This window comes from Euprymna scolopes, chromosome 45 (assembly GCF_053919585.1).
Source record: "Euprymna scolopes isolate OS-2025 chromosome 45, ASM5391958v1, whole genome shotgun sequence".
Taxonomy (NCBI): domain Eukaryota; kingdom Metazoa; phylum Mollusca; class Cephalopoda; order Sepiida; family Sepiolidae; genus Euprymna; species Euprymna scolopes.
Window position 1 is genome coordinate 29,603,003 of NC_136526.1, and position 72,089 is coordinate 29,675,091.

Here is a 72,089-nt window from a genome sequence, read left to right on the forward strand (position 1 = left end):
TTCATCATGGTCAAACCTTCACCAGAGGAAGTTGAAACTTTAACATAGTTATATCAAAATTCAACAATACAAACATAGTAAATGAACGAGCCAGGTTCAACCAAAGACGTCCAGAAGGTGAATTTAGTGATTCCTCTCGGCGCACTGACTAAAAACTGCAATTTTAGGGATCTGCATAAGAAACTAATTCGCAACATCATTGTAGTCCGGTGCACGTATCCTAAGCTATCATTGAGTTTTAAAGTGATTCCAAACCTGACCTTAGACTTGGCAATGTGAGAAAATAAAACCTGAACTACATCTCCTGCGATCATTAGAACACACCAGCAGTGAAGAATCAGCTGATGGTAATTTTGCTGTCTAAGCCGTTCGTCACAACAGAACTTGCAAAGACAAAACCAAACGCAGATGAAAATCTCACTACAGAGATCAACAGAAGAAGGGTTTCCACAGTAGAATTGTTCGGAAGCTGGATGCATTGCTGTGGCAACAAGACCCATCATCAGATATGCGTATGCCTCACCATTTCAATATCTTGCCACAATTGTGTTATAATCGGCCACTATGTCCAGTGTTGCAATGCGAAAAGGCTACATGAAGTTAAGCATGATTCAGATAACAGTGAAAGCGATCAGAAAGCATACCTTATTAGGAAATCGCTTGAGCGAACCTTGGCGAACCAACATCACCATCAATGGAATACCACTACAAAGCAAGTTGGACTATGGGACGGATGAACTCTGAACACATGTAAAAACTAAGAAGGGACCCACTGATCCTATCAGATATCCCCAAAACCTTACATGGTACCATATACACTCGGTGAACACTTCCAACACGTTCGGCAAAACCCATGCAGTACAATATTCTAAACTCTAGTTTTACATACACCCTCGTCTCTGTACGGAAGAGACATTTATCGGACTACGTGGATTTAAACAAGCTCGGAATTTTGACAAAGCCTATTCATGGCGTATGCAATTCCACCACCAGCAAAATAGAAACGGATGGCAATTAGCGAAAAAACTGGCCGCTGTTCAAACTAGCATGGGAGAACTATGCAGCTACGATGGAAATTGGGGGTGAAAAAAGCAGCAAATGTACAGGTAGACACACTTCTTTCACTAATCAGCAAGGAATGTCTGCAAATATACAAAAACCTGCCGATGTTGGTAGATTAACGAGCAAATTTTTTTTGGAAAGACTGACAGAGTACTTTGAACCCAAACAAAACATTATATACCAATGGTATGTGTTTAATTTCTGTGCACAGGAAACAGGGCGGAAAATTTGACGCATATTTGATCAAACTAAGACACTTAATCAAAACGTGTGACTACGGCGTCCTTGAGGATGAGTTACTGCATGACCGAATAGTAACAGGCACCAGTAATAATAATGTTCGGGCCTCAGTGAATCTGGACTCACCCTAGACAGGGCAATAGATATTTGCAGGAGCACCGAACAGACTGAACAACAGCTCGGCAAACTGAACAACTCAACAGAAACTATCCACGACACCAAGGGAAATAAGAAAAAGCCATGAGAATTCATAAAATACTGCAAATTCTGTGGACAGAGCCATGACAAAGAAAAGTGTCAGGTTTATGGACTCACATGTGCTTTCTGCTTAAAGCGCAACCATATTACCAGAGTATGCCAACGACAGGCGCAACCCACCCCATCACAACGGCAAAATAAATCCTCAACACAGCGAATTGCAAAGGTGGAAACAGAAGCAGTCAGCAGTGACGAAAGCATTTATGCCCTGAGAAGTCTCACAGATCGCAAACACTATCAGGCACACGTTTGCATATTCACCCCGGGAGACAGCACAAAAACCTTATGCAAATTCCAAATTGACACTGGGGCCAGCTGCAGTACCTTGGTCTTTGCTGACTACAAACGCATTACTACAACCGTCTCTCACAAAGTTGAAGCTGTATGACAACTCTATACTTCAACCTTTAGGCTCAATAACATTCCACTGTGAAGTGAAGGGAATAAAAAAAAAGGTCACCTTCCAAGTTGTGGATAGCAACTCACCATCATTACTTTCTGGACGGCTAGCTCTGCACTGAAGCTCATAGCTTTTCATACAGAATGTGTGCGACAGCTGAGTGAAGTAAAGAAAGGCACGGACATGTGAAAAGCCATACTAGAATGGCACAATGCTACAACACCTGGTATGCACAGCTCACCAGCACAAAGATTCTTTTCCAGGCGCACTCGCTCCATGCTACCCTGCAAAACCACAAATTACATACCGCAAGTGCAAGCAGAGGTACAAAATAGCATCATAAAAAAACGACAAACGGCAAAAACATATTATGACCATCATACCAAGCCACTACCCAGTCTCACCATAGAACAGCCTGTAAGGGTGAAATGCCACCCACAAATCCCTAACATCAACTGGGAATTGGGCACAATCATTAGTAAAGTTGCTCCTCGCAGTTATGGGGTCAAAGTAAACGGAAGATGTTATAGAAGAAACAGAATCCACATCCGCCAACCAACCACTCTCCCAACGAGTGTAGACTCCATACAACAACATGCCTCCACACCACAGCATCTGAAACAAAGATTATCAGGCAAACCCAGGACTCCCCAACACATGAGAAACAACTGCGTAGGTCTAAGCAGGTGATTAACCCCCCTAAACGATTGAGAGACTACACACCCTAACACACACACACACACACACACAAACACACAAACACTGACTATAATACACCACACATCTCGTTCAGTCAAACCAAGAACCAATGAAGAAAAAGAGGGATGTTATGAAGTACGTAGCTGCGGCTACAACAAAATACATAGCTACGACTACAACCTCCTGTGAAATTGTATGTGTGAAAACACGACTAGCTTCGCAGAGTCAGTGAATAAAGCCTTGGCATATTCTTAACCCAATATCGGCTTTGTGTTCTCCTTGCTTCTTGCTATGTAACAGAATTCGTTGTTTTTATTTTGTGGATATATTCTCAGAATGTTTACATTTAATTTCTAAATAAATTCCTTCCAACCCCAAAAGAGGCTTTCTACGATGATCATGATTTAAAAAGTTTGTAATTGAAAAAGCTTGTGATAATGGAAAGGACAGGTCGGGAGGTTGTTAATTTGCACGAGGAATCTATCAAATTTTAAGGTCAAGATTGCAGGTGCTGGAATCTCTAGAAGTCGAAAGTAGAAAATTTGTATGTCCGTTAAACGTAAATTTAACCAGATCTCCGATTTACAGAAGGCTTCCACTAAACCACATCATCAGACGCATAATTATAAAAACATGAATAACTCTGGAAAATGACAAAGAACTCGAGATTACTGTATTAGGTGTATCAGAATTGTGGAGGAATTTTTGACACCCCTAACACGAAACTGCGAATAAAATATTTAAAAAAACTCGTAATTTCTCTTTTAAAAGTGGGTTTTTATTTTCTTTATGGAATATGCTTCCAAAATAAACTATTAAAGTTGTATAAAAAATAATAGAAATATTATTGTTTTATTAAAAAACAAACAAACAGTGTTTACAAAGTGCCGGCGCACCTTCATGCAGACATTTTTTTATGTAATGAAATCAATTAAATTTTACGAGTTAATTGTTTTTCAATTTTTAAACTTTAAAAATCTATCAAAATTTTTCTATTGGTTAAATTTTTACGATATTTTCAGGGTCAATGTGAAATTTTATGCTCTTTCCAATGAACCGAATATAATATTTTAGACAAACATTATTTTTTAATTCACCCACCCCCATTTTAAAATGTCTATTAAAATTTTAATAATTAATTTACTCACCAAATTTTTACGTATCACAAATTGAAGATAAATGATCAATAAATAATATATTGTAAATTAAAACAACAAAAAAAGAAGTGTTTTTTGGAAATTTATCTGTAAAATCAAAAGTGTAAAACCTTTTTTTCTTTTTTTTTTTTAAACCACATTGATTTTTTATATATATAATTTGGAGCCTATGTTCTGCTTGTCTGTCCAGTAAGTATTGGGTGCTATTTCATTCGATGTTTTCTTTTTTTAGATATTAAAAAAAATTCACTCGATAAAGTAGAATTAAAATATATTAAATCAAACATTTATGTATTTCTTTAAGAACAGAAAAAAATTCCTCGACTGTCATTTTTTTTAAGGCAAAAATTTATAAGTAAAATTTGACTATCTTTAAACTATGGGAACATATTTCTTCACGGACAAGGCTAGACAACTAACACTAACGTGTGCTTTTTATTTCCTTCTGTTCAAAACAATAAAAAAAACTACTTCGGTTTTTCGATAAGAACATAAAATGCTTACATAATATCGAATAGGCGTTTAAAAAATTATTTTATTTAAAAAATAAATGGAATTTAAAATATAAATATGGATAAATTCATAACAATGAAGATTGGAACTACACATTGATTAGTAATTTTTATAACTAAGTGATTTTTTGGAATTTATATCGATTTTTTATAATGGACTTTAGTAAAATTTCGTTGATTTTCTTCAAATCTTTTTTAAAGAAAACCGATTAAAAAAAAACAAATATTGCATAATTTGCTATTAAACCTGTTATTTTTTTTTTTTTTTTTTTGGTCTTTGCTCCTTTAATTGAAAAAATTAGGGGTTGAATTACATTTTTCAAGTAGTTATAAGCTTTGAAAGATAGGAGGTCGAATTATTCAATTTTTTTCACGCATTCTTAACGTCGGTTTCTGACACACCTATTGCTGTATCGATATGAAATAACATTTATTTATGTGTTCCAGAAATATTAATTCAAATCATTCAAGCCGAAGTGTTTTCTTGCAACGAACGTTTACCATGCGAACTTAGCTAAATTAGGATCTCGTAAAAATGGTATGAAGTTTAAGATTATTGATTTTTGTGGACACGTGGTGTGAATGTGGTTATCTTCTAAGAGGAAAACAGTCATTAAACCATGTAAGTGAAAGGTATGTGTGTGTGTGTGTGTGTGTGCGTGTGTATGTGTGTGTTCACCGCATGAGAAAACAGTAACACAAAATAAAATTTAAGAAGAATTAATTTTAATGATGAAAAGTGAGATACATATTCTCAGCAAAACTGTTTTATGATGAATGATGTTTCTTCTTAGTGTTGGTAGTTCTTTAGACTTTTTATCTACTTCATGCCTTTTCATTGTTTTATTATGCATGATGTTAGGAAGGTTTGTCCTAGGCGTTCTTTTCATTAGTTGTTGGGCTGGCGACGACGATTTATCTTTTAATAGGGATGTGTGTAGTGCTAACATTGCTAGATATGGGTCTTCGTTGCTTTCAAATGTCTTTATTAATGTCCTTTTCATAGTTTGTATATTTCTTTCTACTAATCCATTGGATAGTGAATAGTTCGAACTTGTCGTGATGTGCTTGAAATCCAATCTTTAGCAAAAAATTGTTTAAATTCTGATGATGCGAACTCAGGTCCATTGTTGCTGATCATTATTTGTGGAAAACAAAATTTTGCGAAAGTGTTTTTTATTTTATTGATCACTGTGCGTGATTTACATCAAGTTTGTAGATATCAAATTATCTCGTTGTGTAGTCTATTGTTACTACATATGCTTTATTGTATAAATAAAAAAATGTCTGTCGCTACTTTCGTCCATGGTGTTACTGGTATTTCATGGTGCATTAGAGGTTCTTCTCATTTTTGTCATTTTCTCAAGTGCTTTTTTTAAATTTTGGTTTCATGCCAGCTGGGATATTTCTTGGGGGATTTATACCGTTTTTTCTTTATTTGGATTTATAGTTATGTGGTGAGTGATCGGTAATTTTCAAATGTTATCAAAACAATCTTTGTTTCTTCCTATTGGGGCTTTTATCGCATATATTCTTTTTATCAATCCCAGATTTTCCGCTGTGTTTGCACTAATTACTGCATTTGCATTATTATCTGCTACGATAAATTGGATATTTATTTTTATGTCTTTGTTTTGTATATGTATCATGCAGCTTCCTATTATCGGAACTTTTGTACTCTTGTATGCAGTTAGTGTTATTGTTGTTTTCGTTAATTTAGGTTTTATTGTGTTGTAAATCTTTACTGGTATTACATTCATTTCAGCTCCTGCATCAATTTTGAAATTAATAAATGTTTCATTACCTTGTAGTTTTATTTTCCACTTGTCAGTTTGGAGTACGTGTATATTTTTTTTCAATATCGCGTCCAAGTTAAACTGGTCTGATTCCATGTGGTCTGAGTTGTATGATTGTCCGACATTGTATAATTTTTTTCTTTTTTGTTCAACACATTCGTGCATAATGCCATTTTTCTTTTCCACAGTTTGTACAGGTTTTGTTGTATGCGGGACAGTTGTTTTTCTGGTGCGAACCAGAGCAATAGGTACGTTTTTCGATCCAGTGCTGTGTTTTGGCGGGCTTTTTGTCTTCTGGTTTAAAGGCTGCGTGGGCAGACATCTTGTTTTATGTTATGTTTTTCTTCATGCCCCGAATTTGCGATATATTTTCTGTGTCTGATGTAGCCATCATTTTAGAGTGTCTCTTCATTTCTCCGGCACTGAGTCCTGCTTGAATTGCTTTTTCTAAATCCAACGACGGTTCTCTCAGCATTTTTTCACGAAGAATGTTATCGTTAATGCCACAGAGAAGAATATCTTCTAATAGTCTCTCCGTAAGTTCTCCAAATTCGCATTTGCTTGCTTTTTGTCGTAATTCAGTGACATATTCATCAAATCTCTGCGTTTCCTTTTGTTTGCAAGTCAAGAATTGGTATGTGAGAAAAGTTAGGTTTTTTTCTTAGTTGGCAGTACAAGTCGAATTTTTCTGTCACATTTTCCAAGTTGTATTTTTGTTCTTCGTTCTCGAACATGAAGGTTTAGTATATTTTTCTTCCTTCATTTCCTATACAGGTCAATAGTATCGATGTTTTAACCTTCTCCGGCTTTTTATCTAACTCTGTTGCTTGTAAAAATAACTGGAATTGGTTTTTCCATGTATCCCATTCTTGTCCGAGATTGTATGATGAAAAGTTGAGTTCTTTCAGAAATCCCATAGTTTTTTGTTTTATATATAAGAGCAAATAGTTAATAAAACATGTTAAAAACACTTTGAAAAAGAGTTAAAAACATATTTAATCTGAAAAGAAAACACTTAATAAGTGGATAGTACTTAATCTGCAGAGTTTCGAAGAAATACTTTCCTTCTCATCAGAGGGTAGGAATTAGCAAAATGCGGGATCGGATTTTGCATGCAAAAGCATTTGATGAAACTGCAAGTAAGTCAAAGATCTTACTTGATAACAAAAAGTGAATCAGAGGGAATATGGTGAAAAAGGTGATTTCATGTGAATGGATAGTCAGGTGAAAGGTAAAGTATCCAATGATGGTAAAATCCAAAAATGTAAATCCAAGAGAGTTAATTAAATTTCCATTCACGCAAGTAAAATCCAAGGAAATCGCGTAATTAGAAGATGGTCCAAAATAATCCAAAAGACAAAAATCCGTGGAATAATTAACAAATATGTACAAGGAAAATGGGGAAAATTCCAATAATATTAATAAAAGAAAAATAAGATATGCGTTTAACATGGCTGCCGAGACAAAGTGTAATTAAGAAAAATCAATGAAGAAGAAGAGAAAACAACAAACAAAAAATCTTCAAATTTTCTAGATGTTACACTTAATCTTAACACCGAAACGCATAGCCCCTATCATAAACTCAACCTTACGCTTTTATACGCTTTTTTTAACAACCATAATTCTAATAATAACCAAGGAACTTCTCTTACCACTTTAATTAAAAAAAACTTAACTCTAATAATGCCCCCTTCTCAATCAAATGGACTATCATAAAAAAGTTAAGTCTTGTACTCCAGGCTCTAAATCATGTCGCCTCTGCACTACCGAAGCTATAACTATAATTACTTCCCCCCAAAGTAACAATATAATAAATTCTAAAAACGAACTGATCTCTTTCTGTAAACATAAGTCCAAATTTAATTATGGTAATTTTGAAATTACATAGCTATTAGTTTAACTTTTCAGATATATATAATTTTTCTTTAACATTATCGTTTTTTTTACATACTTTCTTAATACTTTATAACTTAACTAGCGGGGGTACCCGGCGTTGCCCGAGTGCTTGTTTCTGGGACGGGGGGGGGGAGTTTTAAAAATGTTATGGTAGGTAAGTATGAAGGATCAAACCCGGAGTCATGAGTAAAAGTAGGAAAAATTAAGTGTGAAAAAAAACAAACAAAAAAAAACATCTGCAACGTTAACAGTTCGGCCACCAAGAAAAGTCCATTCCAGTTGTTTAGGAAAAAAAAAAAAACGAATACGGTAGGTCGGCGCGAACCTGAAAATATAATGTGAATTGTCCAGCACGCTAACCACTACGCCACAGAGCACTGCAGCTTAGTTTAGTGATTTTAAATAACTTCACATGAAAGCACTACGAAGCCAAACCGGTGTTCTCTTCTCAACTGTTCCTTGTGAACGATCCCCAAACGGTGTTAAGTGGTGGCAGGGGGAGGAGGAATTTATTAGAGAGAAAATATTTTACCACTTCCATTGATCTTAACCGATTTTGGCCGTGACTTCTCAGCAGAAAAAGTATAGAAATCTAAGATTATCGAGGAATTTGAGAAATAATAAGCCTATAACACACCTCAGATATTGTTCTGCCGTTTGTGCATATTATATTTGCATGAAATATCTTGATTTTTAATCCTATTAATGTCAAAATCAGACGGGAAAAAATGAGTTCATTTTATTTATATAGAGAAGATAATCCTTTATTTCTCCTTTGCTTGGTCGTTTTTTATCTGCAATTTTCGTTTTTGTCTGTAAATATTCCTATCTATCAAATATATCAATCTACCTACACATTCGTATCCTGTATGCATATTTATTTATATTTTACTATATGCATTTACTTACATACTTACTTGCTTTATCCGGAATTTGCAGATACCGCCCATCCTTTCCCTTAAAAAAAAATTATTTTATATTTTTTATTTTATATTTTATTTTTTATTTATTTATTTTTTCCATTTAGTGTCTTGTAATGACTCTTGCTGATATTTTCTTAAGTATTAACCTGTACATTTCAGTTGACCTCTTTTTTGCCCTATATTTTTTGCGCTTTTTAACGTCATCTTCTCTGGGTCATTTTGACATTTGCTTTTCTATTTTATATTTAATTCCATCACCATTTAATCTTTTTGCTCTACTTCTTCATTGATTTTCCTTAATTACACTTTGTCTCGGCAGCCATGTTAAACGCATATCTTATTTTTCTTTTATTAATATTATTGGAATTTTTTCCCCTTTTCCTTGTACATATTTGTTAATTATTCCACGGATTTTTGTCTTTTGGATTATTTTGGACCATCTTCTAATTACGCGATTTCCTTGGATTTTACTTGCGTGAATGGAAATTTAATTAACTCTCTTGGATTTACATTTTTGGATTTTACCATCATTGGATACTTTACCTTTCACCTGACTATCCATTCACATGAAATCACCTTTTTCACCATATTCCCTCTGATTCACTTTTTGTTATCAAGTAAGATCTTTGACTTAGTTTCATCAAATGCTTTTGCATGCCAAATCCGATCCCGCATTTTGCTAATTCCTACCCTCTGATGAGAAGGAAAGTATTTCTTCGAAACTCTGCAGATTAAGTACTATCCACTTATTAAGTGTTTTCTTTTCAGATTAAATATGTTTTTAACTCTTTTTCAAAGTGTTTTTAACATGTTTTATTAACTATTTGCTCTTAATATAAGCTCTATCTCCTATTTGGTTTTATCGAGCTTTTACATCTGGTTGAGATTACTTTATAAATATTAATTCTTTAATATTTATAATATACTTTAGTTTTACCATCTTGGATCATTTTGGTAAATTTAATTGCAATTTTTATTTTATATATATATATATATATATATATATATATATATATATATATATATATTGACGTTTTTGAGTGTTGAGGTTCGTAATTATTTTCTGACACCATGTTGTATTATGTGGCCTGTATTAGTAAAGGGTTAGCGATAACAGAGAGACACACGCGTGAATGTAACAAAAGCTTTTTAACACTAAGGAGTAGTAGTTTTTGCTACTACGATATACCACGTGATTGTGTGGTGGGAGGTTGCAGGCAATGATGATGGTGGGAGTAATCCCATTCAAGGGGAGACAACTCGTGTTACTTGATGTAAGAACCTCGCTTCCTCCATATAAATTAAACTATAATTATCTATCACATCGTTGAATGAACTAATTTTGTTTCGGTTTATGAAGGCGTCAGTAAATTGAGAACTGTGGTTGCCTGCTATAAAAATCAACGTTAAAAGCTCTTTAATTAATCATGTAATGTTATCGTTAATTAATCATGTAAAATTTACAACTCTGTTAAAAAGCTTCTGTTACTAGAAGTAAATAGAAGTTAATAGAAAGTATTATCAGAATTTATATTGAATGTAAGCGGCTGATAATATGCACAAAACATCTCAAATATTGAATTTGACAATGGTGACATATTGACAATATTGAATTTTTATATCAGATTCTGGGGAAGAATCTTTCTGTTGGAAACGAGGAGGGAATCTACACAGAATTTTGAACAGAACTCTTTATTTGATCTGCCTTAAGTAATTCATAATTGTATTTTGAGAGACGACTGCACAGTCAGAGCTGACGAATTATATCAGGTGAAACGTTGGAAATTTGGTGCAGATTCTCAAGTTCGGTGCAGCTGGGAAGGTAAGATGTTGCACTATCCAGAACGTTGAAAACGATGGCACCCGGGATGAGAATGCCAGTTCTAAAAAAATCAAATTATACATATTTCATATGTATAATTTGATCTACTTATTACATGAAATTGCATCTGATGGTGAAGGACCCTGACTTGAGGCTTTACTTAATTTTGATTGTTTAATTTTTACAAAATATTTTTTTTTAATTACCTGATTTAAGAGATAAAGCAAAAGCAGTCAGCAGTGAGAGGTTAAACTTGCCACGTTGTTATAGTCCTGTTAAAGGGGTACAAAGAAAAACAGACCACCAAAATAAAGTAATAACATGTATTGCAAAGCATACAATAGGTGGGTTGTTTATCATAGCCGACAAACGACCTAGGTTTGTCCACTGGATGTCGACTGACACCTTTCGACTAAGTCTTCTGGTATTTATTGAGATTGGACTCGTCTATTGGTAGGTAACATGGGTTAGTTTTGCCACAACACAGGATAACCCTAGTTAGTCATCACAACACAGTATTATCAACAATTACTAAATTCCTATCTGAAGAATCCTAATCTTGCCTTGACTGCACAGTCATTAGCTTTTGGCAGGCAACACAAAAAATATTCACACACACACACACTTTCACACAACAAAAAATATTCACACACACATACACTTTCCCACAACAAAAAATATTCACACACACACACTTTCACACAACAAAAAATATTCACACACACATACACTTTCACACAACAAAAAATATTCATACACACATACACACTTTCACACAACAAAAAATATTCACACACACACACCCTCACACAACAAAAAATATTCATACTCTCACACAACATAAAAAAATTTTCCCACACACACAACACAAAAATATTCAGATACACTCACTCTCACACTACACAAAAAAATATTCATACACACATACACACTTTCACACAACAAAAAATATTCACAGATACACTCACTCTCACACAACACAAAAATATTCATACACACACAACACAAAAAAAATATTCATACTCTCACACAACACAAAAATATTCACACACACTCTCACACAACACAAAAAATATTCACAAACACACTCTCACACAACACAAAAAATATTCACACACACACACTCACTCTCACACTACACAAAAAATATTCACACTCACACTACACAAAAAATATTCATACTCTCACACAACACAAAAAATATTCACAAACACACTCTCACACAACACAAAAAATATTCACAAACACACTCTCACACAACACAAAAAATATTCACAAACACACTCTCACACAACACAAAAAATATTCACACACACACACTCACAACACACAAAAAATAATCACGCACACACTCTTACACAACACAAAAAATATTCACACACACACAACACAAAAAATATTCACACACACAACACAAAAAATATTCACACACGCACTACACAAAAAATATTCACACTCATACTACGCAAAAAAATATTCACATTCACACTACACAAAAAATGTTCACACACACACTCACACAACACAAAAAATATTCACACAACACAAAAATATTTACACACACACTCAAACAATTCAAATTTTAATGCTGCTTATTTAGTCAGTCTAAAGATTTTTTGCAGTATAGGAGCCCCAACTTTTTTGTAGTGTTTAAAACAACTCTATTATCTGTTATATATTATTGAGATCTCGCAGCATGAAAAGGAACCTCGCATACAGCTCTGGTGCGAATTCCCAAAGCTACAATCCTTTGCATGTTTGATATCATGGATAGTGTAATTGAAAGCTATTCCTAAAAAATAAAGTAAACATTTTTATAAAGAAGTAGATGCTAGCTATAAAATAGCAGAAATTATAGCTCAACTTCATAAAGATAGCGACTATATTTTTTTATAATTTCCAATTTCATCGTTTAACAAGTTCGATGGAACTTGCTATGACTTGTTTTTATTATTTTGGTACATATACATAGAAGATACTATGCAGATGAAGAAATAATGAATATTTGGAAACCCATTCTTGACATTAGGAGAGGGGGGCATTTTGTAACTAGTCTGCACTTTCGCCTAACACTTTACTAAACAAAAGATACTGTGAAACTAAAATGTTACTTGAAAATAAAAAGTTGAGAAGGAAGTTCTTGCAGGATTTTAATTTTGATTTAAATGGTGTAATTTTAAATACGTTTTCATTATAATACTTTTACCATCTACACCATTTTAAAGAGCGTTGTTTTGCTCTATATAATAATTTTAATTACAATTATATCTTCTTTTCAGAACGTTGAATATAAAATGGAAAAAACAAATTCACGCAATTTAATTTCAATTCAAGTTAGGCTGAAAAGCTGCTGAAACAGCTCACGATATCAATAAAGCACTACTGAACGTGCAGCACAACGCTAGTTTAATACATTTTGTGATGGCGACAAGTCTTGAAGAAGATGAGCAAAGTGATTGGCCATCAGATGTTAACAACAATCCATTAAGAGCCTGAGTCACAGCCAATTCACGCACAACTGATTGAGAACTTGCTTCTGAAGTAGATGTAATGCATAAGACAATTTCCAACTACTTGTGAGAGATTTGAAAGACAAAAGAAATCTTGGTAAATGAGTATGTCACAAATTGAATAACAACTGAAAAAAATGTCATCTTTCCTTCTTTTATCCAATAAGAACAACCTGTTTCCCAACTGGGTTGTGACATGCGATGGAGTGTGTTCTTTATAACTGGCAACACTTAGCTCAGTGATTAGACACCAACGAAGGTCTTGAAGATAGAGTTGCACCAAAGGAAGGTCATTCTGATTTCTGGTGGTCTGTGACTGTTTTTTTGAATGCAGGCCAAACTATTATAGTACAGAAGTAGATTCTCCTCTATAACAATGCCCCCCACCCCACCCATTGCTAAACCAACCCTGTTGAACGAATTGGGCTACTCTGTCTCATCCGTCATATTCTCCAGACCTCTTACCTACCGACAACTCAATTTTCAAGCATTTTGACAAATTTATGCATGATAAATACTTCAAAAACCTAAGCGATATCCGTCTTCAGCGACTTTATCGCAAGAACACAAGATATTTTTACATTACCGGCATAAATATCCTTGTTTAGCCTTGACAAGTGTATTAATTTCAATAAATACATTTTTGTTTAAACCAAGATATCTTTATCTGAATTTTACAACTAAAAACCGCAAGAACTTTCTTGTCAACCTGATATTATAAATTTGTGTGAATTATTTTTTTGAAAAACTACTCATTTCAATAAATAATTTACATGATTAAAAATAATAATTTCATTTATTTATTTGACAGTTTAAAGGATACAAAACTAGTTTCGAATCTGATGTAAAGAGTATTTTATTTGAAATAAAATTAATATCTATTTGTTAATAAATAAAGGTAAACATGCTGTATTACTTTGGTTAATGCAAAAATCGTGAAATGATTTTTATTAGGAATGTTGGGCTTTTATATTCCCACAGTACAGATTCTTTTTGATTTTGATGGAGAAATAGTGAGTTATCTATAATCGGCCATTCCTGAGTCATTGAGGTGAAACATCTCTCTATAGGTTGAGAACAGTAGACTTCTTCCTATTTTTATTTTAGTTCAGTAAGTTTTAAGAGATCAAGGGTGTTAACACGTGATTCCGTTATGATTTAAATTTATATTCAAAGGCTCTTTCAAGAATAGACGCTGTTCCCTTTATGGCTGCTATTTGTATTTCATTACAGCTAGGTCTTCCTGGGATCGCTTCTAAGTATTTCTAAAGATTCTTTTTTTATTAAGCCAGTTGTGCCTATCCCAACTGGTATAATGTTTATTTCAAACACATTTAAATTTAGTTATAGCTGATTTGTCAGAAAATGGAGATTAACATATTTTCGGAGTAAAATTATTTCTCCCTTTTTTGTTTTATTTTACTTCAGTCAAAGTTCTCAGAAAACAAGGGGCCTACGACCTGGGACTAACACTTGAAGTCTATATGAGACACATAGATATTCGAATGTTGCATTAAAGTTCTTTATCTCTCAAACACTGAGTTAGTAAAGAATTGAGAACATAATTTTCCTCTCCCCAATTAACCGTTTTTATATGTTGTAGTATAGCTTTCATGTTGGTCTCATGGTCTTACTGGATTCCAAGACAAGAATTTATCTAGTCAGGTGGAGTATCCAGCTTCCTGCCATTACTTGAGGTAACATCACTTGGAGAAGGTACACCATTCCTCGGAAAAGCTGTAGGGTAGCCGTAGTGAGGAGATCTTTTTTGGGCTGCGAATACTATGTGATTTTGAATATTTGGTCAAATGGAAAAAGTATCCTCATGCCAGATTGTTCTGACAAACCCCTATACAGAGAGACCTTAGACACTCGAGGACAGTGTCTAGTAGGCATTCAATTTCCCTCCCCCAGTGTGTACACGCATGTGTCGAGTTAAATATGATTTTGCTGCGAACGAAGATTCACAAATTTCACATGCAAATGGTTTTTCTCTAGTATGTGTTCGATTGTGCCGAATTAAAGTCGATTTCATAGAAAACGATTTATCACACGTTTCACATGAAAATGGTTTATGTCCAGTGTGTGTTCGATGATGACGCATCAAAATTGATTTTTGAGAAAATGATTTTCCACATGTCTCACAGGAAAATGGTTTTTCACCTGTGTGTGTCCGAAAATGTGTGATTAAAGTTGATTTCTCAGCAAAAGCAGATTCACATATCTGACATATAAATGATTTTTCCCCCGTGTGTACAAGCAAATGTCGGTTTAAGTGTGATTTTGCAGAAAATGAAGATTCACAAATTTCACATGAAAATGGCTTCTCGCCAGTGTGTGTGCGAAGGTGTCGAGTTAAATGTGCTTTTGTAGCAAATGCAGCTTCACATATTTGACATGAAAATGATTTTTCCCCCGTGTGCACGAGCAGATGTCGAGTTAAATGTGATCTTGTGGAAAATGAAGATTCGCAAATTCCACAAGAAAATGGTTTCTCGCCAGTGTGTGACCGTACATGAGTTGTCAAATTTGATCTGTCAGAAAATGAAGAATCGCACATTTCACATGAATATGGTTTTTCTCCAGTGTGTGTTCTCATATGAATAGTTAAGGATGTTTTTAATGAAAATGATGATCCACAAATATCACAAGAAAATGCTTTCACTTGATTTTGTATCGGCATGTATTCATTTAGTTGAAGCATTTTGAAATATGAGCATCAACAAAGTTTGCAGGAAAGTTTGTCAGCCAAAATATCTGTAAATAAATAGATTAACACAATTTCAAGGAATTTTATTATGTGTTTCACTAAAAGGTAACTCAAATATATAGGATATATTTGTTTTGTGGAAAACTAAATGTTTACTTGGTTATCAAAAATTATAAAATAATGCTTTATTCACGTAAATATTATAATTTGAACATTATTTTTTGTTAAAAATAAATTTTTGTTTCTGTATTTATTAAGAAACATTTACCTTATTTATCTTTGATGAGGTTATGTTAAATGTGAGTCATTAATGAATTGTTTCTTTTAACACAAATAAGATGACAAATATTCAATATTAATGTAAGAGATAATGATGATTGTAAATTGTGTCTTGTATATATTCATTGATCTTTCTAAATTTTCTCAAAAATGAAAATCCACAAAGTTTAGTTTTTCTAATAATCTTCAATTTGTGTATCTAGAAAATTTACCCTTTTAACGGAAATTATCTTTAGTTTTTGTAAAATATTCTTTTTTCTACCTCTTTCAACAAAAAACAGTAAATATATTTTATCCAAGTTATCAACTTAAACAACACACAATAAAATATATCAAAACTTGTGGCACAGAAGAAAATAAAAAATACAGGCTAAGTTTTCGATGTTGGCTACATATATAAAACAACCATGAAAAAGATACAAATCAAAAAGATGTAATTGATTTTGATACCAACATTTCATCATTTAAAAATAATTAATCAATATTAAATATGAATTAAAAAATATTGGCTGCAAAATTTAATGAAAAATTGTGTCAAACTCCTAAGAATAGAAGAGACTATTAACTACTGCAACTAACGTCATATCAACTCTATCTCATAACAGCGACTGGAGCAGCGTCGCAGAATTTTAGTGGAGGTTCTAACCTCGTAGAACTACACATAATGTGCTTTGTCGTCAACTGTGGATTGAAACGTTATATTGATGCCTGCAATAGGGACTCGACACACAGTGAAACAGTAATAACAGACGAACTTCAAAAAAAAGACTTTCTTTTCACTGTGTAGCCACTGCGGTTCTCTTCATGTTTCATCTTAACTTAGGGAGGTCAAGTTGTCACACGGGACATTCAATTATCCTGGTCACTGCACTAATATATGATCTCTGCTCCCCCAATTATAATGATCAAATTTCTATGATTTATTGTACAACTATCTGTGATTTGTTTTATAAAACGAATACAATTTCACCGATTTTATAGCAAATTGTTACAGACCATAGGAAATCGATCATTTAAGTCATCTCCCTCTTAGTACAGACCAATAAGTCTTCTGTGTGTTATGAGTAAGCTGCTGGAATCCATATTAAATAGAGAAGTAGTCAACCACCTCAGCAGAAATAACCTTCTTAGTGACATGCAATATGGTTTCCGTTCTGCCAGATCTACAGCAGATGTGCTGTTATATTTCATAGGATTAGCGAATCTCTTGACAAAGGCTTCCTCTCTAGAGCAATTGCTCTTGACATATCAAAGGCCTTCGATAAGGTATTGCATAAGGGCCTACTTCACAAGATTTCCAGCTATGGTATTACTAGAAATGTTTTCTCAATCATTAAATCATTTCTCTCTGATAGGCTCATAAGAGTAGTGGTTGATGGGCAGAAACCAGAGGTCCTCAATATTAATGCTGGAATCCCTCATCCTGGGCCCAACTCTCTTCCTGATATACATTAATGATCTCCCAAAACACATACTTAAATCATTCGTTGACATCTGTGCTGATGACACGACCATCTATGGCAACACATCAAAGGCTGTGAATGACAAAGTTCTCTCTGTTTCTCTCTCCTCTGATCTTGAGTGCGTGGTACAGTGGGGGAGGAGATGAATGGTTACTTTTAATGCATATAAAACCAAGCTCTTATCTTTACATCATCAACGTTCTGATCCCCATCTGGCATAAATTGAAATGTGTGGCTCTCGTCTAGGGGAAGCTCCATGTTTTGATAAGCTTCTGGGCTTGACCTTTACTCCTGACCTTAAATGGAACACATACATCAAGTCAGTTGCCAAGGTAAATGGTTGCCTAGAAAAATGGTAGGATCCTTCTACCCCTCCAGAAGATATCTCACCCCTGATGCAATTCTCTATCTATATAAAAGCCAAGTACGCCCAAGGATGGAGTACTGCTGCCAGTACATCTGAGCAGGAGCTGCTAAAAACAGCCTATCCTGCCTTGACAAAGTACAAAATAGGCTTCGTGGCCTAGTGGGTGATGCCCTGTTCTCTTCCCTGCAACCTCTCTCCCACAGGAGAGACATTGCGAGCCTGTCTTTGTTTTATCGTTACTACCATGGCAGGTGCTCGTCTGAGCTCCAATCTCTGGTCCCCTCCTACCCAATCTTTCACGATAAACACCCGTCTAGCTGAACTTCATGAATAAAAACTGTTGTGTCTATAGATAATACTTGCACAGTTTGACGTCAATATGGGAACTGTACAAACAATCATTTGTGAGGAACTGAAGATACAGAACATTTGCACAAAGTTTATCTCAAGAGTGTTCAGAGAAAATCAGAAAGAAAGACATTGCGTTGATAGTGAGGAGATGATTGAGTTCATTAATTCAGATTCTGCAGTTCTTAATGATAGTTCTTGATAGCAGTAGATAACGACCTACAATGAAAGCTGACTCTACTACTATGACCCAGAGACAAAGAGACAGCGGCCCCAGTGAAAACATGCTGACTTTCTCAGACCCCAGAAGACGAGAAGAGCAAATCCACCCAGAAACTTATAATGATCCCCTTTTTTTTTGACAACAGTGGCATGATCTGCACGCACTGGGTTCCCACTTGACGAACAGTCAACAAAAAATACTAGGAGTTCAGGAAGAGATTCCATCAGAAGAGGCCAGCACTGTTGAAATAAGGTCAGTGTTGTTTCCACCAGGACAATGCACCACTTTACAACTCCAACCTTGTCACAGACTATTTAACGAAGATGGGCATCAAGACACTTTCTTACCTTACCTATTGTCCAAACCTTGCTTCCTGTGACTTTCCATGGAGCTTTCCAGAATGGTACCAGCGCATTGCAGCCGGAGGAGATTATTCCAAAGAGGACTACAGTTTTATGTGTGTATTATCAATAAAAGTACCTGTACGAAAAAAGTCTGGAAACTTATCGTAAGTTATGGATGTGATATTGAAATACTATCTAGAAAAATAGAGGAAAGTATACTGAAATGAGTGTTCCCGTTCCTTGTCAAGTTTACCACAGGTCGTTCTTAAGTTTACCAATAACTAGTTTTGTGTCAGTAAAATTCTTTTAGTCATGCGATGTTACAGTTGCTGCTGATAAAACTATAGATCTCAATAAAATCTTGTATCATGCAAAAGTGTTTCATAATCTTGAATGTTCAGAATATACTGAAAAAATTTTATATTCTTAAAAATTTTTAGAAAGCAAAGAAAATCGTATCTTGGAATTCTCAACATGCAAAGTGTAAGCACACTCAAACACAGTTTGATGAAAACTTAATCTTCATGATATCTAGGTGTTTCTGTGTCATGTGCACACACAACCAATTTTCTATATGGTTCAAATCGACCTGACAGAATGTCATGTCATAAAAACATAAAGGATTTCTCATGCAAATGTAATCTCATTGGTTGTGTGTGTAGCACATTATCTGAGATGTGCTATAGGCCTATTACCTCTACAGTTCATCGACAATGGTACATTCCTATATTTTTTCCGGTGAGAGTCCACTGCAAAAATCGGTCAGATTCAATGGAAGTTGCAACATCTTTTCTCTCTATTAGATTCCTCCTTTCCCCGCTCCCCCCACAGCACATGCGGATGCGTTCACAAGGAACAGTATGAGGAAACACCGGTTTGGAATCGTACAAGGTTATTTATACTGTTTTTTTTCTTTTTTTTTTCTTTTTTTCCTGATTATGCTTTCTGTTTTTCCCATAATAAAATAAGAAAAAAAAAAAAAAAAAAAAAACGTGATTATTAATATTATTTCCGTTTTGCTTTTTTTTAGTTAGTGTAAGATGCAATCTGCGGGACTAACCGCTTCTTACTTCCGGTTTTACCGACTCTAACCATGAAATCTAACAATGACCTTTATTTATTAGTGCTTTCAACTCAATATTTACGTATACACAAAAAATTCATTCTTTAACATTCACTATTACAACGCAACGACATCGTGATTGCACTTGCATTACACTTGAATTAAAATTAAAACAAATTCATTCATTTAGATTTTGAGTGTGAGGCGTGACTACTGAAACTTAACCAAAACAAACTCCACTGTGGAATTAATATTTGACCTAATTCACTTTTGGGTTAATTCAACACGTTTTTTTTTTGTTTTTTTTTTGCGTTTCCGCCTCAATGATTAGAGTTCGATAATTTAAATTGAATCAAAAAAATACCTTGGATTCATTTTATGTAACGTACATTTTGTTGAAATTTAAAAATATTATCTTTCATTTAGCAATTAATGATATAGATATAAAATTTTCAATGATTTTTTTTAAAAAGTGGAACAGAATGTATATTACATAAAATAAATCCAAGGTAATTTTTTGATTCAATTTTAATTAAATTTTTATACCTTACTTTGTAAAATTTATAAAAGTGCACTTTGAAGATAAATAAATTTCAAATTGAATCTTGTACCTTTATTTTAAAGCCTATAGTAAGAACATTTTGTTTAACAATTTTCATGCCTTGGATGAAATGCTTTTCTAACTTGTAACACAAAAAGTGTTAAAACTAAAGTATTTTTTAAAATAAATATATGGTTTCGTTTTTCGTGTCTTGACTCCATGATCAAGTTTACATTACAAGAGTAAAAAATAATATTTTAAAAATATTATAGAATGTGTATTCTCTTTTAAAGACAATACCTTCTTCAAGAACGATCATAAAATGTGTTCTGCCCCAATATTTATTCAATAAGGGATGAGTTTTCCCACCTAGAAAGAAGGGACGAGATTTCCAGGTACAAGTTTTCTGCGCACCAAATTTTCATTTAATTATATAAATTATATATTATAAATTTTTATTTAATTACATAAATTATATATAATAAATTTTTATTTAATTAAATAAATTCTGTATTATGAATTATCATTTAATTATATAAATTATATATTATAAATTTTTATTTAATACAAAAAATTATATATTATAAATTTTCATAAAATTAAATAAATTATATATTATAAATTTTCATTAAATTAAATAAATTATATATTATAAATTTTCATTTAATTATTTAAATTATATATTATAAATTTTTATTTAATTATATCAATTATATGTAATAAATTTTTATTTAAATAAATTATATATTATATAATTTTATTTAATTATATAAATTATATATTATAAATTTTCATTTAATTATATAAATTATATATTATAAATTTTCATTTAATTATATAAATTATATATTATAAATTTTTATTTAATTATATAAATTATATATTATAAATTTTTATTTAATTAAATAAATTATATATTAAAAATTTTCATTAAATTAAATAAATTATATATTATAAATTTTCATTTAATTATATAAATTATATATTATGAATTTTTATTTAATTATATAAATAATATATTATAAATTTTAATTTAATTAAATAAATTATATATCATAAAATTTTATTTAATTATGTAAATTATATATTATAAATTTTCATTTAATTATATAAATTATATATTATAAATTATCATTTAATTATATAAATCATATATTATAAATTTTAATTTAATTATTTCAATTATATATTATAAATTTGTATTAATTAAATAAATACTATATTATAAATTATCATGTAATTATATAAATTATATATTATGAATTTTTAATTTATTATATAAATTATATATTATAAATTCTTATTTAATTAAATAAATTATATATTCTTAATTTTTATTTAATTATATAAATTATATGTTATAAATTTTCATTTAATTATATAAATTATATATTATAAATTTTTATTTAATTAAATAAATTATATATTATAAATTTTAATTCAATTAAATAAATTCTATATTATAAATTTTCATTTAATTATATAAATCATATATTATAAATTTTTATTTTATTATACAAATTATATATTATAAATTTTTATTTAATTAAATAAATTATATATTATAATTTATTATTTTATTATATAAATTATATATTATAAATTTTTATTTAATTAAAAAAATTATATATTATAAATTTTCATAAAATTAAATAAATTATATATTATAAATTTTCATTAAATTAAACAAATTATATATTATAAATTTTCATTTAATTATTTAAATTATATATTATAAATTTTTATTTAATTATATCAATTATATGTAATAAATTTTTATTTAAATAAATTATATATTATATAATTTTATTTAATTATATAAATTATATATTATAAATTTTCATTTAATTATATAAATTATATATTATAAATTTTCATTTAATTATATAAATTATATATTATAAATTTTTATTTAATTATATAAATTATATATTATAAATTTTTATTTAATTAAATAAATTATATATTAAAAATTTTTATTTAATTAAATAAATTATATATTATAAATTTTCATTTAATTATATAAATTATATATTATGAATTTTTATTTAATTATATAAATAATATATTATAAATTTTAATTTAATTAAATAAATTATATATCATAAAATTTTATTTAATTATGTAAATTATATATTATAAATTTTCATTTAATTATATAAATTATATATTATAAATTATCATTTAATTATATAAATCATATATTATAAATTTTAATTTAATTATTTCAATTATATATTATAAATTTGTATTAATTAAATAAATACTATATTATAAATTATCATGTAATTATATAAATTATATATTATGAATTTTTAATTTATTATATAAATTATATATTATAAATTCTTATTTAATTAAATAAATTATATATTCTTAATTTTTATTTAATTATATAAATTATATGTTATAAATTTTCATTTAATTATATAAATTATATATTATAAATTTTTATTTAATTAAATAAATTATATATTATAAATTTTAATTCAATTAAATAAATTCTATATTATAAATTTTCATTTAATTATATAAATCATATATTATAAATTTTTATTTTATTATACAAATTATATATTATAAATTTTTATTTAATTAAATAAATTATATATTATAATTTATTATTTTATTATATAAATTATATATTATAAATTTGTATTTCATTTAATAAATTATATATTCTAAATTTTTATTTAATTATATAAATTATATATTATAAATTTTCATTTAATTATATAATAGATTATAAAATTTTATTAATTAAATAAATTATATATTATAAAATTTTATTTAATTAAATAAATTATATATTATAAAATTTTATTTAATTATATAAATTATATATTATATATTTTTATTTAATTATATAAATTATATATTATAAATTTTTATTTAATTAAATAAATTATATATAAATTTTTATTTAATTAAATAAATTATATATAAATTTTTATTTAATTAAATAAATTATATATTATAAATTTTTATTTAATTATATTAATTATATAAATTTTCATTTAATTATATAATTTATTTTTTTCTAATAAAATGTGTTTTATTATTTGACTAGCGGGGGTACCCGGCGTTGCCCGAGTGTTTGTTTCCGGGATGGGGGGGGGGAGTTTTAAAAAATGTTATGGTAGGTAAGAAGGAAGGATCAAACCCGGAGTCATGAGTAAAAGTAGGAAAATAAAGTGTGAAAAAAAACAAAACATCTGCAACGTTAACAGTTCGGCCACCAACAAAAGTCCATTCCAGTTGTTTAGGAAAAAACAAAACAAAAAAAACGACTACGATAGGTCGGCGCGAACGTGAAAATATAATGTGAATTGTCCAGCACGCTAACCACTACGCCACAGAGCACTGCAGCTTAGTTTAGTGATTTTAAATAACTTCACATGAAAGAACTACGAAGCCAAACCGGTGTTCTCTTCTCAACTGTTCCTTGTGAACGATCCCCAAACGGTGTTAAGTGGTGGTAGGGGGAGGAGGAATTTATTAGCGAGAAAATATTTTACCACTTCCATTGATCTTAACCGATTTTGGCCGTGACTTCTCAGCAGAAAAAGTATAGAAATCTAAGATTATCAAGGAATTTGAGAAATAATAAGCCTATAACACACCTCAGATATTGTTCTGCCGTTTGTGCATATTATATTTGCATGAAATATCTTGATTTTTAATCCTATTAATGTCAAAATCAGACGGGAAAAAATGAGTTCATTTTATTTATATAGAGATAATTAGTGCTCTCTTGTTTTTGTTGTTTAAACGTATTTCTTTCTTTTTTTTTCATGATAACACAGGAGTGTTAAAACTAAAGTAGTTCCTTAAAAATGGTTTCGTTTTTATGTTGTGACTCCATTCCGTATCCACTTCCGGTAACTTAATTTTCTCAAGCACTAAAACACATTTTGTGAGAATTTTAAATTGTTTGACTTACTGAGGGTAGGTCGGTGGGGAAGAAAGGAGTGCTTGTAGCTGTGTCCAACATGGCCGGTGGTCCGTTAAGCAAAGAAACTGAGTGCCTATTCCTTACAAGTTAAATAGACATTCCAGTCACGTGTGAATTTTGTTTACTGAGAGTTTGAGTAGATAAAAGGAGTAGCTGCTCTACAGTTGTTGTTGTCTTTTAGACAAAGTACAGTTGGGCCATCGTTACTCATTTGTTACTTTTACAAAGAAAGACTGCTTGTAAGCAACGTCGACATTTTGTTGCAAGACTTCAAACGCCTTATCTCCACCCACCCCTCTACTCAGCGGTAAGCTAATTCCAACACATTGCAATGAAATCAATTTTTCCTCTTTAGAGTTGAATTATTCTAGCGTTCAACTGAATTTATAACATGGATGATTCAGTCTCAATGGAGGACCTGAAGCTGAAACAAGAACTTCTTCAAAGAAAGATACTAACTACCCTGGAAGGGTTAGAAAAGGGAGAGAAGAGTTCTGAAGAAGTGCTTTCTCTATCTAAGCGAGAAATAGAGGACTGGTTGGAAGAGCTTGAGAGTGGTTCTTTTGGCATGGAGGAACACTTGGCTGCAAGAGGAGAAGCAGAAGCATTGGCAAGCTTAAGTCTAACTTCGTTCTACTTTAAATATGGAGTGAGACAGCATTTAAATTCTCTATGGAAAGCTGACCAGAGTGAGCACCCAGCAGTTAACTCGATGGCAACCCGGTTATTCCAGAAAATGAGAGATCACCACCTTTCAAACCAACAGCCCATTCTTCATTTTCTGTGGAGCCATTTAAGATAAAGTTGAAGGAACCAAGCTTTAATGGGAAGGACATTGACACTAACAAGAGGAGCTTCAAGGACTTCTTGACGAAGTTTGAGAATTGTGCCAGGTCCATAACATCAAACACAGAAAAACTATATTTTTTTAGATGTTCCTTGGAAAGTAGGGCCCTCCAACTTATAAATCATCTCTCCCCCTCTGAAGATAGTTACGCTATGGCCCTTAAGCTATTAAAAGATGGATATTTGGACGAGGAGGAGATAAGAGGTGAAATAATTAAGGAAATATTAGATTTCCAGTTAGATAATTCCAAAAACCTGGAAGGATTAAAATATTTTATGATAAAGACCCAGGCGGATATGTGGGAGCCAAGGGCCTCGTATAGTTGTGACTTATATGATGATAAGTCAGCTGGAGCAATAATAATAGCACAAGGGTTATTTGCGAAATTCCCGCCCGAAGTAAAGGGAGAACTCTTACGAATCTCTTGGACTACCTACCCGACATTGTCCACACTATTGAAGGAAACACTAAGAATAGTGAAACAAATGCTAGTTGCCAGACAGCAGACCAAGGTACTGATGGCCAAACCTAGGCTGCAACCTAAGGTTAAGCTAGAGGTGACAATCGAAACCTCATCTCTTAAAACTTTTAATACCGAATTGAGATCTGAGGTAAGATGCGACTTCTGCAAAAGCAATAAACATTTGTGTGAGGACTGTTGCAACTATACGACCCATGAAGCCAGGATAACCCGGTGTAGAGAGCTGCACCTTTGTTTTCAGTGCCTAAAGAGATCTCACGTTGGGAATATATGTCCATTAAGGACATCGAGAAAAATTTGTTGTCATAGTTGCAACTCTAAAGGACACATAACTCCTATGTGCTCAACTGTTATGAGTAGTATGCAGGTTGATACCTGCCTACATACAAAAGACGATAATGCTTTCCTTTCTCCTATAATTGAAATAATACTGAAAAGAAGGGATAAAAAAAGTGAAGGTAAACTGCCTGTTAGACACTGGCAGTCAAAGAACTTATTTGGACTCTTTAATTTTAAAAAAGCTAAATTGCATCTACTTCGCAAAAGATAAAATAATGGATGTAAAGACCTATTTAGGAACGAGTCCTAAAACCTTTAAGGAAATCTCGTTGGGATTGAATTTGATGCCCGGCAAAACACATACTCTTCAGATTCTTGCGACCAAGTTGAACTTGTCTCACAGCCTTGAAGGACTTACTCAGATTCTTGGAAATTAAAAGAATCGCAGACTGGCTGCTAAGGAGCATTTGGTTACTATAGATGGGTTACTAGGACTCAACACAATCCAGTACCTGGAACCTTTAAAGATAGTCCCTTGCATGTATGGAGCAGCATTTGAGACACAAAATGTACTAATCCCCTTTGGAAACAGGTGTTCTTTTCTATATAAACACCAGATTAAAAACCAAAAGAGAACACAGATTAATTATGCAGGGGTGTTGGTTAAACTCCACCACTTCCATCTTCCAGAATTAACTACATGGTTCACTCAGAGGAATCCTACCCAAACCCTCTAAAAAATTGGTTTGAAGAGAGTAGTGTCCAACGAGGGTTGGAGAACATGTTCAACCTTGAATCTATTGGATTACCCACTGACGAGAAATTCTCCACCTTGAATGAAGAGAAAGTTTAGAGAATCCATCACATTCAAGGATGGTCTCTATCATGTACAACTTCAGTGGTATAAAGATAAATTAAAATCGCTACCTTCTAATTACAATGCTGCTATTTGGGTGCTAGAAAAGGTTAACGAGGATCTGAAGAAGAAAAACTTGTATAATCAGTATCTGCAAGTTTTTCAACAAGAAGACGAGGGTATTATTGAAGAAATAATTGTGCCTCCCGAACAATTTAAAGACTATATATGGATTCCCCATAGGCCAGTGCTAAAACTAACAGACCAGACTACTACCAAAGTGAGACATGTGTTTAATTGTTCTTATAAGCATAGGGGGCTCAGTATCATTAAACGAAGCAGCATATCCTGTAGTGAACCTGATGACTGACATGTTAAAATTGATGATCCGATTCCGAACAGACCGATATGTCTTGTTGGCTGATATCAGAAAAGCATTTCTGATGATTTGTCTGGCATCGGAAAAGGATCGTAATCGGTTTTGCTTTTTTCTGAGGAAAACTGAAAATTTACATAGCTACACGTACAAACCCCTTATTTTTGGCTTCAATGCAAGCCCTTTTATTTTAAATTACGTGTTGAAATTTCATGCAGAGACATTCCCTTCCGATGAATGTTCAGAGGCACTGAAATCCAATTTTTATGTGGACGACCTAATGAAAACTGCGAATAATGCAGAAAATCTATCTGATTTGTATATCTCTGCGAGAGAGCGTCTGCAGAAGGGAAATTTTAATTTAGTCTTGCAATTCCAACTGTATAACACTCTCATACAAATTGGAGGCATCAATTAAGAGGAACATATTATCGGAGACCTCGAAGGTATTTGATCCTTTGTCTCTGTATCTAGCTGATACGGTGCGAGGTCGTTTATTGATGAGAGAAATATGAATTGGGATATATGGTTCCTCAAGGTATGAGTTCAGTTTGGAGAACGCTGGCAAAAAATTTATCAACATTAGACTCTGTATCTTTCCCAAGGGGGGTTATAGATGAAGGAAAAGATACAAAGTTATTCTTTTTCTGTGATGCATCTAAAGTGGCATATAGGTTTGCAATATATGCTGTACAGGGTGGAAATTCCTCCTTGGTATTTGCCAAGCGAAAATGGCTCCATTGCAGGGAAAATCCCTCCCAACGTTGGAACTTCTAGCAGTATTCTTAGCAATGAAATGCTTCCCTTTTATAAAAGAGTCCCTAAAAGGACATTCCTAAAAGACGTCTACGTAATTACAAATGCTCAGGTAGTTCTGTCCTGGATTCTGGCTGACTTCGTCCAAATTAAAAATGTATTTGTACAAAATAGATTGCAGGACATAGCTCAAATATCTGAGAAGGTTAAAACTGATTTTAACATAAAGATAAACTTTCAGTACACTTCAACAGATGACAATCCGGCCGATTACATCACCAGAGGTTTGACTATCAAGAAATTAAAGGAAAAGTTTTCTCTTTGGTATGAGGGACCGACATGGATAAGGCAAGAAGAATCATCCTGTTGCCATCGTGAGTTGGGTTGCCTTTCTAAAGTTCAGATCGAGCGGATTGGGGCTTCAGTAAATTATGCCGCAGAGAATGAAGTGGCTACATCAGAAGTCAAATTGGAAAACTTCTCCAGTTTGAATAAATTGATCAGTGTTCAAGTTCATCAGAGGGAGATGGATCCTGAGTTACAAGCAAATACCTTCCTGATCAAGACAATGCAAAAACAATCCTTTTCAAGGGAGTTGGACTTTTTGTTAAACCCTGGGGGAAATAGCATGCCTAAACTGGTGAAGAATTTGAATCTCTTTTTGGATCACAAAGGCATTATATGATCGAAGGGAAGAATAGGAAAATCAGTATCACTCATATGAGGTCCAAAATCCTATTTTTATTGGGAAAAGAGCATTATCTAATAAGATTGATCATTCAAGAATATCACCAAAGAAGCCAACACTTAGGCTTGGCCACAACATTGAATGAAATACAATTGATAAGTTATTGGATACCACAAGCCAGACAGGCTGTTAAAAATGTGGTTAGTACTTGTGTGTGTCAGAAAAAGTTACAGTACTCACCTTCCTGCAGCTTCTGATGGAGATGCATGAGACTAAGAAGTGAATGTCTTGCTAAGGATTATTTTTATTTGTAATCAGTGTCACGTGGTGCTTGTCTGCCATAAAAGGGGCTCGGTGCACATGTTTTTTTGCTGTTTTTTCTTCTTCTTCCCTTTTACAGCTCAAGCATTATTTTTGCATTTCCCTATCAAGATCCTTTCGGATCTACTATTACTATTATTCCCCGAAACTACTGGACCTTGGTACAGGGTTTTTTTACATGAGGTCGCAACATCGACAATGTGTTACAAAAATTAAGGTAAGGTATTTTTCTTCTTATTTTCTCTTCTCCGTCGGTTGCCGTTGTTAGATGAAATCACTTTTTGTTTTTCCTTGCTAAGGTCACCTCCTTCCTCTTGTGCCGATGCTTCCCATTGGAATTCGGCACATGTGCAATGTAAATCATATAATGTCGTTTCCTTTTCAATACCAAATTCGAACAACTTATCAGTCTCTCGGGTGAATTTTGTCAGGCCCTATCTACATACCGGTGTTGATTTTACCAGCCATATCTATGTTAAAGGACAAGAAAAGGATTATAAAATGTACATTCTTCTATTTACATGTATGAGTATTAGGACTGTACATTTGGAACTGGTTCCGGATATGACTGTGAAACTATTTATTCAAGCATTCATTAGGTTCACGAATGTGAATGGAATCCCTACACACCTTTATTCGGATAATGCTTGCACATTTAATGCGGCTGCCAGAATCATTAACCGGGGCATGATAGCGGACGAATTCAAGGAAATGTTTAGCCCATATGACTTAAAACATTGCACAATTCCACTGTTTTCACCTTGGTACGTTGGTAAAGGTCTATCAAGACCATAAAATCTTGCTTATATAAGTAGACTATTTTGGCCTACTATTTTGTCTGATGGGCAAAGGGCAGTAAATAGCCGCCCCCTGACATCTAGGAGGTTTGAGGATGCTGATCTGAATGTCTTAACCCCTAACTTTCTCATGAATGTGAATGTTAGTCAAGGAATAATAATGTGGTTCGAAAACCAGGACCTGGAAACGATCGATCCTCTTAGTCGAAGTGACTTGATTTAAACCCTGCGTTCCTGGGAAGGAAGCCTGACTAAATTTAGGAAAGTTTTGAACAAGGACTATTTGTTGAGTCTCAGAGAAAGGGCAATGAGCTTGGCTGATTGTTCCTTTGAAGATAAAGTAAAACCAGGGGGTATAGTGCTCATAAAAAGCCCTCTGAAGACAAGGCCTTTCTAGTCCTTAGGTGAAGTTCTGCAGCTAATCCAAGGAAGTGATGAATTGGTGCGCATGGTGAAGGTGAGGAAAGGGAATGAAGCTATAGACACATACTCTATCAAGCATATCTTTCCTCTGGAATTCTCTCAACAGCCTGGAGAACCCGACCCTATAGGCATGAAACCATCGACTTCACAGGATATAAGCCAGAACTCACAATGGAGAGAGAGTACTATAATTTGGATCTGTCCTAGCTGTAACAGACCTGAGGATACCAGACCTATGATAGCCTGCGATAGATGCAATGACTGGTTTCACTTCAGTTGTGTGGGTCTAACTGAAGCACCACCAGAAGATGAACAATGTTTCTGTACGACTTGCAACCCTCAAGGAGTTGTAACTGGTAGACCCAGTTGATCAGGAGTCTAAACAAACTATTTTTTTCTTTTGTGAGGAATGTGTGAGAATTTTAAATTGCTTGACTTACTGAGTGTAGGTCGGTGGGGAAGAAAGGCGTACTTGCAACTGTGACCAACACGGCCGGTGGTCTGTTAAGCAAAGGAACTGAGTGCCTATTCCTTACAAGTTCAATAGACATTCCAGAGTTGACTGAGAGTTTGAGTAGATAAAAGGAGTGGCCGCTCTACCGTTGTTGTTGTTTTTTGGACAAAGTACACTTGGACCATCGTTACTCATTTGTTACTTTAACAAGGAAAGACTGCTTGTAAGCAACGTCGACATTTCGTTGCAAGACTTCAAACGTCTTCCCCCCCCCCACTCGTCGGTAAGCTAATTCCGCTGAAATAAAACTAGAAAAATTATTATTGTTATTGTTATTGTTGTTGTTGTAGCAGTTTTTATTTGATTAAATGTACGACATTCGCCGCCATATTTTTTAAAATATGGCCTTTAAAAGATAAATTTGGCCTTTGTTTTGAAGCAGTTTCAATGAACCATGATTTTGGTTCCATGAAACTACTTACAAAAAAGCCAAATTTGTCCTTTAAAAGGTCAATCTGTCAAATCTTAAAAGGCCAATTTAAAAAATATATAACGGTTACACTCTGTGGCATCGAATGTCGTACATTTAATTTAATAAAAAAAATGATTTAAAAAATAAAAAATAAAAACGAAACTTTTTTCTGGTTTTATTTCAGCCTTTGGGTCTGACAATGTGTTTTAAAAATAAATAGTTTTTATATAAAAATAAATAGTTTTTATATAAAAATAGGTTCTATGTCTGCAAAATCATTTACGCCGCTAAACTACAAAATTCGCCAAAAATTTAATATAATATATTCACAAAACAAAGAGAGAAAAATATTAATAAAACAAAGAAAAAATATATATAAATAAAACAAAATTAAAACATGATTTTTCACATTATACTTACATTTCTATGGTGCAATTTTTTGGTTGATTTCATAGGAAAAAGGAAAAATATTACATCATATAAACCAAAAGATTCTACAATTAAATTATTTTTGATTTTTTATTATTATTATTATTATTTAGTTTTACTATCTGTGGTATTTCGAGCAGATCTTACGATAGTGACGGAGGATTGACCCGAGAATTCATTCATAACAGGAAATGTTGGTGTCATGGCGGACAACGGATATAATCGTTATTTCCCACTATTCACTTTTCACTTCCGCCCATTTATTCATGCGAACAAGTGTATTTACCTATTTCAATATTTATAACATTTTTTTTTTAATTATTTAATGTAACAGCAGATATTTTAAGGTGAAAATTGAGATTCAATAGTCTCATCGACAATAACTTGATTTTGAATAGTTGTTTCGCATTCATATTTACGCGTTGGTTTTTATTTATTTGGTACTTTAGGGACGGCCAAAATTCACCACAGAATTACTCCACCCTATATGTAACACGATGTAACTTTATTATAAATTAATATTATCAGTATAACTTTTGTACCATTTAAAAGAAGAAGGACAAAATAAATCAGTAATAATTAAAAAAAAAAATTTCATCGAACGAAAATAATGAAATTGCGAGACGAAAATCGTGTTTGCATAATTGTCGCTTTAAAATAACGTTCCTATGTAGTAGACATTCCGAACGTGAAAACATACTCGTGTTTAATAAATCTAGTAAAAATCAACTAATCGTCAGATTTTCGTGAAATTTTCGATACTTATCAATTTTAGAATGAAATTACATATAAAATGCAGTTTTCGTAAAATATACGAGGGGAAATATTTTTTTAGTACTCTATTTTTTTTCGAAATTCGAACAAAATATATTTAAATCTATCGAAATTTCTATTTATTATGAAACATATGAGTTCAAATAACTAAAAATATTTATTTTTTAAAAATTTAAATACACATATTTACTTTGAAGTTGCAATAAAAAAATTGATATAAACTTAATATTATTATTATTTTTTTTTAAATGGCGTTTTTTCGAATTAATATATACTATAATCAGTTGAATTGGCAAAAAAGAAAAAAAGAAACTTCGTAAAAATTAATTAATTTTTAAAAGATTAAAACGATTAAAATTCCATTATTTCAAAATGTTCCGTTACAACATAGATTTTTAATTAATTGTGTTTACATTTTTTTTTAAAAAACAATCCATTTTTATATAAATATGACTCTTGTCAGCTATTTTATGGCTAAATTAAAACCAATTTGAAGATATTATTGCACAAATATTAAGCATTTTGTTTGTCTCTTTTTACCAAACAAAATATAGGTAACCAAATGAACATTCAGTAAAACCGTATTTCATATTTAATATACAAATGTTTAAAATATTATTAATCGTTAAACTGTGTAAATCTTAAAACCTAACAAAATTATAACAAAGATTAATTATTAATTGCAGTTTGAAAAAGATAAACAAAGGTTTCAAAAAATCATTAAGCCACTGAAACATTATGTAAAAGAATACCAAAACATGAGATTCATTTATGAGAAGCGGAATACGGTCTCCATTTTTTTATTGAACGCTAGTTCCGTGTCAAACGGAAGTGGAAGTATATCCGAGACTTCTTTACTGAAGAGTTCTTTAAGGGGAGGTAATGGTTCATACTATCGCATCCCTCTTCTTTCAATAATTGAAATGGAAAGAGAAAAAAAAGGAATTTATTTATAATGATAAGATAAAAAATAAAATAAAAAGTAGTTAGTAACTGTCTCATCTCTGAATCTTTTGGGGGGTCTGATGACACGTCCAGATCTGATGGTTTGAACTGTCGTATGGTTGCTATAGGTGCCCGTGTCTGGCACTCCATAGGGTGTACGTTTGAAAGGTGCCTGTTGACATTGTGTACTGTCCATCTCTATACTCGATGAACCGTCCCTGGTAGGTTCCTGAGGAATTTCAGTGGAGTGCATCTCTGGATGTGCTATGCTTCTGGAGGGGATTACTCTAAGATGCTGTCGATTTCGACAAAGAGTTTTTTTTCCGGAGGGGGTCTGTACTATGTACAACCTTGGTTCTCAGTCCAATTGTGTGACAACTGCAGGAGACCACTCACCTGCTTCTTTATTTAACACACGTACAGGTTGTCCGGTGGGCAGTCTGGGCAGCTCTTTTGTATGTTGATCATGGTACATCTTCTGTTTTTCTTGCTTCTGATACAGTCGCTCCATTATTTTCTCTTTGTTAGCATTTTTGTTGGTGCATTTGACTGGGATGTTCCCTGCTAACTTCCTTTGGTATATAAGCTCACCTGGTGAGGGAAGGGTATGTTGAAAATGAGTGGAAGTCATTTAATAAAAATGTGTGGACACATACCTCATCACCGGAGCCTGCGACATCCAGAAAGGTTTTAAAAATTACTATGAACACATTTTGTTTGACGAAATACTAAGACGCACACATTGTGTGTGTATTTTATTTACAACATGGAGAACCTGAGAGTTACAATAAAAGGGGAGAGAATCCCCACAATAAAAAGGCTTTTGGAAAGGGGAAGATAACCCTATAGCAATTGAATATATATCGACACTCCTCCTCAATTGCTGACAGTCTGCATTATAGTTTATGGAGTCCCAAAAGTTCCCTGAGCCTTACAAACTGTGTGCTTCCAAGTCCTTTAGTTAGCAGGTCGGCTACCATCTCTTTACTTGGACAGTATTCGAGCTTAACAGTTTCCCGCTTGACCAGTTCTCAAACATAGTGGAACTTTATGTCCACATGTTTGGCCCTTCCATGATACTGTGGACTCCTTGCCATACATATGGTTGACTGGTTGTCCTCATATATAAGGGTTGGTGTTACTGGAGATCCTAGCAAGGCACTTTGAAGATTCTGCATCCAAACAGCCTCCTGTGCTCTACTTGCCAATGCCATGTACTCAGCTTCAGCTGTTGATAGAGCAACACAGGTTTGCCTTTTGCTTCTCCAGCTGACTGCCGCACCACTCAGCTTAAAAACATATCCAGATGTTGATCTGCGATCATCCAAATTACCAGCCCAGTCAGCATCGGAGTACCCCAGGAGATTGGTGGCTTTCTTCTTGTCATAAAGTAAACCATATCCTTGTGTACCGTTTAAGTACCGGAGGATATGTTTCACAGCCTTCCAGTGTTCCATTGTAGGTTGAGAGCAGAATCTCGAAACATTTCCAACGGCATGAGCAATATCCGGTCGTGTCCTTGTCGACAGGTACAATAGGCTCCCAACTGCAGACTGATACAACTCTTTGTTGACCAGTTTACTTGTTTCCGTTGCCTTCGTCAATTTTGTTCTGGGATCAATTCGAGTAGGCACAGGTTTGGAATTCTCCATCTGGAACTTTCTCAAGACATCTGCTGTGTATGTAGGCTGTCCAATCCATATTTTTCCTGCTTTGGGATAAATAATCTTCACACCCAAAAAATGGTGTAGTTTTCCCAAATCTTTTATTTTGAAAATCTTTGATATCGCTTTCATGAAATCTTCAATAAGATTTGTGGATTTACATGCCACAATAAACAGCTGTTATGAAAATGTCTCCTCCTGAAGATTTTATGTAGATGCAAGGATCACTTTCCAACTGTTTGAAGTCCATCTTCTTCAGCTGACTATGCAGTGCATCATTCCACATCTTGGGGACTGCTTCAAGCCATAAATACTTTGCTTCAATTTACAGACAAGATGTTCCTTGCCTTTAACTTTGAAATCCTCTGGCTGCCTCATATAGATTTCTTCCTTCAGCTCTCCATTCAGGAAAGCAGTGGCTATGTCCAATTGATGCAGCTTCAGATCATGCTGTGCTGCTAGTGCAATAACTGTTCGCACCGATTCAAATCTCACAACTGGGCAGAAAGTCTCGTCATAATCGATTCCTTGCTTCTGAAGAAAACCTTGAGCTACAAGTCGAGCTTTATAGTGTTCCATATTACCATCAGCATCGTATTTTCGCTTGAACACCCACTTGCTACCAATAGTTTTTCGTCCACTGGGCGATTCCGTCAGATCCCATACTGTATTAGAATGTAAGGAAGAAATTTCGTTATTCATTGCCTTCAACCATTCATTCTTTTCAGGACCAGAAAGTGCTTCCTTCATGGTCAATGGGTCATTTAAGTTATGAGCCATGTAAACCCATTCGCCATACGGATCTGGGGTTTTCTTTAGCCTTGATGATCTTCGGGGTCCTGTTAGCTCTTGTGGGTTGTCTTCATCATCGGAGCTATCTTGGGGTCCAATTTCTACCAGAGATGGATTTACAATTTCTTCTTTCTCCTGTTCAGCTATTGAACCCGATTCATTGAAGATGACATCTCTGCTATGGAACACTCTGGATTTTCTGGTATCAAAGAGTCGATACCCTTTTATACCAATCCCGTAACCAAGGAATTTACACTTCTTTGCTTTTGAGTCCATTTTGAATATTTCATCCTTCGGTACATGGACAAAAGCATCACATCCAAAAATGCGTAGGTGTTTCACATTAGGCTTACGTCCCTTCAGCACTTCATATGGTGTCATACCTTCTACTGCATTTGTTGGGCTCCGATTTCTAATATACAAAGCCGTTGATAATGCCTCAGCCCAAAATTTCTTAGGCAGCTTAGAATCCGATAGCATTGATCGAACCATCTCAACCAATGTTCGGTATATCCTCTCTGCAACACCATTTTGTTCTGGCGTTTTTGGAACAGCATACTCGTGCTTAATCTCCTCCTTCTTCAGGTAGTTTTCAAATTCTTTTGAAGTATACTCTCCTTCATTGTCGGTTCGTAAAACCTTTATATTTTTACCAGTGAACTTTTCCACCATAGTTTTCAATTCACTGAATTTTTGGGGGACATCTCGTTTGTTTTTGAGCACATATATCCACACAAATCTGAATTTGTCATCAATGAACGTGACAAAATATTCGGCACCACCAAGCGATTTTGCCTCTATCCTTCCACAAACATCGCTATGCACAATTTCAAGAAGCTGAGTTGCTCGCTTTCCTCCAGATTTTGGAAACAATGAACGATGATGTTTTCTATCCAAGCAAGGCTCACAAAACTTAATTTCCTTGTTTATATTATAGTCAAGGCCAGTAACTAGTTGGTCGTTTACTAGTTTTTGCAAGTTCTTTTCTCCAAGGTGGCCAAAGCGTCTATGCTAAATCTCCTCCTTTGTGTTACCATCTAAACAGGAGTTTGCTGCATGGGTTGATTCATTTATATCAGAACAGTTTAAATAATAAAGGTTCCCAATTTTGGAACCTGTAGCCACCACCTTTTGCTTGTTATCCAAAATTGACAATTTGAGTCACTGAAGATACAGGTTTTTCCAGATTTAGTGGCTCTGGACACACTCAAAAGATTGTAGGACAATTTAGGAACATATTGTTGATATATATTCAATTGCTATAGGGTTATCTGCCCCTTTCCAAAACCCTTTTACTGTGGGGATTCTCTCCCCTTTTATTGTAACTCTTCGGTTCTCCATGTTGTAAATAAAATACACACACATTGTGTGCGTCTTAGTATTTCGTCAAACAAAATGTGTTCATAGTAATTTTTAAAACCTTTCTGGATGTCGCAGGCTCCGGTGATGAGGTATGTGTCCCCACATTTTTATTAAATGACTTCCACTCATTTTCAACATTGGTTATGGGCCCAGTCTACGTGATAACGTCTTTAAAATAATAGTGAAGCAAACACGTGTGGTAATTTTTCGCCATCTTGGATTTTTTTTTCTTGTCGTCGAAGTTTTGTATTGTTTTTTTCTTTTAAGTTAAATAACAATGGAAACAAAACTAAGCAACTTGGTTCCACTAAATGGTTCAAACTATAATACCTGGAAGGTCCAATGCAAAATGGCATTAATTAAGGATGGACTATGGAATATAGTTAATGAAACAGAAATTGTTCCGGACAAACGAAATGAGCCAGCATTCCACGTGAAATATTTATCGAGAAGGGACCGGGCTTTAGCGTGCATCATGGGGCATCAGGGGTTCAGCACTCTGCATTTTTTGGTGCTGCTGGCAAATGGTACATTGTTTTACTATGTTGTCGATGTCTTTGTTAATGTTGTGCCAAAAAACACAACTTTTGGCTCGGAGTTTACATTTCTCCATCCCTTGGTGCCCATAATGTATTTTCTGTAATACCTCTTGTTGCATCGATTTAGGTATTATTATTCTGTTTGCTTTCAATAATATGCCATTTTCAATGGACAGTTTGTCTCGATAGGGCCAATAAGGTTTCATATTCTTGCCCATTTCTCTGAGAGTGTCGGGCCAACCTCTCAGAATAATGTCCCTCAATTCACATAGTGTGGCATCTTCACTTGTTGCTTGGTTTAGCTGAGCTAGCTTTTGGGTTGAAAATTGAACAAAATCCACCCTCAGATCCAAGTCAATAGCTTCTTTAGCTTTTTTATTTGGTAACCTTGAAAATCTTTCTACTAGTGCCATATCTTTTCCAGGGCGATATATAATTGTCATATCATACCCCTGCAAACATAGTAGCATGCGTTGGAGGCGAGGTGGAGCTGCAACCAAATTTTTTAAGTTGATCATTTCCAAGGGTTTATGATCACTTTCCACCTGGAACGCACTTCCATAGATATAAGTCCGAAATCATTCGCAGCCGAAAACAACTGCAAGGAGCTCCCGCTCTATGTTGGCATAGTGTTGTTCAGTTTCTGTTAAGGACTTGGATGCAAAAGCTATGGGTTTACCTCCTTGCAGGAGTGCGGCGCCGAGTCCTTTACTTGATGCATCGACTTGGATAACAGTTTGCTTGGAAGGGTCGACATATGATAGCAACATGTCTTTGCAAATTAGATCCTTGATTTGCTGGAGGGATCTCTGTTGATTTTCTGTCCACTGGTATTCCACTTCTTTCTTTAGGAGATCTCTCAAAGGTGCTGTGAGATCGGACAGGTGTGGAATTAAAGGTGCCATATATGTGATGATTCCCAACACCCTCTACAGGTCGGTAGTGTTTGCTGGACTAGGTAACATTTTTATTTCTGTTACCTTGCTGGGATCAGGGTGCATACCATTCTGATCATAGATTGCATCAAAAAAAAAACAAATTTGTTTCTGATTGATGGCACACTTTTCGCGGTTGAAGCACAGTCCTTAGATTGTGGAGGTTCCTATCACGCTCCTCTTCGGTTTTTCGAAAGACAATGACATCGTCAACTAGCCCTAAGGTGCCAGAGCACTTCTCTAGAATCATGTCCATCCTCTGGGAAAACACATCCTGAGACATCACCAGACCAAAACGCATCCGCTAGAAACAGAATCTTCCAAAAGGGGAGTTGAAGGTTGTTGTGAGGCTGCATCTAGTTTGATGGACCAATATCCATTCTTGGCATCCAACTTTGATAAATATTTGGCACCAGAGAGTTTATGTGCAAGTTCTTCCATTGTTGGGGTCTTGTAATGGCATCTCATGATGGCCTTGTTTAAATCTTTTGGATCTAAACACAGACGGAGCTTTCCATTGCCTTTCCGCACATAAACCAAGCTGCTGACCCATGGTGTAGGCTTGGTTACTTTCCGTATGATGCCTTGTTTTGTCATATTTTCCAATTCGGTTTGGATTTCCTCCCTCATATGTATAGGACATTTTCTTTGTGCATGTATGACAGGGGTGTTGTCTAGTTTCAGGAAATTGTGATATTCACCCTCAAAATTGCCAATATTGTCAAAACGGTTTGGGTACATATTTACCAAATCCTATGTTGAACGTACTGAGACTGGTGTTTCCTGGATTGCACAGTGTAACGTTACCAGTCTCAGGTCTCTGATTGAAGGTAGTTCTATGATGGTAGGCCCTTCTGTTGTCACTACAAAGAATTTGATGGTCTTCCATATTCCTTTGTGTAAACAAGCTATTTTAACGTATCCATGTTGGGTAATATGAGAACTATTATAGGCTGTTAGAACAGTTGGTTCATCCTTTGTTGCATCAGGGAGTAGCTGTCCTGCTGCACTTCTTAGGTGTGGGAACATCTTCCGGAAGGTACGTAATGGAAGTATTTATTTAATTTTTTAAATTTTTATTCGATTTTCACCCCAAACAAGGCACAGTGCCACTTTGAAGCAGGGGGCTACTATCAGGGACTTAATTAGCATGAAGGGAGATGAGTAGAAAGATGTTTGTTCACATTACACTTAAACTTCTGCATATCAGTACAGTTGGGAAAGCAGAATCCCGGAAGGGAGTTCCAAAGACCTGCAGTTCTGGGGAAGAAACTATTGGAGTAAAAGGCTTTCTTGCACCTAGGGATCTCTACTGTAAAGGGATGAGACTTACTAGCTTGTCGGGTTTTTCGGGGGTTACGTCGGAGAGGTACAAGTGTTTGCAGTTCGTCAGAGCATTCACCATTAAAGTATTTGTAGAAAAGGCAGAGGGATGCAACATCTCGTCGATGGGACAGAGGCTGAAGCCTTGATGACAGTTCAGGACCTATCAGGTTGGCGACTCTCTTTTGAACCCTGTCCAGGAGCGAGAGACAAGCAGCAGATGCACCAGCCCAGATGTGACAACAGTACTCCACACATGGGCGAATGGTGGCCTTATAGAGGTACAGGATACTGTCAGGCGTAAGTAGTTTTCTAGCACGGTAGAGGGAGCCAACCTTCCCTGCAGCAGCCTTGGCAATGCTCTCAATGTATCTATTCCAGTTCATATTCCCTGTAAACGTTAGGCCGAGGAGTTTAAAAGAAGTACTTTCAGGCAATGTGTTCTTGGCCATTGCTATTGGTGATAGAGAAGGTTTCTTGTAGTTATTGAAGGAAACAAGCTTAATCTTAGCAGCATTGAATGTGACCAACCAATTTTGTCCCCATTCCACTATAGATTGGAGGTCATCCTCTAGAGTTTCTGCCATTTCCTTGGATATGTGTTCATTTGTTTTCCCTTCATATCTGTTATAGAGAGTGGTATCATCGGCAAATATACCCATCTCCGAAACAATTTTATCAGGGAGGTCATTTATGAATATCAGGAATAATAGAGGTCCAAGGATAGACCCCTGAGGTACTCCCGCATTTATGTCATATTGTTTAGACGTACGACCATCGAGGACAACTTTGATTTTTCTATTACTTAAGAAGGATTTTAGGGATTATTATTTGGTGCTTTTAAGGCACTTCCTAATAAAATAATTTAACACAATTTTCCGAACAAACAACAAACCACTTCTTAAACTTAACAAGGAAAAGGTTTATTTAAAAAGGCATTAAACTCGAAGGAGGAAAAGAAGGAAGGTTCGGGACTTCACTGCTTACTAGGTAGTTACAGCCGGTGGCTGTCGTCTGATACCTAGTAGGAGCAAAGGAGCGAAAGCTGGTGGAGTAAGAGAGAGTTTTTTCTTCTCAGGACCGGAAGCTATCAGGTCCTTGGGGGTTAAAAATATTCATGCGCTACTCCTCTGATTGGCCAGTGTATGGCCACATCACTCAATCAGGGAGGAATATGTCCAAGAAGAAAGAGGTCTATTTGCGTCTGCTACAGGATTTAATTACATTATGAATTCTTCCAGTGATTCCATATGATCTAATTTTCCTTAGAAGACCATCGTACCATACCCTGTCAAAAGCCTTAGATGTATCAAGGGCTACCGCTCTACCCTGTCCTGTTTTGTCCGATGAACGGTATATACGTTCAGAAACTACAGTTAAGATATCTGCTGTTGAACAGGCTTGCCTGAATCCATATTGTTTGTCAGTCAGGAGTTCAGCAGCTGTTAGGTGCTTGTTATGGCTTGATTAACTAAGGACTCAAATATTTTGGCGAAAAGCGGGAGGAGGCTAATGGGGCGATAATTTAGTGGGTAAGTTCTTTCACCAGAATTCTTGAAGACTGGTACCACAGAAGCGGTTTTCCAGCACTCGGGAAAGCAAGATTTGTTAAAGCATTTATTGTAAAGTTTGGAGAGAATTGGAGCCACCTCGGCAGAGCATTTTTTTAATAGCACAGCCGGGATGAGATCTGGTCCACATGCTTTTGAGGTGTCTAGATTTTTTATAATAGCATGTACCTGAGAAGGGGTGATTTTCAAATCGTCTAGTGTGGCGTCTGTTCACAAAGGAAAATCAGGGAGGGAGTGGTGTACCGGGTTCAGTGTGGAGTTTGAGGCAAACCGACTGGCAAGCAGATTAGCCTTGTCAGTTGCCGTGCAAGCAACCTCATGATTGTTTGATAGTGGAGGAATAGTTGACTGTCCATTATTTACTACGCTGTTGTAGATTTTCCAAACATCCTGGGTTCCTAATTTCTGTGCTTCGATGCGTTTTCTGGTGGTTTCAGAGTAATCTTTCTTAGCTGTCTCAATCACTCTCTTACAATTATTTCTAACTTCTATAAACTTCTGTTTATTTGAGCTGGACTTATGTCGGTTGAATCTGTGGAACGCATGCTGCCTTTGACAAATGGCAGCTGCAGAAGCAGAAGTAAACCATTGGGGAGAGTGGGGCTTGCTATAGAATTTCCGTGCGGGAACATGTGCTTCAATTGCAGTTTTGAACTATTCAGTGGTCTCATTTGCACACTGTTCCGCTGGAAGAGTAAAGATATTTTGCCATGGGGCATCTCTGATGAGTTCCCTGATGGCTTCCCAATCAGCCTTTTTGTAATACCTCATTGTTTTGCGTAGTAGGTCTTCAGTTTTAGGGCGAGAATTTAGGCTGCTTTCTACCATTATCACAGCATGATCAGCATTCCCGAGTGGGCTGTGGGCATTTGTTATACAGTCATTGGGAACCGTTGTCAGAAAGAGATCTAGAAGTGAGGCATGTTGATCTTGCTGGTCTGGGAAACGTGTCAGAAATGTAACCAACTGAGATAGGGAATGGGATATAGAGAAGCTATGTATTGTGCTACCAGCTACGTCTGTGTGATTAGAGAATTCTAGCCAGTTACTGTGGTGGACATTGAAGTCACCAAATACATGTACTTGTGCGCTAGTATCGAGGGAGAGTGCTATATCTATGCTGTCTGAGACTTTGTTTATTAGAGTACAATCTTGGTTTGAGGGAGAGCGGCCAAGGTTTCTGGGGGGCGCCAAAATGGGGTTTTAGGGGGCGCACCCTTTGTAGGAGACCCAAGAAAATTTAAAATAAAGACCTTAATAAACACAACTTTGTTCCATTTCTGAGGCTGTTTGGAGGGCAAATTTAGCATTTCTATGTATTTGGAGTGTATGTGTATCATCATTTGAAGTGTATGTGTATCAATCTTTCCCTCAATACTGGAGTTTTTCCTGATATGCTTAAGCTGGCCAAAGTCATCCCCATATACAAGAAGGGCTCAAAACTAGAGGTAGGTAACTACAGGCCTATTTCTCTATTATCAAATATTAATAAACTTCTTGAAAAAGTTGTACACGAATGAGTCTACAAGTTTTTAGAGAAACACAAGTGCCTCTATAAATACCAATTTGGCTTCAGAAGGAAACATTCTACTGAACATGCTCTTTTAGAAATAACTGAACGAATCTTTAATGCATTAGACAAAAAGGAGGTGGCCTGTGGTAGTTTTGTAGACTTTGAAAAGGCATTTGATACAGTCAACCACAAAATTCTTTTGGGATTTTGAAGATCAAAATTTTCTCCACAGCGCCCAACCATGGTGGGCACCGCTGACAGAGGAGGGGGAGAAGTTAATACCATCAGGCAGGCACGGCTCCAAGGGGGCATTGTCCCCCCCACCCACAAAAGATGATTTTTGTTCCATAATGCCCCATGGGGGGGCATACCATCGGTGCCAGACAGGTGAGAATGGTTAACAGTTTCACATGAATATTTTATTGACCTTTATAATGATTAAATAAAGGCTGACCACTCCATCAGCCGGATTGCACTTAATTGACACATATGATAATAATTGAATGAATATGAATGAATAAATGAATATGCTGATTTTATTCTGGTTGGTCCCGAAAAACTGCAGTAACGTCAACAAAATCATAAAGTTTGTGCCGAAGAAAAGTTAGCTTTTATATTTGGTTAAAATATTAGTTGCATGTTGGGTACCAATATACTGATTAAATTTGATTTTTCGAACACCAAACCTGTAGTTAGTACCAATTGTACTAAGTGTATTTTCAAATTGCAAGAAAGGACCACCCAGAATGCCACAGTTCGTACCATTTGTACTAAGTGTATTTTCAAAACTTGGGGAAGGGACCACCACGGTACTAACCGGCATACTGTCTGACAATGATGGTATGACCCCCCCTGAATGCCCCCCAAAAAATCGAGAGAAAGGCAATTCTTTAACATAAAGTAATGCATTTTAGTGCTAAAAATGCATCAACGGGGACATCTGGAGGCCTTAAAATGGCAAAATTTTCCGGGCCTCTGCGCCGTACCCTACTGGGGGGGCGCTGTAAGCCCCCCCAGACCCCCAGCTGCATTTTTTCGCAACTTCGTCGCTCATATCCGGCTTTGCTCGGCCATTGAGGGGGGAGGCGCCAAATCAGTGATTGGCCCCTGCAGCCATCGACATCCAACCACACGTTTGCCGGGGATGAGTGCAGGGTCCCTTTCCATGCGCGACATGGCACTACAAACATCCTGATATTATACAACTGTTGATGGAGCAGCCGCTCTAAGCGCTACCAAAGAGTTAGGGCTCATATACTACCAGTCGGAAACAGCAGCCAGGAACTGTCAATCCGGTACCCTCAATCCATTAGGCAAAGCCAGCCCAGTCCAACTGTACCGACATATATGGCACTGAAGCACCCCACTGTGTCCAGTTTAGGGAGATGGGATGTGGCGGGAGCGGGGAAAAGCGGCGTTCATTGCCCTAGTCAGGAAACAAGGTCAACCACTACGCCTGGCCAATAGGCAAAGAAGGAGTATGAAAGCCGGGCGATAGACAGAGCCTATCTCCTCCTTAAGTATGTTGCCTTCGGCTCCTGTGTCAACCTTAGCTTTCAGAAAATGGGTGCTTGAGAGGTTGGAAAGCGTGATTACAAGGTCTGTGAAAACCTCAGTCCGACTGTCGCCTTGTTCTTGAATAGAGTCGAAAGACATTTGTTCAAACTTGTTATATATCCCTTCATTGTCCCTCTGAGAGGTATTTACCGAGTGCATACAGTTGCCGTGTTTCCAGTGTTTGTACTGGTCCCTTTGTGCTTCTCCATGTCCTGGTTTATTACCTCCATCTTTCCATGTTGTGCGTGTCGGAAAACGTCCTGCTGCATTTTTATTTTTGCTTGTGCAGACCTTAGCCCAATGATTTTGTTGTCCACACGTGGAACATGTGGTACCCCATGCTGGACATTTTTGCCTCGGATGGGAGCCTCCGCATCTGTTACACTGTTTATACTTGATTGCATCTATTTCATGCTTATTCTGCTCTAGTTCAGCAAACTGTCTCATGTGGGTTATGGAAACTTCATGTGTCCTACCACAGTTTATAGCTTCTGGCAGTGTCAATTGTTCGCCTTTTGCTAGAAACTGCTTTTGGAGTTCTGGCTGCTTTGTTCTTGATATAACCTGCTCGATGAGGCGTTCCTCCATTTCCTAGATATCCCGGAACTTGCATTTCAATGCCTGCGATTTACACCGGGCCAGAAAGTCATCGAAATTCTCTGATTCCTTTTGATTATACTGGCGCAGGTAAAAACGAGCGATTCGGAAGTTTAATTGCGGCTGCAGTCTTTCCTCGAATTTTTCCCAAATTATTTCTGGATTATTCCTGTCGGCCTCGTTTTCGAATGACCAAGTGTTGTATCTTTTAAGGTCTTCTCCGGACAGGAGCATTAGACGAAATATTTTTAACCGAGAAGTAAAGATTACAACGTTGCTTAAATAATCGAAATGCTTTCGTTAGGTCTGTGGACGACCAATTCATCGACGGTTCGTTTGTAGCCATTGTATTTATTTATTTCGTTTAGTTCCAGATGATATAAATTCAGTCTTCCGTTTATTTATTTTATTTATTTTATTTTATTTTTATTTATTTATTTATTGTTTTTTTTAATAAACTGACAGAACAAATGTACATGTATATGTGTTTTCTGTGGAAAACTTAAACGTCTGAGAACTTATACATATGCTTCCTAATATATGTATATATATATATATTTTTTAATGACAGTAATGTACATATATATATATATATATATATATATATATATATATATATATATATGTATATATATATGTATATATTTATTTATTTTCGTTGCATTTGAAACACGAAACATGAAAAACAATGCTTACTCACAGTTTGAAGCTTGGCGCCAAGTATTAATTTTTCCCATGCGGTCTGAACGTGGCCAATTTTATTCATTTATTTTATTTTTTTTATATTTCTTTTACTGTTGTGTGAATATAATAGGGACGACCTGTTCGTAAGGTTTCCCAAATGGGAAACACCACCGCTTGCCACCATGAAACATTATGTAAAAGAATACCAAAACATGAGATTCATTTATGAGAAGTGGAATACAGTCTCCATTTTTTTTGAACGCCAGTTCCGTGTCAAACGGAAGTGGAGGTATATCCGAGACTTCTTTACTGAAGACTTCTTTAAGGGGAGGTAATGGTTCATACTATCACAGTCACTTCTGCTTTTCCATAGTCTGTATAATTAACACAAGTCTGACGTTAAGGAAACATGCGGTCCATTTTTCAAAATCGTTTGGCAGACCCTATGGTACTTGTACAGTTCAATTAAGAAAATTATGAAAATATTGAAAAAGTTTGGTAAATGTTTACTTTAACTACAACAGAACACCTAACAATAAAATTTGTTTTTTAAGGTTTTCGGGGTCGCTGACAACCCATCTGATATTCAAACCCATCACAAATTTACCGTTTGCATGGTATTAACCCCTGCACCTTCGCACTATGCTATTTTTACATGATGCGTTTGTGCATGCACGCACATAGTAAAGTAAAGTGACTTGTCACACAGCGGAAGAATTTTTTAGCAGACATTTGAAATAACAAAGTTTTCAAATACCAAAATATGTGGTTCATTTTTCTGTGTTACGTAGATTTTGATTGATCTAAAAAAAATTCAGTTTTCACGAGTGGTTTACAACAACATTTTTATTTTTCGTTCTTTTTTTTTGTTGTTGGAGCTGGGTGGGGTTATTCAATTATAGAACGTGTACAACATTAACAAATGCTCTGCAGTTTAATTTGTCGTTTTTCCGTAAGTAACGCCCCCCCCCCAAAAAAAATTACCGTTTCTCCATAAGTAACGCGCCGACATACACCGAGCAGAAGAACTGTTTAATTTTTCACAAAAATTCTGTTTAGATTGGTGAAGGGGGAGGGTGTCGTGCGTGCGCACGTGCAGTTCTTCTGCTCGGTGTATGTCGGCGCATTCGCATTACTTACGGAAAAACGGTAAATTAAACTACAGAAGCACCTGTTAAAATCCATACAAGTTCTAAAATTGAATACCCCTCTTAAAAAAAAAAGAAAGAAAAGAAAAGCGGCACAAGAAACAAAAATGTTTTTGTAAACCGCCCATAAAAACTTACTGACATTATTTTTTTTTTTACTATTAAATAAGGGAAAACTATTTTTTTTTTAAATTTTATTTAAAGTATTTCATCTAATTACTGAAAACTTTAATTATGAAAACTTTTTTATGAAAAATATTTTCTGTCATTTAAAATGTCCGCCATGTATCCATATGCGCCTTGTGAAAGGTCACGTGACTACGCACATGCACGCGCACGCACCATAAGAACTGCTCACGTCACACGTGTACTGTAGCGTTAACGAATACGGTGATATGGCACAAAATAGTGCGGAGTTCAGGGGTTAATACCATGCAAACAGTAAATTTGCGACGGGTTTTAATATCAGATTCGTTGTCAGCGGCCCCGAAAACCCGTGGAAAAAACAAATTTTATTGGTTGGTGTTTTGTCGTAGTTAAAGTAAACATTTACCCTTTTCTTTCTTTTTTTTTTTTAAATAATTATACAGCACTTTCATTTGCTATTGCGTATTATTCCGTTCTAGTTTCATTAAATTTCATTTATACATAAACTAAAGTCAGGCGGCCCTCGATAGGTCATTGATGCCGTCGGTCAAAATTATTTATTATTCAATATAACGGGCTAAAATCTGATTTTGAAATCGATTTAAACAAAATTAAAATTTGACTCTAATTTTAACTTAGAAGCTATCAAAAAATAAATAAATAAACACAACCTCTCCATTATTCTATAAGTTCGAGCTGAAATGCCATGAATAAATAATAAAAACCAACGCGTAAATATGAATGCGAAACAACTATTAAAAATCAAGTTATTGTCGATGAGACAATTGAACCTCAGTTTTCACCTTAAAATATCTGCTTTTACATTACAATTTAAAAATATCTACTGTTACATTTAAAATTAAATTCATTTGTTAATTAAAAAAAAAAAATCGTTATAAATATTGAAATATTTATTCGCATAAATAAATCGGCGGAAGTAAAGAGTGCATTGTGGGAAATAACGATTATAACCGTTGTTTTCGATGACACCATTTCCGACCCTATCATTTCCTGTTATGAATGAGTTTCTCAGGTCAGTCCGTATTCCGTCACTATCCTAAGATCTGATCGAAATACTACAGATAGTAAAACTAAAGAATTAAAAAACAAACAAAACAAAACAAAAACCTAGAAAATAAAATGCATTGCATAATCTTTCGTCTATTTAATGCAATGCTATGAAACGATTCAACCACAAAATTACGTCATAAAAATGTAAGTAACTCCTTGTTTTATTAATATATTATTTTTTAATTCTTTGTTTATCAATATATTATTTTTTTAACTCTTTGTTTTATTAATATATTATTATTTTTTAACTCTTTGTTTATTAATATATTATTTTTTAACTCTTTGTTTATTAATATATTATTTTTTTAACTCTGTTTTATTAATATATTATTTTTTTTTAACTCTTTGTTTTATTAATATATTATTTTTTAACTCTTTGTTTATTAATATATTATTTTTTAAACTCTGTTTTATTAATATATTATTTTTTTAACTCTTTGTTTTATTAATATATTATTATTTTTGAACTCTTTGTTTATTAATATATTATTTTTTAACTCTTTGTTCATTAATGTATTATTTTTTTTAACTCTCTGTTTTATTAATATATTATTTTTTTAACTCTTTGTTTTATTAATATATTATTATTTTTAACTCTTTGTTTATTAATATATTATTTTTTTAACTCTCTGTTTTATTAATATATTATTTTTTTAACTCTTTGTTTTATTAATATATAATTTTTTCAACTCTTTGTTTTATTAATATATAATTTTTTCAACTCTTTGTTTTATTAATATATAATTTTTTCAACTCTTTGTTTTATTAATATATTATTTTTTTAACTCTTTGTTTTATTAATATATTATTTTTTCAACTCTTTGTTTTATTAATATATTATTTTTTCAACTCTTTGTTTTATTAATATATTATTATTTTTTAACTCTTTGTTTTATTAATATATTATTTTTTTAACTCTTTGTTTTATTAATATATTATTTTTTTAACTCTTTGTTTTATTAATATATTATTTTTTCAACTCTTTGTTTTATTAATATATTATTTTTTTAACTCTTTGTTTTATTAATATATTATTTTTTCAACTCTTTGTTTTATTAATATATTATTATTTTTTAACTCTTTGTTTTATTAATATATTATTTTTTCAACTCTTTGTTTTATTAATATATTATTTTTTTAACTCTTTGTTTTATTAATATATTATTTTTTTAACTCTTTGTTTTATTAATATATTATTTTTTCAACTCTTTGTTTTATTAATATATTATTATTTTTTCAACTCTTTGTTTTATTAATATATAATTTTTTCAACTCTTTGTTTTATTAATATATAATTTTTTCAACTCTTTGTTTTATTAATGTATAATTTTTTTAACTCTTTGTTTTATTAATATATTATTTTTTTAACTCTTTGTTTTATTAATATATTATTATTTTTTCAACTCTTTGTTTTATTAATATATAATTTTTTCAACTCTTTGTTTTATTAATATATAATTTTTTCAACTCTTTGTTTTATTAATATATAATTTTTTCAACTCTTTGTTTTATTAATATATAATTTTTTCAACTCTTTGTTTTATTAATATATAATTTTTTCAACTCTTTGTTTTATTAATATATTATTTTTTTAACTCTCTGTTTTATTAATATATTATTTTTTTAACTCTTTGTTTTATTAATATATAATTTTTTCAACTCTTTGTTTTATTAATATATGTTTTCAACTCTTTGTTTTATTAATATGTTTTTTAACTCTTTGTTTTATTAATATATTTTTTAACTCTTTGTTTTATTAATATATGTTTGTAACTCTTTGTTTTATTAATATATTAAACTAATTTTTTGTTAAAAGTTTATTTTAACTGCATTAACTTATGCCGACCCTTCTAGTTTGTGTTTTTAGGGGTTATCGAGGCCACTGAAAACGAATCTGGCATTTAAACCCATCGCAAATTTTCCGTTTGCATGGTATTAACCCCTTGAGCCTGGAACAATTTTGAGCAATTTCGCCGCTTTTCTTACATGATGCATTTGTGTGTAGTAAAGTGACTTGTCACATCACGGAAGAATCTTTAGCGGAGATTTGAAATAACAAAGTACCTGTTTAAAACTGTACATATTATATAATTGAATACTTCCTCCAAAAAAAGAACAAAAAACATAAAAATGTTTTTGTAAACCGCCCGTGAAAACTTAAACTTTTAGATCAATTAAAAAGCGGCAGTCTTGCAGTTAAGTCCCGGCAAAGTTCGACAACTCTAGAAGGGTCACATCAGTATTTTACACCGTCAAATCACGAATATTATGAATTATTAGTTTTAAAATAAAACTTATTAAAATTTTAAAATAAAAAAATATGTAATTAATATAAAAAATATTTTAATATTGGAAGTAAGCACTTGATTAAATAAAGTAAATGAACAAAATATACATTTTGATATATTCATAACTATTTATTTAACAGAAAAATGAAACAGTTTTTAGAAAGTGTATTATTGTCTTAACAGAAAAACATGCAAAATAAAATCTGAACCACGTAATGGCAGGATTGGAGTTTAGGTGGCAATTAACCTCGAACCCAAAACAATAAAAAATGAAAGGGACACAACTCTCAATTCACTGGTTTGGATCCATGGAAACAGTGACCATATTTTACAGTTACAGATAAGCTGAACTAATTTTCCATAATACTCATCTTTTTCTTTAATGAAAATTTATCGCTAAAAGGCATTGATTTTAATTCAGTTTTAGTGATATTTGTTTATTCCTTTCATAAACAAAAATGCCAAATTGATAAATGTAGCAAAATTTTCACAAACAATAAAGCCAAATTTATAAATGTAGCAAAATTTTCATGAACAAAAAAGCCAAATTTATAAATGTAGCAAAATTTTCATGAACAAAAAAGCCAAATTTATAAATGTAGCAAAACTTTCATGAACAAAAAAGCCAAATTTATAAATGTAGCAAAATTTTCATGAACAAAAAAGCCAAATTTATAAATGTAGCAAAATTTTCATGAACAAAAAAGCCAAATTGATAAGTGTAGACAAATTATCATAAACAAAAAAGCCAAATTTATAAATGTAGACAAATTTTCACAATCCAAAAAAGCCAAATTGATAAATGTTGGCAAATTTTCATAAACATTAAAGCACAATTGATAAATGTAGACAAATTTTCATAAACAAAAAAGCCAAATTGAACATTTAAATTGCATTTAGAAATAATAAAAATATAATAATAAAAAGTGTGTGCGTAGATATATAAACATTTATATTATTTCATTGCGCTTGTGTAAATTGATGTTTTAAACTGACGATTTTAAGTGAAAATTATTACTTATGGCGTGTCCCATGAAAATTAGTATAAATTAACAAAATATTTTTTAAGACATTTAGAAGTTTCATGTAAATTCAATAAATTAATTTTACACAAAACGTTATTTAAATAAATTTATAATTTTATTTTTTTATATTCTGTTTTTAATAATAATTATTTTCCTACTGAACTATAATTTGTAATTTTTGGAATTTTTACTAATTTTGAGATGACACATAAGTACGTAATAATGTTTTCCTATCATTATCATAAGCAAAGCAATGCATGCACATGCGTTGTTTGGCTTGCCATCAGAAATCCTAACGTTATTACATACAAAGAAATCCTAACGTTATTACATACAAACTTTTTGTCAGCCAAAATTTTGCATGCAATATTTATTTACAGAGTGCCTAAAAACCTTGAAATGTTATCAAAAATAATATTTGTTAATTCATACTAATTTCAACAGGACACATAAGTTCGTAGTAATGTTTTCACCTGAAATGCACGTTTAAAACATCAATCTACACATGAAAAATATATAAATGCTTACATGTTTGTTAAAATTTAGCTACAATTATCAATATGGTCATTTTTGGCCTTTTTTCCTAAAACATGTGGCTTCAAATATTTTTTATGGTAAAAAAATAAAACCCTTATTCTGACAGTAAAGGTGATTACCAAATGATTGTAAGCTTCAAGGGGTTGCAAAGGATGCCCTATGTGACCCCCCTCCCCACATGCACACACACACACTGCGGTCGAGTAACAAAGTAAGCTAACACGGAGAGTAACAAGTAACTATGGTTAGCCAACCATTCGTCAGTACTTCATAAACACAACTGACCACTAGTCAGAAGCCCGTTCCTTTTATAACTAAAGATTTGTGCCGCCTACTACTCCTCCTCCAAGTCTATACAGGACTCATCCTCTTAAACACTCAGATTGAAATTCTGTCCCCAAGGCCAGCCCCATCAACTTAAGCAGTACTCTTTTTCTTTCATTTTTTTTATTTTCTCACAGGTCTTGAGGGTGATATGCTATTGTAAAGAAGCACCCTTTTCGTCATTAGGTTTTATGTTATATTATACCGAAATTGTTATTTTCATCTTGAACCTGTATTAAAACAAATGAACACACTTTTTTTTAAACTCAGAAATGGTAAGGGGGAGGGGAAAAGGTTTTTTTAGGAAATTGGAAATGTATTTGTTATTATGTATGATTTTTAAACAGGTCAGATTTTCCGAAAATTTAATTTAAAATATAATTATTCAAAAAGCAATAAATGCTTCTTGAATACTTTAAACTTTTTATTTTTTAGTAAATGACATATAAAAAATTCAAACATAAAAACCAATAATAAAATGTAAACATTAAATAATTTGATGGAAATGACAAAATTTTCAAGTTATCTCCCCTTTGTCATGGGATTTCACTAAATAATACTGATTAGTATATTCAAAAAAAAACATTATGAAGAAATTTCAGCAATGTATTGACAACAAATCTCTCTATGATAAATATTGAGAAGTGGAATAGATCTTTACAGCCAAACCTCGTTCATAAATATGGTGGTTAAAAACGATAACCAATTTTAAGCACCTCAAACCCAAGCTTTTACATAGATTTAATATGACTAATTTTTGACACCCATAACAAAAATACAAGTAAAACCTAGTAAAATCCAATTAATTATTCATATTTTTTACTCTATATCGAAGTTTAAATTGCATATAAACATTCTTCATTTTACACTGAATGAAATGGCAAAATTTTATTTGAACGTCACAAAATATAAAAAACATTAAAAAAAATGAGAATGCAACAATGGCGTTACATATATGTGAAAAACAGGTATTTTAAAACAGTTAAAATTCTTGTAGGAGAAAACTTAATATTATGTCTGTTTAAATTTTTTGTTCAAGTGAAATATAACAGTAAAATCTTGCTTGGCTTAAAATATTATGAAAAAGACATATATAGATAGGATAACCAGAAAAGAATCATATTTTCATCAGACAACATCTAAAACAATTAACTTCCAGTTTGATATGAAACCCATTAACCGACAGAATTTTCTTTAATTTTCAAAATCGTAATTTGTAGCCTGAAAAAATAATATTTAAATTATTTTTATTAAATTCCTCTTTATTCTAAGAAATATCAATTTTAAATTCCTAAAACTAAGCTTTTTTAAAAAATCTTAACGAAATTAACTTTATTTTAAACTTATTTTCCATACAATTTTTTTTTTTATTAGACATTATATTTTTTTTCTGGAAAAATAAACAAGTAACGCTATGATATTTATCAGTGACATGAGAAAATATTACTGGACAATTGTCCTTCCATAGAAAAAATTATTCACACTTGATTTCTAAATCTATTTTTGAATTCATTATTTAAAAACGGCATCAATTTAAAAAGAAATAATTAGTAACATTATTAACATTAAATTTGTTTATTCTTAAGTTTTAAGACTAAATCTTTCATTTTTTTTACAAACCTTGAAAAATTAAATCATTATAAAAAATAATAAATAATTTTGGAAATCGTTTGAAATTACACAGGTAAAAACTGTCAAATGTAAATAAGTTTTTAAATTTTATGTTAAATATATTTCTTTTGCCTGATCAATAGATAAAAATCGTATAAATCAGCAACGTTTGAAATTAAATATATTTTATTTCATCATTCCAGTATATTTTAATATGTAGAAAAATTATGATGTAAATTCCCACCCCAAATTCTGAAAAGATCGCGTTGGAGGTGTGGGGAATACAAAATTTTTTAATATTATTTTATTTCAGTTCATATATAGGTCAGCTCTTTTTAAAATTAATTCTGTAAAAAATTAATGAAATTGATCAATTATTTGTTTTTGAGAGAATTTAAAAAATCGCATTGTTTCCATTGCTTACGTCAAAATATGACAGTTTTTAGATTTCTGGGCAATTTCTTTTGAAACTCCAAGGTCTAGTGAACTAGCGTCCACCCAGACCTGTTCCTGTTAACACACCAGTTCCCTCGCACAGGGTCGACATGAGTAACCCTGGCCACAGTTTCCATCAGCATGCTCAAGAGCATGGCATCATGCACTTTATCGTCCCATCCCAATGATACGGATGTGACACAATGTTTTGTGGCCGCCCCTGCCACCCGGAGCCAACCACATACAGGGAAGTGGCCCACAAGCTTTCCACAAGTAGAAAAAAATGCTCCGACAGATGATGTTGAATGAGACTTCCGGAACATCACTACCTCTCCTCCAGTAGAGCCCTCCTTGCTACTGCTCATGCGCACGGCTACTGGAGGCCCCTCGCCACTGCTTGTGCTGATGACGCTCACTTCACAAAAGACCAGCGACCCTTCACCCATGCTTAACACTGGAATTCTGTCCTTGTACCAAGTGTCGCAACATGCCTTGCACACTAGGGTCTGGGTGCACCCAGTGTCTACAAGGGCAAGGCATTCATGTCCGTTATTGTGCACACTGACGGCGGGCAGCACCTTGTTCAGTGACAATCTGGAGAGAAGACTGGCACTGTAGCTTCCTTCCCTTGCGTGTTTCCCAGACAGGCACGGGCCAGGTGTCCCCGTTTTTTACACTTGTAGCACTAAGGCCCGCTAAGCCTAATCACTGAGCGTGACGAGAGACAATCACGGGCCAAACGGTTGGGCCCACCACACTTGTAGCAGCTTGTAACTGTGCCCAGGTCCTGAGATCCACCCTGTGATGGCTGCATGGCTGCCGCATGATCTACAGTCTCTGAGCTCTTTTTTAGTATTACTCACGCCCGTACTAATACTTCTGAGATGTCCATCTTGTTTATTTGGAATGAGGCTCGGAGCAAATCTTCCACACCAGTGGGCAATCCTGCAATAAATGCACACACCAGGCCTTTGTCTGACATTCCTCCGAATAGGACCACAAGCTGCTTCAGTTCTGCCAGATAAACATCAACTGTCTCCCCGGAATGTAACTTGCATGCCATAAACTCCTTCCATGCAGCAACCGGATCAACCGCTGGTATACAGCATATGCACTCCCAGCAAGGCGCATTGGAACCACACATTCCAGACGCTTCACACCGCTGAGCTGGCATATCAATTCTGCCTTTTCCACCCATTTCTGTACTGACTGCTCAGTGCTGCTGCCATCAAACAGTGGGATTAGCTTAGGATCAAACCCTGATGTCATGCCAAAAATAGCTTGTAGAAATGAAACCTCCTTCACTCGTTCCAATGCACTGAGTAACCATCTTGTAACGTCACCTGTTCACCATCTGTATAAGAAACAAAAAAACTCCACCAACTTTATATTACATTCACGAATCATGAATCTTGCGAGATCACATGAGACCGTTTTGGTTAAATATCGCAGATGCCATCTTGGTTTCTCATTTTCCTGTCCAACGCGCATGGCAGGCAGACACATGGGTGCTTCACAGGTAGGCCGTTTGTATGTCCATTTCAATTTTCCCCACATAATGCAGTTTGTAAACTGAAAAGCTTTTTGGGGTAAATTTAAAAATGATTTAGTATTATGATATTGTGGTTTGAGTTGTCCCCCTTTGCAAATTGGCTGCTTGGAGAAATGGAAAACTAGATGGCTCTGGTTGATAGTCAATTTGCATAAGTGGAGGAATGGGCAGCATATAAACGGTACTTTTTTTTGGCAGGGCAAAGAGCGCAGAGAGTGAAACGACAGTTGGAAGAAGTGATGGTGAATTCTTTTTGTGACGGTGAATTATTTTTGGACGTTGAAGAGCTCAACCTTTTGGAAGGAACACCTGTGTCTTATATATATTTTTTTTAATTTCTTTTTTTTTCTACTTCACTACAAGCTATTTCGGCGGGAACTATGGAAGCAAAGAGGATCAGCAGTGAAATGCTTAAGACGTTCTCTGGAGAGGGAGATGTTATAAGCTGGCTGACCAAGGTTAAACTTGTCGCTAAGTTGCGGGATATCGCAGATGTAGCCAGCTTGATACCGCTGTATCTTGATGGTGATGCTCTGGCCCTATATCTGGAGATGCGGGAGGAGGATCGACTGTCTGTTGATGCCATTGAGGAAAAGTTGAAGGAAGCATTTACCGAAGGACCGTTTGTGGCATATGGCAAACTAAGCCGTATGGTGTGGACCGGAGAGCCTGTCGATGTTTACGCCAACAATATCAGGAGGTTGACGGGACTAGCAGGATTCAATGGAGGAGGCCGTCGACAGATGGTTAAGATGGCCTTTATCAATGGCTTCCCGGACAATATTTCTATAGCTCTGCAGCAACTGCCCAGTGTAAATACTATGGAGGTGGCGGAGTTGATTACACAGGCTAGGGTGCTTGCTAGGAAAAAAGAGAGTGAGCAGGGAATCATAGCTGTCGCTCAACGAAGCAAACTGCAGCAGGAAATTGTGAAGGACGAAAAGCAGAGAGGACTGTGGCAGAGACCCAGGTTCTCTGGCAGATGCTACCGATGCCAAGGCCCCCATATGGCAAGGGAGTGCAGGGAACCAAAGCCAGAAGTCATGTGTTACCGCTGTGGGGAAGTCGGCCACATCAGCAGATTCTGTCCCCAGTGAAACGAACAGGGGGAAGCCCCTGCGCTGGTGGCTACCCCACTTATAAGACGAAAGGCGCTGCCGAGATGCTAGTAAAGCGTCGATTGATGATGTTAAGGGAGCTGATTAGGAAATTTGATCTTACACTTAGGGTCACTATCGTTCCTTCAGCTAAGAACAGAGCAGATGTGATGACGAGGGTGCGGAAGACCTTGCTAAAGGCGCCGAATGAGGTGACTGTTGCAATATGTTGTTTTTTTTTTTTTGTTTTTTTTTACACAGTGATCACCACTTATCAAGGCCCAGAAACCACTCAGGGATAAGGGTTATTGCAAGTACATTACGTTAGTGTGGAGATTTGATGAAGTGTTTAATTAGGGGGGGGGGCGGTTCATTAGGAATTTGTTAACATTGGACTTGAAGACATCCAAGTTGTAGTCCGGAGGGAAGCAGGCAGACGGAACAGAGTTCCACAGGCGTGCAGTTCTAAGAAAGAAGCTTTGTTCATGGAATCCGCGTTTTGATTTAGGCACAGATATAGAGTGGGGGAAATTTTTCACAGTGGATTCAGCTAGACGGGTGTTTTTCGTGAAAGATTGGCGAGGGGGACCAGGGATTTGAGTTCAGACGAGCACCTGCCATGAAAATAACGATAAAACAAGGATAGGCTCGCAATGTCTCTTCTGTGGGAGAGAGGTTGCAGAGTAGAGAAAAGGGCATACCCGACTAAACCACGAAGTCTATTTTGTACTCTGTCAAGGCATAATAGGGTGATTTTGGCAGCTCCTGCCCAGATATGGCAACAGTATTCCATCCTTGGACGTACTTGGCTTTTATATAGATAGAGAATTGCATCAGTAGTGAGATATCTTCTGGAGCAGTAGAAGGATCCCACGATCTTTCCAGCGACCTTGGCAACAGACTTGATGTACGTGTTCCATTTCAGATCAGGAGTAAAGGTCAAACCCAGAAGCTTGTCAAAACACGGGGCCTCACCCAGACGAGAGCCATCCATCACAATTGATGCCAGCTGGGGATCAGAGCGTTGATGATGTAAGGATAGGAGTTTGGTTTTGGATGCATTAAAGGTAACCAGCCACATCTTCCCCCACTGAACCACGCGCTCGAGATCAGAGGAGAGAGAATCCGAGAGAACTTTGTCATTTACAGCCTTTGATGTGTTGCCGTAGATGGTCGTGTCATCAGCATAGATGCCAACGAATGATTTAAGTATGTGTTTAGGGAGGTCATTGATGTAGATCAGGAAGAGAGTTAGGCCAGGATTGATGCCTGAGGGACTCCAGCATTTATATTGCAGGCCTCCGATTTTTTGTCCATCTACCACTACTCTTATGAACCTATCGGAGAGAAATGATTTAATGATTGAGAAAACATTTCCAGTTATACCGTAGCTGGAAATCTTGTGAAGTAGACCCTTATGCCATACCTTGTCGAAGGCCTTTGATATGTCAAGAGCAATTGCCCTAGAAAGGAAGCCTTTTTCAAGAGATTCACTAATCCTGTGGGATATAACCGTCAGCACATCTGCGGTAGATCTTGCAGAGCGGAAACCATATTGTGTGTCACTAAGAAGGTATTCCTGCTGAGGTGGTTTACTATTTCTCTATTTAATATGGATTCCAGCAACTTACTCATAACACACAGGAGACTTATTGGTCTGTACTGAGAGGGAGAGGACTTATCACCTGAATTCTTAAATACAGGGCAAACTGATGAGGTCTTCCAGGGAGTCGGAAAGCACTTCTCCTTAAGGCAGCGCTTAAATAGTTTCGTAAGTATGGGAGCAAGTTCTGGTTGAAGCTTTTTTAACACTATAATTGGGATGCCATCAGGGCCAGTTACTTTACTGGAATCTAGGTTCTTTATTAGCTTGGCGACCTAATGAACACACTCTGAAGGATTTGCATGACATGCACCATTTTGGAGTGGATAGAACCTTGTTCTTGACTAGGAAGGTGGACCCCAAAATCACAAAGGAGGCCGTTAGGACAGTGGTTGAGAGATGCAGCCGGTGTCTATCAATCGACCCTGCGCCGAGTAGACACGAAGCTGGTGAGGTTCAGGTGGCAGAGAACTGAAGCAGGTTGGCGATAGACATAACGCACTATCGACAGAGGCCGTATCTGTCAATGGTCGACTGTGGACCAGGAAGAGTAGCCATTTGGAGGGAGATCAAGGCGGAAAATGCAGGTGAAATTGCAAAGGTCTTGGAAGAGGGGTTTTTGGAGAGGGGTCCAGTGACGGAAGTGCTAATGGACAATGGAACTGCCTTTCGCTCAGCTGCCATGGAGAATGTGTTGGATAAGTGGGGAGTGCGGCGCTATTTCAGGGCTGCATATAGACCAGGCGGAAACGGAATTGTGGAGCGGCATCACAGGATCATTAAGGCTGTAGCTGAAAGGGGCCAGATTTTGCTGCCAGAAGCTGTCTTCTGGTATAATATGGCTCCAAAGTAAGGGCAAAAAGTGGAGTCAGTGCCGCAGAGGGCAGTCTTCAAGTACGAGTGGCGGCATCCCTGAACTGCACAGGTACCCGCGGAGGAAGGTGAGAAGCGAGCGACTGTGTGAGTGGGAGAGGAAGTGTGGATCAAACTGCCTGATGCTCGCTGTACTACACGCTGGGGGAGGGGCATTGTGACAAGTGTCCAGTCCCCGAACAATGTATCTATGGACGGCATCCCTCGACACATTCTTGATGTGCGGCCGGTAGTGGTGTCATCAGAGGAAGACAGCGACGTCGAGCCAAGTAGCGAAGAGGCTCCGCGGAGATCGCAGCGACAGAGACGGCCACCATGTTGGTCGAGCGACTACGTGATGGGTTGACATGTGATGATCGTGTAGATCAAGGGAGCATGTGGTTTGAGTTGTCCCCCTTTGCAAATTGGCTGTTTGGAGAAATGGAAAACTAGATGGCTCTGGTTGATAGTCAATTTGCATGTGGAGAAATGGGCAACATATAAACGGTACTTTTCTTTAAGCAGGGTGAAGAGCGCGGAGAGTGAAACGACGGTTGGAAGAAGTGACGGTGAATTCTTTTTGTGACGGTGAATTATTTTTGGATGTTGAAGAGCTCAACCTTTTGGAAGGAACAGCTGTGTCTTATATATATTTTTTTTAATTTCTTTTTTTTTTTTCTACTTCACTACAGATATTAATATGGGAGTAATTAGGGGGTCGATCCTTTGACCTTTATTAATCCTGATATTCATAAACACCCTCCTTATGAAATTGTGTTTGAGAGGGATATATAAATATAGACATGAGAAGAATACTCATGTATATATATATATACTAAGACTAAGCTTGTTTCCTTTAACAATAACAATATCCTTCTCAACTAATAATTGCCATGATTAATCACATCCTACTTTAGTGCGCATCATTCTCACTCCTCAACTTAACATTCACAGACAACATGAACTGGAAAAAATGCATTGAAGGCATTGCAAAAGCTGCTACTAAGAACATGGGTTCCCTTTATTGTGTTAGTCAACTACTCACATTTGTGAGAATCCTGTATCTCTACAAAGCAAGCATACACCCATGCATGGAGTATTGGTGACACATCTGGTCTGGTACATCTTGCATATAAATAAATTGGAAATCTAACCTTCAGCTCAGTGCTCTATGAATAATTTGAATGTTGTGTTTTATAAGCTGGAGAATTCTAACATTCATTAAAAATCGTGATTAGAACAAAGAATTGCAGCATGTGTTCTGACAATCTGAACAAGAAAATCTGTTGAATATGCCATGTATGTGTGGAAAGATTCCAATAAACGATGCAAACAAAGATGATGTAATTGAACATCAGAATGATGATTATTAAGAAACTGTTGAATGAGGATCTTCACTTCTCTTCATATAAGGTTGGAAAGCAAATTACTAATCAGCAAAGCTCAAGAGAACTCTTTTGCAAAATTAAGAAATTCCTTAAAAAGATTAAACATCATGTAATCTAAGAAATCCTTTATGCTTTTATGACATGACATTTTGTCAGGTCGATTTGCACCACATAGAAAATTGGTTGTGTGTGTACATGACACAGAAACACCTAGATATCATGAAGATTAGTTTTCATCAAACTATGTTTGATCATGTTTATACTTTGCGCATTGAGAATTCCAAGATACAATTTTTTTTGCTTTCTAAAAATTTGTAAGATTTGCCCCACATGGAAAATTGGTTGTGTGTATACATTACACATAAGCACCTAGATCTCATGATTGTGTGTATACATTACACATAAGCACCTAGATCTCATGGTTGTGTGTATACATTACACATAAGCACCTAGATCTCATGAAGATATCACGAATATCAAGATTTCATCAAACTTGCATGTTGAGAATGCCTAGATATTGTTTTCCTTTTTAAACATTTGTAAGTGTATAAAAATCTGTAATATACTGAACATTCAAGATTATGAAACACTTTTGCATGAGACAACATTTTATTTGATCTATAGCTTTATCAGCAGCATTTTGCCATTGGGACGGTGCCGGATCAATTCACTGACACTCTGCACACGAGTGTATAGCTGCCTTGATTGATGCTCTTGTAGTTGAAGCACACTCTTCGGACAAAATATGTTGTCCTCCGAATTTGGGGATGTCCACTCTGCTGATGTATTGTACGGATCTGGTCAGGTGTTAATTGATCTGTTATGGTTGTGCATGTCTGTTGTGGAGGATAAGATTCCTGCCTCATTACATCAATCCACCTCTTTGGTACTCTAGTCAAGCTATCAGCCAAATTCTGCATTGACGAAACTAAGGTATTGTCCACCTGCAATCTATTCGTCAACTAGACACTTTATTATTGCCAGTCTCCTTCATAATAACATCTCACTTGCAGCTCTACTCTTAACTCGAGCCTTTCCAGTCAAGGTGTCGGTCAACCAGTGGTAAAAACACAATGAGTCAGTGTAGAGATGCCTTTCCAGTCAAGGTGTCGGTCAACCAGTGGTAAAAACACAATGAGTCAGTGTAGAGATGCACAACCTTAGCTTGCCACTGACCCTGGGCAGGGTCGTTTCTATGTACTCTGGACAACATTTCAGCCATCATTTGTTAGAGAGAATCATCCTCCACCATGTCGTCCCATCCTTTGGTTACTGCAGTTACTCGTCTTTTTAATACTCCTTTTACCGATTGGAGCCATCAACAGACAGGTAGATGTCCTACTAATTTACCGCAAATAGAAAACACAATGCGTCTTGTCAATACACTGGGTAACTCTGGAATCACGCTCCCTCGCTTCCATCGCAAAGTATTGCCCTCCTCCCAGACCTCTAGGCCCAACACAGGCACCCCATCCTTTAGACGCTTAGGGCCTTTGCTTATTAACCCAAATCATTCCAGTTTTATTTGAATCACATCTGCAGACATTATATCCTCATTAACGTAGATGTCGTCAATGTAAGCTGAAACAGCTTTTGCTGTGGTCTCATCCTGCATCAAAACAGTTTTAATAATAGTTGTCATTATTAAGGGTGCTATGTTTAGGCTTCGGCCTAAACGTGTCAAACAATATCATTTTCCCTTGATTATCACTGTCTGAAATGGCCATAATGACTCATGGACATGTATCTGCAGGTAGGCACTCTTCAAATCCAGCAGTGCTACATTACTCCCTTTCTGGTGCCACTCTCTTAGTTTAGCAGCGCATACATCTGCGTTTTCAGTGAAAGCATCAACATGTCGATTCAATTCTCAGTAATCCATTACAGGCCGAATTTTGTCTTTAGTAGGTTGTTCAACAGCCATGAGCAGAATTAATCCTTTGGGCGGTCCCAGACGTTCCTGTGGGTACGGTATTAACCATCCGTTATCAATCCACATCTGAAGTTCTTCTCTATATACGGCCCTATTCTTTGTGGAAACTGCATACTCTGGAATGGTGTTGCACAGCCGATCTGGTGCCTTGCTCATAGTCCATTTCCACTTTACAGTCCACGCCTTTTCGTTGTCGTCAAACGTGGCACAGAAGTCCTTTTCTTCAATAGACATGGGTGCACAGACTTCTTTTCCTTCTCCAAGCATTACACCTCTAGTCGCTGTGGTTAAGACGCCTCCTAGTGCTTGTATTGCATCAATTCCAATCAACATGTCATAGCCAAGGGTTTTTTTTTGCATCACCAGAACATCAACTTTGGCTGTGTCACCCTTCTCAGTACAGATCAGGACTGTCCCTTCACCACAACATGCTCGGGGCAAGCCATTGATCATCATAATACCGACTGGTTGTTCCCGCCACATCTGACAGTGATGTGCACTAACTATAGACCGGGAACACCCCATGTCTATGAGTGTTGAACACTGCACATCGTCAATTTTGATGCCAATGACTGGTAATCCTGTGTTTATTGGTTGGCAAGGGGCAAGGGTGACGATAGTATCTTGCCCCCAATGTCGTTTCCCGAACAGTTGCGAGATATGTGCCCAAACTTATTGCAGCGATAGCATTGTACTGTTCTCTGTGCTCGTGGATATACACACCTATCACTCCGGCAATCCTTAGCAAAATGATTGGCCTCCTCACATTTATAGCACACTGAGCTACACACTTATTACTACCTGGGAGAGAATCTACATTGCCTCCATGCGCGTCGACTGCTGCATGTCGAATACTAGCTGCTGCTGCTGCTGCAATTGGCTCCTGCTCCTTATAGATGTTTTGAGTTTGGACCAATAACTCTTCTGCTGTCAATTCATCAATTCGTGGCGATGCCCACAACAGTTTGCTGATCTCCTCAGGTAAGCTCAATAAAGACACACAGCTTAATATCTTGTCATTAACTCCACCAAATGGTACCGATAACTTTCGTAGGTCGGCTTGGTACACGTCAACTGTTTCCTTGGGGTGAAGTCGCTGGCTCGTGAACTGTTGCCATGCAACAAACGGATCTGTACCAAACGCTGTATACAGGCTTTGCTTAATTTCATCCCAGTCTGGTTCATCCCCAAGTTGCTGGTAGACTGCATAGGCCCCTCTGGTTAACCTCAGAGGAATGACTGTGGCTGGTTTGTTAATTCTGCACGGTTTGCAGATCTTCTCAGCCTTTTCAACCCATTCGACAACAGACGGTCCAGTGGTAAATCCGTCAAACTCGGGTATCAATCGAAAGTCGAATCTGTCCATTTTCTGCCTTTTGAGTCACCTCACACTGAGAGCCGAAATAGCTTATAATTCAATAAACTGAGTGTTATTTCTTCTGCCCGTCACACCAATAATTTCCTGGGTAAGTTTGACACTGTTGTCCAAACTTCCCACTTCCAAACTTGTGTATCATAACGCAGCTCTGCTAATTCAACTTATTTCTTCAAAATCCAACTTCAAAATGAACATGCCCTTTAAAAAATTAACCTTTTTTATCTCCAACCAGGAGCATCTCATCTGCATATATGGTGGTAACATTGCAGGCATATAAAGAGATAAGGCAGCCATTTTTGTTTCTTCTTCATTCATATCGTTCCATAACCGACCCGTTGAATTATCCACACGTGCTTATTAGGTACGTCAAGTGTTTCCCTACAAAATTGTTCATCATTGCCATAATTCCTTTCAAAATCGAGTTAAATATTAATTACTCTGACAATGTTTCAGAAATGTTTGTATTTACATTTACATGTCGTTGCATTTATCTTAAATTTATGTTAGCATTAAATTTCTATTTCAAGATTTTGTGGCCAATTTTGTAGCCAATACATTATTTTATTCATTGCCAATGTTACTTTTAAATTCATATTAAATATTAATAAATAATTTTGTAAAATATTGATATTAAGAATAATTACATTTGTATCTTTTACATCTGTATGCGTATTTTTGATTGTATAATTTTCATCTTTGTTTTATATATGTAACCTTTTTTCATCTTTGTTTCATATATGTAACCTTTTTTCATCTTTGTTTTATATATGTAACCTTTTTTCATCTTTGTTTTATATATGTAACCTGTATTCTTCCTTTTTTTTTACTTCTGTCAAGTTTTCATATTTTTCATTGTGAATTGCTTAAATGGAAAACTTAAATAAAATATGTTAACTACTATTATTTTTGAAATAGGAAAAAGGCATACTTTATGAACGATTAAAGGTTATTTCAGTTAAAAGAATAAAATTTAGTTTCGGAAACATAAAGGTCAATATTTTCTACATGCACAAACCAAAGATTATTAGAAAAACTACACTTTTGTATATTTCCATTTTTGAGAACATCTTGAAAGATCAACGAATATATATGACACAATTTACAATCGCCATTATCTCTTGTAAGTTAATGTTGAATATTAGTCTTGTAATCTTATTCACACTAAAAGAAACTGGGTTCATCCACATTTCACATAACCATATCAAAGATAAATGATGTAAATGTTTCTTAATAAATATAGATAAAAAATTTATTTTTAACAAAATATAATGTTCAAATTATAACATTTGTGTGAATAGAGCATTATTTTATGGTTTTGATAATCACATAAATATTTGCATGCATGCATGCAGTGACCCACCTGTTTTTACAGTGTCAGCAACAATGGTTCTTTAAATTGTAGAGCCATGGTAATCTTGCAAAGACACCTGTTTCTGATTGCTTGCCAAGTAAATATTTAGTTTCCCCATAAAACATAACTCAAATATATAGTGAATATTTATCTTTTAATAAAACAAATAATTGTCTTAATCTTTGATTTATTTACAGATATAACATCTTGACTGACAGAACAGTTTTCCTGTAAACTTTGTGGATCTTCCATTTTGAAAATGTTTCAACTTAATCAAAATATGCCAATACATAATCAAGAGAAACCATTTTCATGTGATGTTTGTGGATCATCATTTTCTGTAAAATCAACTTTAAAAACTCATATGCGTATACACACTGGAGAAAAACCATATACATGTGAGATGTGTGATACTTCATTTTCTGACAGATCAAATTTGATAACTCATGTACGTGCACACATTGGCGAGAAGCCATTTTCCTGTGAAATTTGCGATTACTCGTGTTCTACTAAATCACATTTAACTCGACATGTGCTCGTGCACACAGGCGAAAAATCATATTTATGTCAAGTATGTGAATCTGCATTTGCTGAGAAATCACATTTGATCAAACATTTGCGAACCCACACAGGTGTGAAACCATTTTCCTGTGAGACATGTGGAAAATCATTTTCTCAAAAATCAAATCTGATGCGTCATCATCAAACACACACTGGACAGAAACCATTTTCATGTGAAACGTGTGGTAGATCGTTTTCTATAAAATCAATTTTGATTCGTCACAATCGAACACACACTAAAGAAAGACCATTTGCATGTGAAATTTGTGATTCGGCATTTGCAGCAAAATCAAATTTAAATCGACACATGCGCGTACACACTGGGGACAAATAGTTTCACTCTTAAAATATTTTCTGACAAATTACCTTTGACTACACACATGCGTATGGGCATCCAGATATTAGGGGGCTTGGGCTTGCAAATGCTGAGTGACCATTTTTTTTACATCCATTTGTGAGTAAACCCTGATCTTGACTGGCTACAATGAGTCTTTCTACATCAAATGGAAGTCTCCAACTCTTGAGCCATCGGAGTGAAGCATCCCTGTCTATATATTCCTGGTTAAGCTCCCCCAGGAACTTTCCTGCTCTTCTATGTTGTTCCCATCCTTGTTTTCTTGTGTCTATCTTGATTTCCATGTATTTATTTATTTCTTGTAATCTGTAGTGCAGGTATACCTCGGCAGTATTTTCTTTTCTTTCTTGTAATCTGTGTTGCAGGTATACCTCTGCAGTATTTTCCAGTATGACCCCCCCCCCAAAGTTTTCAGCAAACTTTGTGATTGAGGTTATTTGGGGTCGACATTCATGCTGGTCCCTTACCATTTCCATTGTCATATCTGTTGAGCTTTTGATGTACTGCCCCATGTTTACTATGGTGGCTCAATACGCATCGTTTATTTCAGAGAGGCCAAGAGCCCTTTCTTTTTGTGATAGGTATATTTTGTTCATACATTTGTAAGGCAGAAGAGCAATGGTGACAAGTTATCTCGGAAGATACTTCGTTGGTCGGTTGGTTGGTTGTTTGCTTTTTAACGGCACATCAACTTCTCTGGTTATTTAGTGCCTAAGGTGTTGTTTATGAATTGTTATTTGGAATCGTTATAGGGGTTATTTGGTATAAACTATTTTAAAATTTTCTAGTATAAGTCGATTATTTTCAAGAAGTTTAGGATGTTTTCTATTTGTATAGTGTTGAAAAGTTTTTTTAAGTTGATTACTTGGTAATATTGAGATGTTGTTGATCTTGATAATCATGCAGTTTCTCATTCATGTCGCTGTCAGAATTGTCTCATATTCTTTTTATTACTTGGGTTTTTGTAACTCATTATTGAGTCCATTTGTTTGTGAATTCATCATCCCTGCTCCTCACCCATATTGGAGCCCTAATTGGGATGTGCATAGGGGAAAACCCATTCGCCCTGCCTACAACAGGATTACAGGGATGATACACTTGTACATAATATAGATTTTAGCACTTGTGTATTCTCCCATCCAAGTAAAATACTGGAAAGATTAGAGAAAAACAGCCATGTTCTTGTTCACTATATACAATTGACCCTCAGCCACCACTTTTACCACTTATTTGGGGATCGGTATTGATTGGGGAGTGTCATGTAGTATTTAGATTTGGTGCAGATTATATGTGTATCAGTGGTGAGCTAGACGTGACCAGCCGGTGGAGTATTGCAACTGATACCTTTATTTTCCCTAGGTATCAGTTGCTCAGCCATCAGGATCCTTTTCCTAGACATTACAGGATGCCAACTATGGCCAACAGATGGCCCAATTGAGGGACTTTTACTCTTCGCAGGGGGAGACGGTCGGCACATTCTAAAGCCCCAGCAACAAAGCCCCAGCATCTTTTAAAGAAACATTTATTAGTTATCATTGGTTTATCATTATAAGCAAAAATTGTCCTTATGTTCTCATAACATTATACACCAAGCACTGCAATATCTATGAGTGAGCCACACTGTCAAATGCCTTTTTATAGTTGATCCAGGCCATTGATAGGTTTGTTTGTCATTTTCTGCGGTCTTCAAGGATGGTTTTATTCAGTAAAAGTAAGTCTTTTGTACCAAGTTTGTTTCTTACATACCCTTTCTGTTCTTTTTCAAGGAAATCCCCTTCAGCAGGGATTAATCCTGTTAGCCACTTGTATGTAGTTGAGAGGCAGCAGACAGGTCTGTATGGTTCTTGCGTATAAAAGCTTGTTTCAATCGTTAGTCATGCTGGTGGTTCTTCACTGCAAATAATCCGATTGAATGGAGTACTTTCATCTGTTTCAACCAGAAATTCAGGATCTTGTCGATTCTTGGAGCTGTAAAGTTGCTGTACTTTGTTATTTTCTTTCGTAAACTTCTCGAGAGCTGACATACTTTGTTTACCTTTGACAGTTTCTTTTATCCACTTTTATCTCCTGGTGTTTTGGATCCTCATACAATGGCCTCCAGAATTTCTCTGCCTCTTCCTGCATTGGTGGTGATGTAATCCTGCTATCATCTGTAATGAGATTTCGGTAGACCATCTGCAGGTTCCTATCAAATAGCTTATTTATTGACCTGGATTCAGTTTTCTTTAGTTCATTTGTAATGCGTGCAGCTAAGGCTTTTATCTCAGCTTAATGTTCCATTAATTTAGCTCTTAGTTGCATTGTGTTCTGAAGGGAACACTTCATGTTTGGTTTCCTCACCTTCATTTCAAGTTTTTCTCCTTGGCTTTTAGACAATAGTAAGGCAGACATCTGGGCCCTTTTCGTTTTTGAGTTTTTTCTATTTCCTGCTGAAGTCTACTTTTCCAGACTGGTTCATACATTTTGCTCCTCAAGATTATCTCTGTTGTCCTTTCTTTGTGTTGAGGCAAAAGTTTCCTCTGCATAAACCATGTGGCCCCATAAGTTGCATAGTTGTAGCAGAATTAGCAATAACCGAAATGGGGTGAAATAAAGAGCTTACCTCGGATATGTCTGTTGTGTTGCAGGCTGAGCGGAGGAGAGAGTTCAAAGATGGTGTCCATGGGTTGTTATTGACATTGACGCCATGCAATTCTTGCAGAATCACGTTTGATCTCACACGATTATGCAAATAAATATTTATTTTATTCCTGCCCGCTATAAAGGTAGGTCACTGGGAAGCTGTCAGGCAGTGTTCTGCAGATCGTGTGTAGGTGGTTCTGGCAGTTGGATTCTTCTTTGTGACGAACCATGTATCTGTGAGAAGCGAGTTTTCTTCTGTTTTTTTTTTGTCTCCTTCTTTCTCTTCTTTCTCTACGGTCATTACAGCCAAGAAATCCCTCTCTTCTAGTGGTGGGCAGTGTAGGGCGAAACTGACTTTTTCCTATGTTTGTTCCTGATTTTTGCCTACTACATTTTGCTACAATAGTTTATTTCAGTTAAGGATGCATTTATTAATACAATCCTTGTAAGAGCATCATTAACTTTTGCAATGAGAGTTTTGAAGGCTTTGTTCCGGATCGATCTCCAACAGCCAGGTATCTTGCCACCTCTATTTTGTTTGCAAACTCGTCCTCAAGTTCCATTTGATCAGTATCTAGTGTCACATGTGCAGGGGAGGCATTGTGACTGCTTTTTTCCCCAGGTTGTCCAGCTGAACTTTTTCAGAGCGGGGGAATCTTTGAGGAGAGTTATTGAAATTTATTGGAGATTCTCTTAAATATCCGTGTCCTTTCTTGGTTGTGAGTTTAGTGGAAGCATTTCAAGTAGCTGAGGGAGGAAGGTTGCGGAGTAATGTCTCTAGGAAGAAGGGTGGAGGTTGCTTATTTGGCAAAGGTTATTCTTACTCATAACATGAATGTCCTTGTGATATTGCAAATCTCCATAGAGAAAATATTTTTTTTCTCATAAAGTTAAATTTCTGACATGTGCGTATTTCCTCAGTGATCTCTTTCTTTTTCCTCTTAACATATTCTATCTCCCATATAATCTCTTTCCTTTTTCATTTCAACATATTCTATGTCCCATATAAGCGGCCATTTGTTCTCTCTACTCCATTGGGTTTGTGCAGATTCACTTGTGTCCGTTTGGCCAAAGTCAACCTTCACCGCATCAAGAGCCTTTAGCTTGAGCATTCTCTTACCTCTTTTGTGAGATATCTGTGATACGATAGAAAGTAGATTCTTAATTGGTGGTCCTGATACTTTTTCTTTGGTAGAAGTGACGATTTAATTTGAACCTCAAATACACTTTTTCTTTCTTCCCCATTTCTTATACTTTTAGTAGGTGAAACAAGGAAGAATAATTTTCTTCTCAATCGAACACTTAACTAGATTATAATTTCTTTTTTGTAGTCTTTGTTTAGTTTTGCCGAATTTCTTTTCATTTTCATTTTAGTTTGAATGTTTACTTCAAACTTGAATTATCCTCATGTCAGATTTGCACTATTTGGTATCTAGTAGGCATTCCAGTCCCCCCTTATAGATGTAATAGTGCCAAATAACTTGGTTTTAATAGAGCTAAACGGGGAAAGATAACAAAAATATGGGGACCTAAGAATTGGTCTAAAAACAACACGGTCTCTGACAGAATTAAACATTATACTGGTTGTGAAAGATGCAACTGGCCTAATAAAAAAGAATCTTTAAAAATCAATCTCTGAAGAAATACGTGGAATCAATCCCTGGAAGACCAAGCAGTAACGAAATACAGATAGCAGCCATAAGGGGAACAGCGTCTGTTATTAAAAGAACCCTTAGATATAAATTTAAATCATGAGGGAATCCAGTGTTAATTCCAGGAGAGATTAACCCCTTGATTACTTAAACTTAACTGAAGTAAAATAAAAAAAAGGAATAAGTCTGCCATTCTCAAGTTGTAGACAGGGATGCTTCACATCAATGACTCAGGAATACAATAATTTTATTTGATGAGGAAAAACATATTTTAGCCAGATAAAACCAAGGCTTATTCTCAAATGGAATTAAAAAATAGCTGGCTATAATCATAGATGTTAAAAGTTTGTCACTTTGAAATTGAGAGCCTGTGTCACTTAAATCAAATGTCTTGAGCGATGTGCAGAATGACAGAGAATTTTCTACCATAATATCCAGACAAGGACATCTTAAAAGAAGGATTACTTTCCAATAATATAATTTCTTGGCATGCAGAAATTTCCTAAAAGACTGAAAAATCAAAACACTGTACGATATTTGAACGGAATTTATAATCAACAACTCTGTTCCTATGACTGATTCCAATTATAGATCACTACAACCCCTGCATTAGGTGTATCAGAATTTTTGTAGGAATTTTTGACACCCCTAACACGAAACTTCGAATAAAATATAAAAATCTCGTAATTTCTCTGTTAAAAGTGGGTTGTTTATTTTCTTTATGGATTATACTTCCAAAATAAACCATTAAAGTTGTTTTAAAAGTAATAGAAATATATATTTTTTTAAACAGTAATGAATTTTCCGAACTCAATATTTTTCAATTTTTAAACTTAAAAAATCTATCCAAATTTTTCTATTGATTCTATTTTTACGATAATTTCAGGGTCAATGTGAAAGTTTATGTTCTTTCGAATAAACCGAATATAATATTTTAGACAAACGTTTTTTTTCATTCACGCCCCCCCCATTTTCAAGTGTCTATTAAAAAGTAAATAATTAATTTACTCACCGAAAAGTAAATAATTAATTTACTCACCGAAAAGTAAATAATTAATTTACTTACCGAAAAGTAAATAATTAATTTACTCACCAAAAAGTAAATAATTAATTTACTTACCGAAAAGTAAATAATTAATTTACTTACCGAAAAGTA

At 34.9% G+C, this 72,089-nt stretch overlaps 1 protein-coding gene, 1 long non-coding RNA gene and 1 pseudogene across 4 annotated transcripts in view; 1 reads left to right on the forward strand and 2 right to left on the reverse strand.

Moving 5' to 3' along the window:
* Nucleotides 1–14,059: 14,059 nt before the first annotated feature.
* LOC145269341 (uncharacterized) lies at nucleotides 14,060–32,515 on the reverse strand. Its single transcript, XR_013864992.1, has 2 exons — nucleotides 31,739–32,515; nucleotides 14,060–16,032 (listed from the first exon to the last, which is right to left on the reverse strand). It is a non-coding gene; the product is annotated as an uncharacterized LOC145269341 (long non-coding RNA).
* A 1,982-nt stretch (nucleotides 32,516–34,497) lies between these two features.
* Nucleotides 34,498–35,118, reverse strand: LOC145269139 (uncharacterized; annotated as a pseudogene).
* Nucleotides 35,119–47,721: 12,603 nt separating this feature from the next.
* Nucleotides 47,722–72,089, forward strand: part of LOC145269339 (uncharacterized) — a 170,450-nt gene continuing 146,082 nt past the window's right edge. Inside the window, exons 1-3 of one of the 3 annotated variants that reach the window (XR_013864991.1) lie at nucleotides 47,722–48,513; nucleotides 64,625–64,753; nucleotides 65,941–66,162. Coding sequence is in view for 1 of the 3 variants with exons in the window: in XM_080125041.1 (XP_079981167.1) it covers nucleotides 48,467–48,513 (47 nt within the window). In the remaining 2 variants the exon portion in view is untranslated. Of the gene's footprint in view, nucleotides 48,514–64,624; nucleotides 64,754–65,940; nucleotides 66,163–72,089 lie in introns of those variants that run through there. The other 2 variants (XR_013864989.1, XM_080125041.1) reach the window with 2 other exon arrangements.